Raw genomic sequence first — 60,000 nt, forward strand, 5'->3', positions numbered from 1 at the left:
GCATCCAACATGTGGCCCTTAATGGAGTTCTCCCATCCCCTCTTCCTGTCCAGGCAGGAGTTCCTCAAGGTAGCGTTCTGGGCCCTGTTCTTTTTCTGGTTTTCATCAATGATCTCACCGACTCTCTAGAAAATCCTTTTTATCTCTCTCCTAATGAGCACTCTCTGCCGTATCATCTGTCACCCCTCAGATTTACAAGTAGCAGCTTCTTCACTCTCTGCAGATCTGGATAAAATCACAAACTGGTTCAACACGTGGAACATGCCTTTCAATCGAGACAAATCTCACACTCTCACTATTTCTCTCCGAAAGCACCATCTCTTTGGATTCAGGACTAAAATAAAGAAAGGACTATGTCTCTCCGAAAGGACTTTCACAACAATCCTCTTGAAGAAATCCTTTCATTCAAACTTCTGGGTCTCACTATCTGCCATGAACTTTCCTGGGCAAGCCACATTTCCAACCTGGCATCCAAAGCCAGTCACCATCTGGTCATCTTCCGTTGTGCAAAGTCCTTCTTTGGCAAACCTGAGCCCCTGACAACAAACAAAGCTTTTGTCCACAGCCTGATGGAGTCCTGCTCTCCTCTCTGGGCTGGAGCTCACACCTCTCACCGTTCTCGGTTTCACGCTGTGGAAACCAAGGAATTTAGGATCATTGGTATCTCCCTCGATGAGGCTGAGTCTTTGGGTCTCTCACTCTCTCAACGCAGGCAGGTCGGTGGTCTTTCTGTCTACTATATATGGCTCTGTGGCCTTGCCCCCCCACTCTGTCTGTGATATGTTTCCGCAGGGTGCTCCCATATTTCCGCAGGGTGCTCCATATTTCCGCAGGGTGCTCCATATTTCCGCAGGGTGCTCAAGGTCTGCCATCAACCTTCTTCTGGTAAAACTACCAAAATCAAGAATCACTGCTCACCTTCAGTCTTTCATTCCTCTTTTTCCCCACCTTTGGAACAAAGTCCCACACTCTCCCACTCGTCTCTCCAGGTCTTCAAAATAGCTGTTCACCACCACCTCTTTAGTTTGCCCATCCAAAACCATGAAATTTTCTACCCCGTAAATCCACCCCAAACCCACCTCCTTCAAATTGCCTGCTTTCCTTCATGAAAGTCCCTGTCGTGTCCATCTTGTTTACCCCGTGTACCCCACCCCATCCCTCTCGCTTCCACAGATCTACTCACTTCTCTGTTCCCAACTGTTTGGTGTTTCCCTCTCTTTTCCCTCTTGTCTCCTGCTACCCTTGTTGAGCGTTTCTGTGTGTTAGCTGTCATACGAGCCTTGACAATGTACACAAAAAAAACCCCAAAACTAAAGATGGCAATAAAAATCCCATAACTTTAATATGCATGGAATTGTCAAGTGTCATCACGAAGTGTGAGCATTATTTGACCACTTCGCTTTTCTTTTTGCTTCCAAGAGTAAAATTCTGTTGCAAATTTAATGTGCCCTGTTGTCAGGAGATTTAATTTTCCTTTGGACTGCGTTGCAGCTTCGTAAACTACACGACACGACTATCTATTGGTTTTTGCCCTCTGGCATTCACGCGGACAAATGTCAAACGAGACCAGGCATATCGAGTAATTTTTTTTCTTTTGCTGTTAATGGAATATCGTCTCTTGCTGCTGAAATCGACGAAGATTTTCGGGCCTGTTTGTGAGGCGATAATTCATAATCAGCCAATGCGCTCATATTCTTGGATGAAATAAAACTTCCCCCTTGACGTGATGAAAATGATGACATGGTTCAATCGAAGTGCATTTTCAAGGTGTGTACGCCACTTAGAGTTTCATAAAGGAGATACTTAAACAGACAAAAATGTGACAAAAAGGTGTAATGAGGTGCCTCGATGAATAATAAAGCATACTTGTATATTTGTGCATATATATATATATATATATATATATATATATATATATATATATATATATATATATATATATATATATATATATATATATATATATACATTGTGGCGGGCCAGTGGGGTTGGGTGAGAAGTCCACAAGGTGGGGAAAGCCACTTCGATTCCCACCAGACTCCCCGGAATTGTAGGCTGTCGTTCACGGATAATTCCGTGACGCGGCGGGTCGCTTAACCGACCGTGGACGCCAATTACTCAATCGCGTGACCTAGGGTCCTCCCGCCTATGGAATCGGGTTACCAAATTAACCACGCGGTTTAACCACCGGGGAACCACGCCCTCGGTACGCCTTGTCCGAACTGGATCACTCTACCGGATCGGATCACCTTTCCGGATCGGATGCAGCCGAGCGACACTGCCAAGGAGGTTGGAAGGAACGGACCATTGGAAATAAAGACCCGGCTCAACTTAGATTCGAACCATGCTGGACCAATGAGAGAAAAGACAAAAACGAGCTGGGAACATTTCTACAACAATTATTTATTTACAGCAAGTGAAGAAAAGCATGTGGCACAACAAAGGTTTTTTGGGTATGAAATGCAGGAAAGAGGAGAGGGGTGTGGTGGGTGTGACAATTATACAAGCAACTTACTAAAGCAGACACAGTGCAGACTTGATGGGAGATTATTCACAGTAACAACAATAAAAGATCTTCTGCAGGCTTACTTAACAGACAGGTGCCAGCACTCTCAGACACTCAGACATAAAAAGAAACCCCAATGAAAGAAAGGAACTTTTGCAGCCATGAAGGGAGGGGGTTGAGGTTATAGTTTTCGGTACCTGGGTATTTCGGGTGAGGGATGCTCCGTGGTGCGGCACCTGACAATAGCTGCGTTGTTCTGGCCACAGCCGCAGGTGTGGAGATCGTGTTCCGAACAGGAGGAGCTTGAGTGGAGAAGGGAGGAGTCCAGAGGGTGAGGGTGGAGCAGTAGGCGGGACCAGGTAGGTGGAGTCGAGAGGCAGGAGGTGGTTCGACATTGTGTGGGGGGAGACGAGGAACAGAAGGCGGGCCGTCGAGGCGAGACGTGGGCAGAGTCGAGGACAGGAGACACAGTGTGAAACATACACACTCTCATCTACACGGAGGATTTCTCCATGTTTTATAGAGCCCGGAAGCCAGGGGAGGGACCACGCCGAATCCGACGTCATCGCCTGAGTCAGTGTTCCGACTGGCCCTGACCCCACACGTGGTCCGCCATGCTGTGCCGGGTTTCAGCCAGATGCTGGTATAGCCTGCCCACCTGGGTGCAAAAGCGTACGTGACACGCCACACATGACTGGCCTCGGGTGTGGAAGCTCAAAGCCCAGTCTACTCCAGAGTGCACGTTGCGATTTTGCCTCAGAAGTGATCGTTGGAGAGGGTACCATGGGTTGTCATGCTGTGGGAAGTGAGACGAGGGGCAAGCGAGGCAGATTTACCTCAGGAGTGAAAAAAGGAAGAGTGGGAAGTCGAATGGAGGGGAAAATGATTTAATAAACCTTATAGCCCATTGCAACGCACTCCCTTGTCCTCCCACTACACAAAAGGAAGGAGTCTATCTGCATGTATATTCATGGCATAACTGACACGGGATAACTATCTGTTGTATGCATGCGGTTCCGCGAACTACAACACTATATATATATATATATATATATATATATATATATATATATATATATATATATATATATATATATATATATATATATATATATATATATATATATATATATATATATATATATATATATATATATATATATACACACACACACATATACACGAGTATATATACAGGGGATCCTCGACTTACGACGGAGTTCCGTTCGTACGACGCGTCGTAACGTGATTTTCCGCGTAAGTCGGAATATATATGTATATATATGTGTGTGTATTTGAGTATATATGTATTTGAGTATATATGTATGTTTATGTGGTGTGCGGTAAACTTACAATAACAATGAGAGAGAAAGAGAGAGAGAGAGAGAGAGAGAGAGAGAGAGAGAGAGAGAGAGAGAGAGAGAGAGAGAGAGAGAGAGAGAGAGAGAGAGAGAGAGAGAGAGAGAGAGAGAGAGAGAGAGAGAGAGAGAGAGAGAGAGAGAGAGAGAGACACAGACACAGACACAGACACAGACACAGACACAGACACAGACACAGACACAGACACAGACACAGACACAGACACAGACACAGACACAGACACAGACACAGACACAGACACAGACACAGACACAGACACAGACACAGACACCAATTCCAATTGTTGTGTTCACTTTGTGAAATGCAACTGGGGGGACAATCTTCAACTATAAGGAAACAGTACCATCTTTGGACGTAGAGGAATTGTTGATTAACACACATCATTGTAATTTTGAACATTCCATGGTTAAAAATCCACATCATAAACACATTATCAAAGGTGATCTCAAAATAGTGAAATATAGAAAATTCCATACATTACTTAAAAAAGCACCAAATTATGGAGAAAATAAAAGGATTAACTGTAATAAGGCAATGGAACCCACAAGCATAGGACTGGCAGAATGTGTTTAAGAAAATTGATAAACACAAAGTACCAAATACACAAATGGTTTCATGGATGGAGGAGGGAAAGAAACATTTTGAAAGGAGAATTGTTGATTTGAAAAGGAAAGTTTAAATCAATCATCCAAAAGTAATTTTAAACAATCCCGAAGCACGTCATCATTTAAAACAGCTTCAAACATAAGATGTTATTGTTTCAATTGACAAAGCAAATAATAATATTGTATTTCTTTGCAAAACATTTTCCATTCGAACACGTTTGGAAGAATTAGGTTGCAGACTGGACTTTCGAAGACGTACAAAATGAGGAACAATAATAAAATAGACTTGATACAACACCAAATAAAACTCAGAAGCAAGAAAACTGTTCATTCCAGATAAACACCATAAATTACCATTCATTTACTGGATCCCAAAAATGTACAAAAATATTGTAAGATGAGGTTCATCATCGCAAGTGCAGAATGCAGTTTGAAACCATTGTCAGATAATCACGTAGTTTGAAGCCATTGTTACAGGGCCATGTAGCTAATTTATAAATGCTTCAAAAACTAGCATGAAAAAGCAAAGTTTTGTTCTGGAATTATAAAATTCTGGATCATTGATCATTCCAAACCTATAATCGACAGTATCCACATCATTAATAACATGGGTGAGGCTAAATGTCTGTCAACTTCGATTTTTAGCTCACCTGGAACGTAGTTCCATGGAGCTTGTGGGATGGCGCATGATCCGTCCGTCTGTCCGTCCATCCACAAATACTTGCAACTTCTCTGAAACCACATATCAAATTTCGATGAAACTTTACCACAATGTTCATCACTGTGTATGTACCAAAGTTTGTTCATGGCATTAAAAAAAGAAAAAAATTGTGCCTGAAGGGAGTCCATTGGGGTTGCTCCCCAAAATAGGTATTTGCTTTCTTCTCAGAAACTACTTTACGCAATTCTGATGAAACTTGAGCACCACCTTCATCAACAGTGATCTTGTAAAGTTTAATCATGACACAAAAAAAAAAATCCATCGGTACATAACCACATTGGACAGAGTGGTGGATAAAACATTTGCATGAGGTTATAAAGTATACATCACCATCTATGAAAAAAGATCACTCTGGTCTGTAAAGGAAAATCAATATTCACATAGTTTTTTCAAAAAATATACTTCAAGAAATTATTAGATTTCTCTTAATCAACAGTTCCTGTATATTTGGAAACAAGATACTCCAGCAGACAATGGGCAATCCCATGTGTTCACACCTGGCCCCTTTGCAGAGTTGTTCCTGCACATGTACAAGTCTGATTGGGTCCAGAACATGTGCAGGAATTAACTAACAACTGCATGAAAGTGTGGCAACATCTTTAAATTCATTGATATTAAACTAACAATGGATTATGGTTTTGTATTTCATCAGCTTCATGATGACATATATCCAAAAGTAATCGAATTTAAAATGGAAAACAAAACTCTCACTTCAGTTTCTTTTTTAGAATTACAAAGTGTTATCAATAATAATGAATTTCACACCAAATTATTTGAAAAAGAGATGATTTTAGATTCCACAATGTACGAATGCCTTTCTTACACAAATATTCTGAAGAAGCTATTCTTTGGTATAGTTGAAGGTGAAATAATTCGGACTGTGACAGCAATTACACACATTACAGAACTTATCATTAGATGAAAACAAGTAGTCAGATGTAAGCTAACACAGGGAGATATAGTTAGCAGATTAAAACAAGAAAGAGCAATTAGAGATCGCAGACCCTCGCCAAGAGGAGTTTTGTGTAGTTTTGTGTCGAGTTTGTGTTAGGTCAAGTCAGGTACGGGAGCATGCGCCGGGAGCAACGCGTTTCTGCGTCCACTTTCTGCCGGTACTCCAGAGGTCTCTGCTGGCCATCCCCAGTGAGATGCTGGGCCCATCCCCATCTCCTTGAGATGATGATCAACCTGTTGCAACCACGAGGCATGTGGTCAGCCCATTGGCCTCCTCCACTCACGAGGCTCCCTCGCTGAGAGAATCTGGTGTGCAGGATCAGCGTCAGGAAAATGAGCCACTTGTCTATACAGCCGCAGCTGACTCTCATGGACTATGCAAGTAACAAATCTCACACGAGTCTCTCTCAGCAACCGCTCGTTGGACTCAAAGTCTGACCAGCGAAAGCCAAGGATTCTCTAAACAGTCCTGGCACAAAAGGAGTTAAGTCTCAATCTCAGTTCCCTGGTCAGAGTCCAAGTCTCACAATCGTAGAGCAAGACTGGAAGCACCAAGGACCTGAAGACTCAGACATTCGTCGTCCTGCACAGGTATCGACAGCACCACACCCCATGATCCATTGAATCCATGACTCCCCAGGCCCGACACAGACGTCCATTGACCTCTGGCTCACAGCCAGTGGAGATATGAATATTACTGCCAAGGTAAGTGAATATCTCCATGACCTCAACATCCTCAATGCAAACAGGTACAGATAGGATTGTAGCATCCCAGATGTCATTTAAAGCCTGGATCTTAGTTTTGACTCATGGAACCCATAAACCAAGAAGCTACGACTTCTTATTCAGCACCGTGAGGGACCCCAAAAGGATATCCAGTCTCTGCAAATATGACTGCATAGTCTGTGAAATCAAGGTCAGAGATCTTGACATTCCCAAATGATGCAAAGCAACTTGATCTCTCCGACATCCTCCCCAGAATCCAGTCCATACAAGTGCTGGAAAGTGTTGTGGCTAGTACACACCCCCAATGAACTCCAGTAACAACTGAAAATACGTCAGAAATGGTATCACCACATCTCACAGCACTCTCAGTACCAGAGTATAGTTAAGATATCAGATTGATCAGTTTTGGTGGCACCCCACGAAGATCAATAATTCTCCAGTCGGCACCCCAGATCAATGAATCGAATGCTTTACAGAGATCAACATAGGCTGCAAGCAGCCCCTGCTGAAACTCTCATCTGCAGTGAGAACCCAAAGTGCAACGATACAGTCCATTGACGTCTTTGGTGTAAAATCTGACTGTTCTTTGATATCAAGTGACATCATGTGATTTAGTTTCATATCGTGTAATATCACATACTTTAGTTTGTTTTCAAGTGATATTGCATTATTTAGTTTGATATCATGTGATTTAGTTTGTTCGTGTGTGATATCATATTATGATGTGGCATGTTAGCCTGTTATATAGCGTGATTTAGTTTGATATCATGTGATATAATGTGTGGTAGTTTGATATCTTTTGATATCACGTGTTTTAGTTTGTTATTGTGTAACATCAGATGATTTACCTTGTTGCGTGATTTGGCGTGATTTTGTTATCATATATCATGTGATTTCGTTTGTTTTTGTGTGATATTGTATAATTTAGTTTGTTTTCAAGTGATATTGCATGATTTAGGTTGATATCATGTGATATCATGCGATTTAGTTTGTTAGTGTGTGATATCATATGATGTAGTATGTTAGCATGTGATATTGTGTGATTTAGTTTGATATCATGTGTGGTAGTTTGATATCTTTTGATATCACGTGTTTTAGTTTGTTATTGTGTAACATCAGATGATTTACCTTGTTGCGTGATATGGCGTGATTTTGTTATCATGTGATATCGCATGATTTCGTTTGTTTTCGTGTGATATTGCATAATTTAGTTTGATATCGTGTGACTTCGTTTGTTATTACATGATATTGTATGATTTAGTTTCATATCATGTTATTTAATTTGATATCATGTGATATTGCCTGATTTAGTTTGCTGTCAAGTGACTTAGTTTGTTTTCATGTGATATTGTGTGATTTAGTTTGATAGATTGGGATGTCTTGTGATTTAGTTTGCTCTCATGTGATACCATGGGTTTTAGTTTGATATCGTGTGATGTCATGTGTTTTAGTTTGTTATTGTGTGACATCAGATGATTTCATTTGTTATTGTGTGATGTAGCATGATTTGGTTATTCTGTGATATCGCATGATTTAGTTTGTTTTCGTGTCATATTGCAGTATTTTGTTTGATATCGTGTGACCTAGTTTGTTATTTTATGATATTGCATGATTTAGTTTCATATCATGTTATTTAATTTGATTTCATGTGATATTGCCTGATTTAGTTTGCTGTTCAGTGACTTAGTTTGTTTTCATGTGATATTGTGTGATTTAGTTTGATAGAATGGGATGTTTTGTGATTTAGTTTGCTATCATGTGATACCATGGGTTTTAGTTGGATATCGTGTGATGTCATGTGTTTTAGTTTATTGTGTGACATCAGATGATTCATTTGTTATTGTGCGATATCGCATGATTACCTTCGCAAACTTTGTTGCGAAGGTTATGTTTTGATCGCTGTGTATTTATTTATTTATTTGTGAATATGTGTGTTTGTTTGTTTGTTTGTTTGTTATTCACATAACTCCAAAAGTATTTAACTGAATCGCAGCAAATTTGGTGGGATGATTGTTTATTATCGGAGGACCATTTGATTAGATTTTGGGAGCGATCGGGTCAAAGGTCAAGGTCAAGGTCATGAAAAGGTCAAAATCGTCTCTTTACCATAGTGCGGTCAATTTGTATCCAATTTGCATGCAACTAATGCCAAAATGTTCAGAATTAAATGCCCCATCTTGTGATATGTGACATGGCACAATGACGTAATATCCCTTATTAGCGGTTGGGAGTCAAAGGTCAGGGGGGGGGGGGTCACGACATTGCAAAATGTGCGGTTTTAGTCATAACACGGTCAATTCTTATCCAATTTGCATGAAACTAACACCAAAATGTTGACTGTTCTGTTCCCCACACTGTAATACCAATTACAAAATTAAGAATACAAAGGTCAAGGTCGAGGTCATGAAAAGGTCAAAATCGTCATTTTACCATAGTGCAGTCGATTTTTATCCAATTTGCATGCAACCAATGCCAAAATGTTGTGAATGCAATGCCCAATCTTGTGATATATGATATGACACAATAATGTCATTACCTTTGTTAGCGGTTTGGGTCAAAGGTCAGGGGGGTCAACAACCTATATTATCATAACACGGTCAATTCTTATACAATTTGCATGTAAGTAGATTCAAAATGTTTAGAATTCAATTCCCTATCCTGTGATGTGTAATATTTGATTTCTTATAATGTGACAAGTTGTCATCAGATTGACTTGACACCGACACCCAAAAAGGTCAGGGAGTTCATACAGAAATTGTACAATGTACGTGAATCAGTGTCAAACAGCAGGAAATTTAATGTTTTTAAGCCATCATAACACATATGAGATGGCAGATGTGGTACGGGATTAAATACCCTCAAAAGTAATGGTTTCAGGGGGTGGGGGGGGGGGGAAATGAAGCGTTGGCGAAGGTATGCGCTCGACTGAGTGCCCGTTCTAGTTTCGTTTGTTTTTTGTGTCATATTGCATGATTTAGTTTCATATCATCATCTATCTATAATTCCAGCAATGTGTGTGTGTGTGTGTGTGTGTGTGTGTGTGTGTGTGTGTGTGTGTGTGTGTGTGTGTGTGTGCGTGTGTGTGTGCGTGTGCATGTCTGTGTGTGTGTCTGTGTGTGTGTGTGTGTGTGTCTGTGTCTGTGTGTCTGTGTGTCTGTGTCTGTGACCGCTGTTTCTCGACAACCGCTGGTCCAATCTAATTGAAACTTGCCAGCTATATTGCTGGGGACCTGAGGATGTGCCTTTTCAATGTTTGATATTAATCGGACAAGTGCTTCCCAAGTTATGGCCATTTATTTACCAACCAATGACAGGAACCGTTGCTGCAGCCATTTTTTATCAACCAATGACAGGAAGCGTTGCTGCGTCGCCATGGTCGATGGGGAAGAGAAACTCAGCCACGTTCGCCATTACTGTTTTTTTCTCTTCTCTTCTCTTCTCTTCTCTTCTCTTCTCTTCTCTTCTCTTCTCTTCTCTTCTCTTCGTGTTTTTCCTTGCGAAAAGGCAAAATACGTTGGCGCTAATTGAATAATTGGCCATTAAGAGCCTCTGTTATTTTGCCCTGGATGAGGAAACAAAGAAGAAGCGCCGTTTCCTCAGCGATGTTGTTGATGAAGAGGTGCTAACGAGATAAAGGTGTGCACAATGCACATGGAGACGATTTTTATTATTATTTATTTATTGAAGAAAAATTGTTCCAAAAATAATTTATCAAAAAAAGTGCACAACTTATTTTTGTTTCCAATTGTCAAAACGCTGTGGCCTTTGGAAGTGTTAAGGAATTCAGCTCTACTCAACATGCTTGCCAACGAAATACATCTCAATTTGGTGGTAAAAACGATTCACAACGACGGGTTTCATTACTCATTGCTCTGCAGTCTGCATTCAACCCCTTCATTTGTCATCTCATTGACCTCATTTCATCTATCTATAATTCCAGCAATGTGTGTGTGTGTGTGTGTGTGTGTGTGTGTGTGTGTGTGTGTGTGTGTGTGTGTGTGTCTGTGTGTGTGTCTGTGTGTGTGTCTGTGTGTGTGTGTGTCTGTGTCTGTGTCTGTGTGTGTCTGTGTCTGTGTGTCTGTGTCTGTGTCTGTGTGTCTGTGTCTGTGTCTGTGTCTGTGTCTGTGGCCTGTGTTTCTGTGTGTCTGTGACCACTGTTTCCCAACAACCACTGGTCTGATCTAATTGAAACTTGCCAGGTATATTGCTGGGGACCTGATTATGTGCCTTTTCAAGATTTGATATTAATCGGACAAGTGATTCCCAAGTTATGGCCATTTATTTACCAACCAATGACAGGAACCGTTGCTGAGGCCATTTTATATCAACCAATGACAGGAAGCGTTGCTGCGTAACCGTGGTCTATGGTGAAGAGAAACTCAGCCGCGTTCGCCATTATGGGTTTTTTCTCTCCTCTCCTCTCCTCTCCTTGATTTTCCTTGCGAAACGACAAAATACGTTGGCGCTAATTGAATAATTGGCCATTAAAAGCCCCCGTATTCTTGCCCTGGACGAGGAAACAAAGAAGCGCCTTTTCCTCAGCGATGTTGTTGATGAAGAGGTGCTAACGAGATAAAGGTGTATACAATGCACATGGAGACGATTTTTATTATTATTTATTTATTGAAGAAAAATTGTTCCAAAAATAATTTATCAAAAAAAGTGCACAACTTATTTTTGTTTCCAATTGTCAAAACGCTGTGGCCTTTGGAAGTGTTAAGGAATTCAGCTCTACTCAACATGCTTGCCAACGAAATACATCTCAATTTGGTGGTAAAAACGATTCACAACGAAGGGTTTCCTTACTCATTGCTCTGCAATCTGCATTCAACCCCTTCATTTGTCATCTCATTGACCTCATTTCATCTTTCTATAATTCCAGCAATGTGTGTGTGTCTGTGTGTGTGTCTGTGTGTGTGTCTGTGTGTGTGTGTGTGTGTGTGTGTGTGTGTGTGTGTGTGTGTGTGTGTGTGTGTGTGTGTGTGTGTGTGTGTGTGTGTGTGTGTGTGTCTGTGGCCTGTGGCCTGTGGCCTGTGTTTCTGTGTGTCTGTGACCACTGTTTCCCGACAACCACTGGTCCGATCTAATTGAAACTTGCCAGGTATATTGCTGGGGACCTGAGTATGTGCCTTTTCAAGATTTGATATTAATCGGACAAGTGATTCCCAAGTTATGGCCATTTATTTACCAACCAATGACAGGACACGTGCTGCGTAGGCGTGGCCGATGCGCCAATTAGTTACCAATCACAGGACACGTTGCTGCGTGGGCGTGGCTGCGTAGGAGGTGCATGGCCGGCCGACGATGACGTCACGTGCCGTGCTGGTTACGATGGGGATCGATCGGTGCCTTAGTTACCGTGGGGTAGGAGTGCCAATGGTAAATGGCAGCGAATGTCGTGGCAAGCAAAGACAGGGAGTTAAACTTGATTTTAATTAACTCTGTGCATAAGTATCACAGCAGTTGTTACTTCAATGCAAGCGATAATTCGTGGAATGATGTGAACATTCTGTACGTGCACGCACTACTTTTGGATAGTGTTGACTTACTGTATTCTAATAATTTCTCGATTTCTTATCCGTATTTATAGATAAACACAATGCCCCCAATCCAGTCGTTGTTTATGACAGTGAAGGAATGGCCTGTGTGTTTGTTTGAATTTTTTTTTGTTTTGCATGTACGGCCACGCACATATGGGCACGCGAGAGCAGCGAAGGAACAGCCTGTGTGGTTGTTGTTTCTGGCACGCGGTTTGAAAGTTTTTTTATTTTTATTTTTGCACGTATGGGCACGCACGTACGGTCATGCACGTACAGACACGCACATACGGCCACGCACGTACGGCCACGCGAGAGTGAAGGAACGGCCTGTGTGGTTGTTTCTGGCAAGCAGTTTTAAAGTATATATATATATATATATATATATATATATATATATATATATATATATATATATATATATATATATATATATATATATATATATATATATATATATATAATTTTTTTTTTTTGCACGTACAGCCACGCACGTACGGGCACGTGAAAGCGAAGGAACAGCTTGTGTGCTTGTTGTTTCTGGCACGCGGTTTGAATTATTTGCGGGGCGGAGGGGAGGAGGGTTTGCACATACGGCCACGCATATACGGGCATGCACTCGTCTATCTATAATTCCAGCAAGTGTGTCTGTCTGTCTGTTTGTTTGTCTGCGACCGCCGTTTCTCGATGACCGCCGGTCCGATCTGATTGAAACTTGCCAGGAATATTGCCGGGGACCCGCAGATGTGCCTTTTCGAGCTTTGGTGTCAATCGGACGAGCGGTTCCCGCCATTTTACTGTTTTTTCAGTGTTAAAAAGGTGTATATATGGCAGCTGAACGTGTCGTTCCACCTTCTCACCTTATCCTGCCAATTTTTTCCCAAATCATTAATAACCGGACGACCATCGGTCCGATCGGATTTAAACTTGCCAGGAATATTGCCGGGGACCAGCGAATGTGCCCTTTCGAGGTTTGATATCGATCGGACGAGCGGTTCCCAAGTTACGGCCATGTATCTGTGAACCAATGACAGGACACGGTGCTATGACGTCACGAATGAGGTCACAATTCATGTTTATTTAATTATTTTCCCCTTTTTTGAAGGATTGACGTCACAATTCTTCTTCTTTGTTTGGTATGACGTCACAATCGACACTGGGGACCTGGGTATGTGCCTTTCTCTGGGTATGTGCCATACCTGGGTATGTGCCAAACTCCCAAGGTTTGATTATTATTCAAACTATTAATTAATCCCAAGGTTTGAATTTTCCTGAGGGAAACAGCTGTTTCCCAAGGGTTTGAAAGCTGTTTTTCCCAAGGTTGGAATTAATCATTGTGCTTGGTAGACATTTGTGAATACATTTACAGAGAGAGGGACGAGAGAGGAGGGGGCGAGAGGAGGGGGGAGAGAGAAGGGCGGGAGAGAGAAGGGTGAGAGGGGGGCAAGAGAAGGGGGAGAGAGGGGTAAGAGGGGGGCAAGAGAGGGGAGGGAGAGAGGAAAGAGGGGAGGGAGAGAGGGGGCGAGAGAGGTGAAGCAAGAGAAGAAGGGGGGAGAGGGGACGGAGAGAGGGGGCGAGAGAGGTGAGGCGAGAGAGGAGGGGGACAGAGGGGGAGAGAGGGGGAGAGAGGGGCGAGAGAGAGGGGGCCTCACAATTCTTCTTCTTCGTTTGATATGATGTCACAATTGATGCTGGGGACCTGATACTGCAGGCACGAAGCTGCAGATACTGGCACACACCTATGGGCCTGCCCCGACAGGCCCGCACTTGTGTTATTTAATTTGATATCATGTGATATTGCCTGATTTAGTTTGCTGTCAAGTGATTTAGTTTGTTTTCATGTGATATTGTGTGATTTAGTTTGATAGAATGGGATGTCTTGTGATTTAGTTTGCTCTCATGTGATACCATGGGTTTTAGTTTGATATCGTGTGATGTCATGTGTTTTAGTTTGTTATTGTGACATCAGATGATTTCATTTGTTGTGTGATATGGCATGATTTTGTTATTCTGTGATATCACATGATTTAGTTTGTTTTCGTGTGATATTGCATTATTTAGTTTGCTATTGCATGATTTAATTTGTAATTTTTGTGACATGGCATGATTTTGTGATTCTGTGATATCGCATGATTTAGTTTGTTTTCGTGTGATATTGCATTATTTAGTTTGTTTTCGTGTGATATTGCATTATTTAGTTTGCTATTGTGTGATTTAGTTTATCATGTGATATTGCATCATTTAATTTGTTATTGTGTGATATTGCATGATTTAGCTTGATACCATGTGATATTGTGTGATTTAGTTTGATATAATGTGATTTTGCATGATATAGTTTGTTATCGTGTGATATTGCGTGATTTATCTTGATACCATGTGATTTTGCATGATTTAGTTTGATATTGCATGATTTTGATGGTTATCATGTGATATTGCATGATTTAGTTTGATATTGTGTGATATTGCATGAGTTAGTTTGATATCATATTATTTAGTTTGATATTGCGTGATTTAGTTTGATATCACATTATTATCCGGGAGGGCGCGGGATATTGTAATCGTCCGGTTTGTTTGTCTGTCTGTCTGAAGGCAACTTTACGGAAAAATTGCTTTAACAAACACTATCAAATTTAATCCACAGGTGGGCAATGAACCTTGGAAGACCCCATTAACTTTTGGGTCCAATTGGATCAAAGGTCAAGGCCAAGGTCACGAAAATATCAAAATCGTTTTTCGCTCATAACTTCGTCAAAAATGATCTGATTTACTTCAAACTAAGCTTATTGTGAACCTTATTCTATTTGTCACTTATAATCCTACCCATTCCTACAGTGAAAAATGCATATTTGTGAACATCGGTAGGGCCCGAAATTTTGGGGGTCATGGTCATCGGTCAAAATTACAAATTTTCCATTAAAACGAAAACATGGTTACGAAAATACAACTTTACGGGAAAACGGCTGGCTCAAACACTGTCAAATTGTATCCACAGGTGAGTAATGAACCTCGGACGACCCCATTAACTTTTGGGTCCAATTAGGTCAAAGGTCAAGGGCAGGTCACGAAAAGGTCAAAATCGTTTTTCGCCCATAACTTCGTCAAAATGATCCGATTTACTTCAAACTAAGCTTATAGTGAACCTTATTATATTTGTGACTTATAATCCGAACAATCCTAGAGTGAAAAATGCATATTTGTGAAGATCGGGGTTAAGGATGTATCAAATTTAATTTTGATCCCCAAAATAACTTTATGCCTTAAATGGGTGGGATTTGTTGTGCCTGGCACCACTTGTTTAGTTAGTTATCACATGACATTGCATGGTTTAATTTGATATTGCATGATTTAGTTTATTATCATGTGATATTGCATGATACAGTTTGGTATTTTTGATATTGCATGATTTCACTTGATATCATGTGATTTCGTTTGTTATCGTGTGATATTGCGTGATTTAATTTAATATTGTGGGAAATCACATGAGTTGGTTTGATATCGTGTTATTTACTTTGATATCATGTAATATTGCGTGATTTAGTTTGATATTGTGTGACATTGCATGATTTAATTTGATATTGCATGATTTCGTTTGTTATCATGTGATATTGTGATTTTTTTTTTGTATACCTTGTCGAGGCTCGTGTGAGAGCTAACGCACATTAAGGGGGGGGGGGGCATGAGACAAGAGGGGAGGGAGTGGGAAGGCCAAAACAGTGGGGAACAGAGACATTAGGAGATCTGTGGAAGGGAGAGGGATGGGACGGGGAACATGGGGAATAGAAGATGGACATTACAGGGACTTTCAGGAAGGAAGCAGGGAATTTGAAGGAGGTGGGCTTGGGTGGATTATCGGGGGTAGAAAAGATCGAGGATTTGGATGGGAGATGATAAGAGGTGGTGGTGAACAGCTGTTTTGAAGGCCTGGAGGGAAGAATGGGAATGAATAGAGTGAGGGAGTTTATTCCAAAGGTGGGGAAAAAGAGGAATGAAAGAGTGAAGGTGAGCAGTGATTCGTGGTTTTGGTAGTTTTACCAGAAGGAAGTTGATGGTGGACTTTGAGCGCCCTGTGGAAATGTAGTGGGAACAAATCACAGAGAGAGAGCAAGGGGAGCAAGGCTGGAGAGGAGACGGTAGAAGACAGAAAGACCACCGACCAACCTGCGGTGATTGAGTGAGAGGCCCGAAGACTCAGCCTCATTGCGGGACATGCCAATAATCCGAAATGCCTTGGTTTCTACAGCGTGAAGCCAAGAAAGGTAAGAGGCAGGAACATCAGCCCAGAGGGGAGAGCAGTACTCCATCAGGCTGCGGACAAAAGCTTTGTAAGTGGTCAGGAGCTCAGGTGGGCCAAGGAAGGACTTTGCATGACAGAGGATTTCCAGTCGATGACTGGCTTTGGAGGCGGGGTTTGAAATGTGGCTTTCCCAGGAAAGGTCATGACAGATCGTGAGACCCAGAAGCTTGAAAGAAAGGACTTCTTCCAGAGGATTGTTGAGAAAGTGGATGGGGGGGGGGGTTCAAAACGGTCCTTTTGAAGAGACATAGTGAGAGTGTGAGATTTGTCCGGATTGAAAGACATGTTCCACGTGTTGGACCAGTTTGTGATTTTATCCAGATCTGCAGTGAGCGAAGAAGCTGCTGCTTGCTGGTCTGAGGGGTGACTGATGGTACGGCAGAGAGTGGAGTCATCAGCAAAGAGATATAGAGGATTTTCCAGAGAGTCGGAGAGATCATTGATGAAAACCAGAAAAAGAACAGGGCCCAGAACGCTACCTTGAGGAACTCCAGCCTGGACAGGAAGAGGAGATGAAAGAACTCCATTTAGGGCCACACGGTGACTGCGACAGGAGAGGAAGTCTGCGAACCATGAGTGGACTTTCGAGACTTTAGAGACCATGGGAAGAGAGTTTGGTGAGTAGGGCAGGGTGCCAGACTGTGTCAAAAGCAGGCGATATGTCCAGGGATATGGCTCGGATTTCCTGTCTGGCATTGAGGACCTCCATCCATTGTTCGGAGAGCAGAAGTAGCAGATACAGGGTAGAGTGACCTGGTCTGAAACCAAATTGATGATCAGAAATCAAGCCATTGGAGAAGAGGAAGGATTTAATGTCTGAAGTGATGATGGATTCCATAACCTTGCTGATGAATGGGAGAAGGCTGATTGGTCTGTAGTTGCAGGGATCTGTTTTTGCACTGTTTTTGTGCAGGGCAGTGATGTTTGCTGATTTCCAAGCAGATCTCAGATGACCTTGAGCAAATGAGAGGGTGAATAGAACAGAGAGAGGGTGGGCAAGAGCAGAAGAGCAGCCTTTGAGGACACGTGGGCTGATGCCGTCTGGACTGGTTGCAGAATCTGAGTCGAGGTTTGATAGCAAGCTCTCCACCTTGTCAGGAGAAAAGGACACAGTCCAGGGACAGTTGGGTGCGACTGGGTAAGGTGGGTCGAGAAAGTGATGGGTTTTGGACACAAGATTTAGCAGCAAACACCGAGTTTAGGCATTCAGCTTTTTCATGTGCGGTATCAGCAGTGCGGCTATTTGAGGTAAGGGAGGGGATTGAGGGGGAACATACACAAACACCAGATTTGATTAGACACCACCAAGATTTTGAGGAGAGAGAGAGAGAGGTTTGAGGGATCAGACTTGAGATGAGAAAGATGTTGTGTTCTGACTCTCCTGAGGGTAGATACACACTTGTTCTGAGCTTTATGGAAGGAACTGAGATTGCCCTCAGTTGGGTTTGCTTTCCATGATTCTAAGGCAAGTTGTTTCAGGACAACTGCCTCACCACAAGCTTCAGTTAACGAAGAGTGGGAGGAAGGGTAGGACAACTGAAGACGAGGTGGGATAAATCTGTGCATGAGGGAGAGCAAGTTTCTTTGAAAGAATTCCCAGGATGAGTTTATGTTGGAGAAAGTAGCGATAGGAGACCAGTCTATAAGTTTTAGGGCTGATTGGAGACCCTGCCAGTCGGCTTGAGTGAAATGCCAGACTCGACGGTGGTGAGGTGGTTCTCTGACAGTAGCCAGAGAGATGTCCACTTTGACAAGGACGTGGTCAGAAGAAGCGATTGGAGCGGAGGAAGAGCGGCAGATATTGTCAGGTAAATTTGTCAAAATCAGATGCAGAAGAGATGGAGTACCATTGGATGAGATCCGGGTCGAGAAGTTGACCGATTTTGTCAGTCCCAATGAGTCGCAGAAAGCTTTTGCTGAGGTGCCATGACAGGTGAGAGAGGTACCCACACCTAGCCAATTGGCATGATGACAATTGAAGTCGCCACATATTAGGAAGAGAGAGTTTGGATGAGAAGATAGAAGTTGGTCCATGTTTTCGGATAGTGAGTTGAAGATGGAGTCATCACTGTTTGGTGGACAGTACAGTACACATATAAACATGAGGTGGCAGTGGAGGGGAAGCCGTAGCCAGAGGTATTCCTCGAGATGTGGGGAAGTGAGGGCAGTGCATGGAGAGTGATGAATAGAGTCTTTCATGAAGAGGGCAACTCCTCCACAAGGACGAGGCTCAGTTCTGTCAGACCGGAGGAGGGAGTAACCAGGGAGAGATACTTGGGAGTCAGACATGTCTTGGTGGAGGAAAGATTCTGTAAGGCAGATTATGTCTGGTTTGTCAGTGGAAACCTGTATGGAAAGATCTGCAAGGTTTGAACGAAGACACCGGATATTTGAAGTTCACACTTTTTAAAGAAGAGGGAGGTAAGGAGGCTTTGGATGTAGGGGTGGTGGGGGGGGAGGGGGAGGGTAGGACAAGGGACGGGGGGGGCAGGTAAGAAGGGTTGTTGAAAGAGTGTGGGGGATTGCAGAATAGCTAGGGGGACTGGGGCGGATGAGGAGGAGAAAAGGCTCTGTGGTGCTGGGGGAGAAGGGGGACAAGAGTGGGGGAAGAAGGCAGTTGAGGATTTGAGGAGGTGGATTGAAGAGATGGAGGTGAGAGGGCAGTGGAAGGAGGAAGCTTTGTGGATGAGAGGGGGGCAACTTTGAGAAGGATGAGTGAGGGGGATGAATGGTTGGAGAAAGGTGAGGGGGGAGTTTTTGAGAGAGGTGAGAGGGAGGCTTGGAGGGAAAAGAGTGGAATGGCTGTTTTTAGAGTGAGGCGTGAGAGGGGTGAGTTGGCACTGAAGTTGGAAAAAAAGAATGGTTGATGGAATGCGAACATTCAAAGCAAACTGGGGTTTTTATAAGTTTTAGGTCAGAGATGCGATTTAACACAATTCTTGATGGATGCAATAAAGGCGAATTCAGAGAATGGAGAGAAGAAACACTGTAACAGTTGGATTTTTTAAGCAAGGTATGAAGGAAAGGTCGAATTGAGAGCAGTCTGTTTAAACAGGAGAAGAGTAGTGCATTATGATCCAGTAAAGAGACCACATGTGTGAAAGAGGAAGATGAAGCATTATAAGAGATCGTTTTTATTATTATTATTATTATTATTATTATTGTTGTTTGAGAGAGTTTTCAACAGATTCGGTCATGGAAGTGTTGTAGAAAAAAATTGAGGAAGAAGAAGAGATGAAGAAGAAGAAGAAGAAGAAGAAGAAGAAGAAGAAGAAGAAGAAGAAGAAGAAGAAGAATCGAGAGTCATGAGTGAGGAAGGAGAAAGGTAGCGTTTTTTTTTTGTTTTTTTTTAATTTAAGATAAGAAATTGAGTGATTAGTTCGGAGGGATGGGGGACATTAGAAAAATGGGGACGATAAAAATTGAAGGTAATGGGGAGAAAAAACAAAACACGATCGTACACCGAGAGGAACCAGTAAGCCTCAAGCACCCGGTAAGACACGGTCGACAAAATTTCACAAAATAGCATGATTTTTGAAACAAACCGAACTAGGAACACACAGTAACATGTAACTAAGAAAATAAACAGTTAAAACAGGACAGATAACGACTGGAAACTTAACTTTGATATCATCAGCAGAGAGCCCTGAAGGAGACCTGTCGACGCTCCAAACCCGGAACCGGAAGTCGATATTGAGTAATATTGCATGGTTTAGCTTGATATCATGTGATTTAGTTTGATATTATGTGATATTGCATGATTTAGTTTGACATCACATTATTTAGTTTGATATTGTGTGATCGTGCATGATTTAATTTGAAATTGCGTGATTTCATTTGTTGTCATGTGATATTGCGTGATTAATTTGATATTGCATGATTTAGTTTGTTATTGTGTGATCGTGTATGATTTATTTTGATATTGTGTGATGTAGTTTGTTATCGTGCGATATTGCGTGATTTAGTTTGATATTTTGTGATATTGCATGATTTAGTTTGTTATCGTGTGAGATTGTGTGATTTAGTTTGATATTGTGTGATATTGCAAGATTTAGTTTGTTATCGTGCGACATTGTGTGATTTAGTTTGATATTGTGTGATATTGTGTGATTTAGTTTTACATTGTGTGATATTGCATGATTTAGCTTGATATCACGTGATTTAGTTTGTTATCGTGTGATATTGTGTGATTTAGTTTGTTGTCGTGTGAGATTGCGTGATTTAGTTTGACATTGTGTGCCCTTGCATGATTTAGTTTGATATCATGTGATATTGTGTGATTTAGTTTGACATTGTGTGATATTGCATGATTTAGCTTGATATCACGTGATTGAGTTTGTTATCATGTGATATTGCGTGATTTAATTTGTTATCATGTAATCGTGTATGATTTATTTTGATATTGTGTGATGTCGTTTGTTATCATGTGATATTGTGTGATATTATGTGATATTGCGTGAGATTGCATGATTTAGTTTGATATTGTGTGACCTTGCATGATTTAGTTTGATATTGCGTGATTTAGTTTGGTATCGTGTAACATTACATGATTTAGTTTGTTATCATGTGATATTGTGTGATTTAGTTTGACATTGTGTGATATTGCATGATTTAGCTTGATATCATGTGATTTCGTTTGTTATTGTGTGATATTGTGTGATTTAGTTTGTTATCGTGTGATATTGTGTGATTTAGTTTGTTGTCGTGTGAGATTGTGTGATTTAGTTTGACATTGTGTGCCCTTGCATGATTTAGTTTGATATTGCGTGATTTAGTTTGGTATCATGTGATATTGCATGATTTAGTTTGATATCATGTGATATTGTGTGATTTAGTTTGACATTGTGTGATATTGCATGATTTAGCTTGATATCACGTGAGTAGGGTAAGAATACTGGTTCTGGCTCACTTTTCCCCATGTAAATGAATGGGGGATTTTCAGCGATTCCCTTTTTTTTTCCCTAAAAATAAACACCCTTTTTATCCCAAGGTATATTTATTTGTCTCCCCTTTTAACCTGGAGGTTGAACCTCATTGAATTGAACACCTGGGGGTTGAACAGCTCACTCATTGAACCTATAAAGATTTGTTCATTCTCAAATTCCTTCAATAGTTTAATTTTCTTTGCACAATAATCCCCATCTAAGATATTGACAAACAAAACATATGAATCTTTATATTTTTTAAGATACCCCTTTTGTGCCATCACGAAATGATAAACTTCTCTTAATGCTCTCATCTGGCCACCTCCTGAGCCACATATCATTTTGAGATTATAGTAAATTGTTTTTTCATTGTTCAATTGATAACCATCAAAGTTTTCAGTCCATTCAAGGATATTCATTTTTTTTTTTACATCCTCGAACTTACTAGTTTTTAAATTGATTCGCTTATTTGTTTTATTTACCTTTGTTTTAGTTATTTTTTCAATAAGACTTATTTGATATTTTTCACATTCATTATGTTTTCCATTTATATACCAAGACTGAGATTTTCTCCACTCTTTAGTTTGATTAATACTTGGTTTAACCATTTATATATTGTGAAAAAACGCGGCGGTAGCCCTTAAAAAACCCTAACCCATCTTCCCATCGTTAAAACACAATCTATTCTATTTACTCTATCATACAATATCCATATGGAACACAATCTATTCCATTATCTAAAATAAATCTCTTATCATCAAAGGCTCCTAATGCCTTTTTATTTACTTCTTCACTATATATGTTATGTTTATAACTTCTTATTGTATTCATTTTCCTATATTCTTCTTTCTTATTCATCAAACAATTAAAATAATTTCTAAAAGTTATTGATTTCTTTATTACATATTTCTTTATTCCCTTTAACCTCTTATCAATCTGTTCACCATACTTATAAGCATATGCCTTTGCTCTCAATCCAATAAACTCACTCATTACTTTTCCACCCAACTCAACCTTAAACTTACCAATAACCTTTTCATTCTTTTTGGAAAATAACTCACTCTTCTTGCTGAAATTACTTGTATCATATACTCCAATATTTTTCTTCATATCTTCATAAACATCATCAGTTTTTATATCTAGGATAAAACTATCAGTGTCCATATACAACAATGAAACATTTTCACCATACTCTTTCTTTAAGTCATTATACAAATAATCATACATCAATATCTTTGATAAATCAAGAACTGCTGTTCCAATATAAATTGGTTTATCCATTACAATACTTTCCTTTTTCATATGAATTGCAGAAAAGTTCTCTGAAAAAACCTCTTCTCTCTCAAAACTTGGTTTATTTATCAATCTCGAAGCTTCTTTCCAAGATGTTGCGAATCTAATGTTTTGCCTGTTTCTAACATTTTCCATAGTCTTTCCAAATACAGCATTATTCATTAATTTATAAAAGTCCCCTTCAAATTTTACTTTTGTATTTGCTCTCATATCTGTATTGAATTGAATATACTTTTTCACCCAAGGACTTTGTTTAAATTTTAAAACTCGATGAATTTTAGCTACTCTCAATCCTTCTCTCAAAAACTGTTTTAAGCTTCTCTGATGTAAAACATATCCCTCTTTATCATAGAATGTTGTTAATAACTTTTCTGTTGATTTGCCTTTAATATTAAAACTTTTATGATAATCACTGAACCATTCTTTCTTTGGGGTTTCTTTCTCACATGCAAAAGGAAGGTCTTTATGCTTATTATGAAGAACACTCGGGTACCTCAAATCAACTTCAAAATAATAACCTTCTTCTTCGTCATTCAATTCCTCTTGAGAAGAAATAACAATATTCATCAAAGCCTTTTCATAATCCTTTTCTTCCACCCACTCTAATTTACCATAAGGCAGAGATTGAGACATTGCCCATCCATACAAATTATTAGCATCAAAATACATCAAATAATTACTATCTTTTTCACTATCATAATTTGAGAGATATTTATTATTTGCTTTCGCATATCTTTTTGAACATACTTGTGATATTCCACCTCTCTTGGACTTCTCAATCATCAAAAGCATATCAACATCACTGATTAAATCTATATCTTGTTTTGTCATTTTCAACATTGCACTCCAAGCTAAACCAGGAGCTGTGAAATAGTGGGAAGGATCTAATCCATAACAATTTTTATTATGACAGAGTGTTCTAAAAGCCTCAAACACATCAGCTAACAATAAAACATCTGTTTTTAGATATAAATCATGATATTCTCCAAGGTTCTTTATCTTAAATATTTTCCATATTTCTTGTGCGTGTTTATATTCCTTATCACTTATCTCCTCTTCATAAAGGTTATTATAGAAACTTTCTTTTGAAGGAAGTTGTGTTTCTTTAAATCTCATAAATGAATCCATATAATCATAAGGATAAATTCCCTTACTTGTAAGAATTTTCTCTTTACTTTGAATTTCATTCCTTGTTTGAATTTCCTCTCTCGTAAGAATTCCTTCTTTAATCAGAATTTCATCTTTAATCTGAATTTCCTCTTTAGTTAGAATTTCATTCATTGTTCGAATTTTCTTTATAATTAGAATTTCATCTTCAGTTAGAATTTCTTCATTAATTAGAGTTTCCTCTTTACTTTGAATTCTCTCTTTAATCTGAATTTCCTCTTTAGTGAGAATTTCCTCTTTTGGAAAGAATGAATTAAGATTTGGAAAAGAGTCCGTGGAGCTTAGATTTGATGCGAGGTAGGCTAGTGGTGTTCCCATAAACTTGTAAGAATCTAGAAACCTAATACGAGTTAAAGGTTTTGTGAATATCATTTTTGAAAATGAAATATACTTTTGACTTGTGTTTGTTATAGCAGAAATATTCCCTGGTGTTTTTGAAAGTTCATTTATAAATAGATGTGTATCATAGTTGGCGCTGTTGTGAAGAAAGACTGGAATAAAAGAAGGTAATTTATAATTAAGATTACAACAGGAATGAGCGGGACCTCTATATTTACCAGTAAGATGACAATGGTCTCTAACTTTAGACTCCTTAATTTCCCCCTCACAAATATGACAGATATTGTTCAATCTAAATTCTAATTTTTCTTCTTTGGTTAATTTCATCGGTTCATTTGTTTCTTTCATTAATTTAGTGAGTCTTATACAATCCTTTTCTAATCGTTTTACAAACTCTTGTGAAGCATTTTTTCCACGATAATGTTCAAGTTTGTTATACTTTTCTCCAACAGATGATTTGATATAATAACAGAAACCACAAGGAATATGTTTTTGATATTTATTTGTATATGGTTCTTTTGGATTAGGAGAAGCAGTATTTATCTTTTTAAGGATACATTCAAAATCAGCGTATATCACAAATGGGTGCATGATAGATTTATTATAATCTTCAAAATAAATCTTTTCACCAGGTTTAGGCATTGTAATTACAGCTGATGTATGATTACTACAATATTTTGAATGTTGTTCTAATCGTTCTTTTGTATGAAATGAATTAAGACATCGCTTACAAGGATATATTTTGTTTGCTGTTCTGAATACCTGAGAAGAGATTAATCTTGATAAATTATTGATGTATGTGTAATGTGAATTCTTTCCAACACTAAAATATAAAAGGTCAATGTGTGTTTCTTCATTTTTATAGTTGTTTGAAATTTTTAATATTTGAACTTTGTTTGTATCCGTTAATCCATATACATTAATAGAAAGATTATTCTTTTTCTCAAATTTAGGAATATCTGTTAGTGGCATTGGGAATTTAAAATCTTTAATGTCCAAGGTATTCTCATATTTCATATATTGTTTTGCTCTTTCTGAATTACATTTTGGTGGATGAAAGTGAGCAAGAACAGACCAGAGAAAACATTTATTATCATTGTTCTTAATATTAACAACTGCCTTCTTTAGTTTTATTTCTTTTGCTAATTCAATATAAGAAGAAGCTTTAAGAGGGTTTGATTTTAGAATGTGTATATCTAAAAAGATGATTTTTTTAATATTGAATCCACTTCCTATCACTGTATTATCAACATCCTCCTCTTGTCTTGATAGTTCTTCATAAACCCCACTATTCAAAAAATCTTGAAATGATGTTATAAAATGAAGACCTGTTCTCATATAAGGAGTATGTTCTTCATCTTGTCTTTTCATATTCATTTTCACTCCCATATAAAACTTTAAAGTTTTCATTTCTTTTAATGACTTTTTAATAAATTTTTCAACATCGGGTTTCACTATTTCAATTGATTCAGCTATTGATGATGGACCGGGTTCTCCAAATTGAAAAATCCTTATTTTTATATGCCCTTTAAATGCCCCATCAGTGTTTTCAATATAATAGTCTCCCTTTACTTTAAACTCATTTTTCTTGTGTTTTTGTGATTGAAGATGTTTATTATAACTACTCTTCAAAACATCCTTTGAACAGATATCACAATGTTTTCTTTCCAACTCAAGAGGAGATATTTGATGAAATAGATTAAATGTGTGTTTGTTGGTTCGGAGGTGTTTTCTATAATGTTTATATTCGTGATTACAAACATCGCAGTACGTTGTATTCACCATATTTATAGAATAAAACTTTGCTTAAACTAAAATTTTCTTGATGAAAATTTCGTTTAATTTATAGGTGAATCTGTGCTTAAAAACATTTTATCCTCCAACTTTTTCACTTAATAAATACAATGTTTCAAGACACAAAAGACAAGTTTCAATCAATCTCTTCATCTGTTAAAGATACTGAGAAATATGTCAAGGATGTAAAATTGAACAAAGATAAATATAACAACTATTGGATAAAAACTATTATGGTAAATAATATGAGTTCTTCAATTTCCTTCAGTGGAAGGGCTTTTAGTATACCTGGTAGAACATCAATTAAAGTATCTCTAACAAAAGTTTCTCCTCTCCTTCTAGTAATATATTCAAAACTAGAAAAAGCAATGAAACAAGAAAAAGTATCAAAGAACAAAAACCTTATGGATGAAGCTTTAGAAAGAAAAGATAAGACCATCTGTAATATGCAAGGAGAAATTTGTATTTTTTTCAACAACCCTAAAGATGTAAATCCTGATGAAATAAAGGATGTTAATATATCAGGTGAAATGACATTTCGTTCAATAGTAGTTTTTTATGAAACGATATAATGAAATGATTTTATGAAACGATATAACGATATTTTATGAAATGAAACGATAATTTTAAAATTACCTTTAATATAAAAAATGTTGTCGTTGAATCTGATAATGAAAAAAAGTATATCGATATCGATGGTAATATACAACTGAAAGTATAGATGAATTTCAGTTTAAGTAAAGTTTTACTTTATAAATATGCTAGACTTTCCTGATTCTTCATATGACAAATTTGAGAATTGTCCTGCGTGTGAAAGAGGGGGATTAAACACAGAGTCAAAAGCTTATAAACAATGTATATTCTGTGATTATCTTCTAATTAATGATAATAAAAAATATAAAAAGGAAAATAATTCTTTTAGATTTACACCAAAAATGAATTACTTTACAAGATTGATTAGAGAAATGAATGTAAAGTATGAGGGTGATAACACACCTTTCCTTACAAGGGAAGAAACTGAACGTATAAGAGAAATGTTCAAAGGATTGTTGTTATATATTATTCATGGATGTAATTTTCAGGGAAATATCAACACAAGATATTGTATAAATAAAATAATGGATTATCTTGAAATTAAACCTGAACTTAGGATAAAATATAGAGTTTCTAAAAAAGCCAATAATAAATTAAATAACTTGTTTTCTAAATATATAAATGAATGATTTTTTACCTATTTGGGAAAATAAGATAAAATTTAACAACCATAAAAATCTCCCAAATTCATTAAGATGTCTCATAGTTGGTTCAAGTGGATGTGGAAAAACCTGCTTACTTTTAAAAATGCTCCTCACTCCCAACTTTTTAGATTATGATAATTTAATAATTTTCACAAAGTCGAGTTTTCAACCAGAGTATCAACTACTCTCACAAGGTTTTAATGCTGGTCTTCAAAAAGAAGATATAATCGGTTTATTTAAACATCAAAAAAACCTAAATGATTATAACATTGAAGATATAATTCAACTATTTTGTGATACACAGAGATGTAAAATGAAATCAAATCCTATAACTTGTATTCTTAGTGATAATACGGATGATATACCGTCTCCCCAAGATTTGGATAAATCAAAAAAGAACCTCGTTATCTTTGATGATTGTGTTAATGAGAGAAACCAAACGGTAAGGGACAGCTACTACACAAGAGGGAGACATTCTTCTTGTAATTGTATTTATCTTAGTCAATCGTACTTTCAACTTCCTCGTCGTTCCATCAGGAACAATGCAAATACTTTTATTTTATTCAAGTTAAATTCAATAGATATCTATAATTTTTGGAGAGATAATTGTTCTACATTATGTAGTAAAAAGAAATTTGAGGATTACATGAAGCACACGACTGAAAAATATAAATATATTGTTGTGAAACAAGATGAGATATTAAGGGATATATTTTTTGTTTTATAAACAATTACATATATAAATGACAACTATTATTATAAATCTTGTGGGTAAATCTGCTTCTGGAAAAAAACTTTCATAAATCAAGGTTCTTGTGTGGTACAAATGAGAATATTGTAAATTTACTTAAAAAACACCCCGTGATACGCATTGTATCAACAACAACTAGAGCAATAAGACCTGGAGAAGTAAAAGGTGAAGATTATCACTATATTTTAGTGGAGGAACATATGCGATTGAGGAATGAAGGACAAATATTTGAGGAGGTTTCTCTTGGTACAACAAAATATTCACATTGTAAGAGTGAGTTAAGGAAACTAAAATCTGGTGGTGTTGGGATATTAGAAACTAATCCAGAAGGAACGAGACAAATTATTAAATATCTGAGCGGGGTGAAGATTTTATCATTCGGTTTTGATGTTGATGAAGAAACTCAACGCAAACGTATGAAAAGCAGAGATGCAAGGATTAGTGAAGAAGAAATTACAACTCGCATTAATGTTAATAAAGAATTTGATGAAATATTTAAAGAAAAGGATTTATTTGAACACATCTACTTGAATGATGAAGAAAAGGAAAATTTCCCTGTTAATCTTTACAATTCATTAAATGATATTTTACAAGAAATAAATGGATACAAAAGAAAGAGCAAGAAGATTTAAGGAACATCAAGAGTTGGTTTCAAAAGTTGTAAAACAGCAGGAAGACATAAAGAAGAAACGCAGACAGAAACTAACGGGCGAAGAAGTATTTGAAAGAAAACAAGAGAAATTTTTTAAACCACTTTTAAAAACTTCCCAAGAAAAAATGAAAGATGTTTCCACAGTTCCCACATTAGAATATACTCCCAGAAAGCTCCAAATGTTAAAAGATTTCAGTCAAATGACGGAGGAAGAATTAGAGCATATTGGAGAATTAGAATATGATGAAGGTTTATTTCAACAACTGGAAGAGATTAATCAACCCCCTGATTATATTGTGAATGCTGTTCAAAAGAATGAATATTCAGCGGATTCAAAAACCAAAGCAGGACTCATTCCAACAGAACAACCAGCAATATTTCATCTTGTTCAAGAAAAGGTATTGATATTTAATGATGAATTAAGGTTCTTAAGTTCTGCTCAACCCCCTGTTAAACTAACTCCGAGATTAATGTTTCTTCTCACAAAAGATGGAAGACAAGGTTCAACTGTGAGGGATGAATCAAAGTATATTGATAAACCATAGGATATGGAAAATAATGATGATAGAGTATATATTGATTTGCTGAACACTCTAAATTATAAGGTTATTCTTTCTGGTAAAAGTAGGAAGAATGAGAAGGAGAAACACATTATTCAGGCTTTAAGTATCCTTGGTTCAGGTATTAGTTTTCTTCCAAATGACCCATCGCAATTAGTTAATAGACTGTTATTGTTGTTAGGCAGTAAGAAGGCTGGAAATAACAATTGTTTTAATGAAGCATCAGCCATTTTAGACCAGTTGATGAACATGAAAATAATTAATAAATCTCAATATAAAGACATTTTATCTCATATTAAATAAGATGAGAAGCACAATCCTGAGTTTTAATTTCACAACAAGCGACCACACATCTTCATTCCCATACCCACTACAACTTGACACAACAAAAGAATATGAGGCATCTTTATTGTCCATGGAAACTTATAATACCTTATTTAATATAACCGAGAAAAATGACAAGTTTAGTTATAATCCGGGAAGTGGATACAAAACGATAACAGTCTCACCCGGAGCATACGAGATTTCTCAAATATCTTCCGAAATTGCTCGTCTTATGAAAGAACAGGGTGATGAACCAAAAAATATTGTTATAAACATTCAAAAACATACTTCAAAATCAACGATTAAAGTTAAAAATAACTACAAGGTTGATTTCACAATTGATAATTCATTTAGAGAGTTATTGGGTTTCTCCTCAAAAAAGATTGAAACTAATGGGACGTTTTACAGTGATAATGTCATTCAAATATCCTCAGGAATAAATTCGGTGTTAATTCACTGTGATTTGATTGATGGTGCTTATAATGATGGAAAAAAAACAAATACAATATTTTCATTCAGCGCATACTCAACCCCAATTGGTTATAAATTCAATATGGAACCTAAAAATTTGGTTTATCTACCTGTGTCAGGAAAAACCATACACAGAGTAAATTTTAGGATAACCGACCAAGATAATCGTGTGATTTCTTTTAATGGAGAAGTTATATCCATCAGAATTCACCTACGTGAAGTTTTCCAAAAAATAAATACGATGGTTATTGTGAGGAAACACGAGTGGGGAAAATATAAAATAATTACAGGGGATGGGATGTTCCTTTCCCCATACTACAAGGGTGAAGGTATGTATCTTGGTAGAGGATACTATAAACCTAAGAGACAAAGGGGTGTCGGACATCAATTTAGAGGAGATGGGATAATTGATACTCTCATGGGTATTGGTTCAACTATTCTTAAACATAAAGACCTAATTGGTTCAACTGCTTCTGCTGTGGGAAATGTAGCAGGTGCTGTAAAGAGTATAAAAGATGCTCAGAAGGAATCTCATAAATTACAAGCAATAAAAGAAATTAAGAAAGGTAAAACTCAGTTGTCCCCCCAAGAACGACAGAAAATAATTCAAATACTTGGATCAGGGTTTCAAAAGTTTTAACATCTTTTTTCCTAAATAAATACAAGTATGGAAGCAATTGATAGTATCTATGATTTGGATGATACTATTATTATCTCAAACTCCACTAAAAAAGAAGATTACTTCAAGGTAAATGCAATAACTGGAACAGACTGGAATACAAATGGTACAAAAAGTTTTGAAATAAATAATCAACAAACCTATTTGAATCTCTCCGAAAGTTTCTTGTTGTGTAAATTTAAATTCACTAAGGCTGGGAATAACACAAACGCTACACTTGTAAATGATTTCTTCTGGAAAATGTTTGATAGTGTGCGATTGTATATTGGAACACAAGAAGTTGAAGCGGTTGATTATGTCTCTGCTGTATCTGAAATGATGAAATTTACACTCTATACATTCAGTGATAGAATGGGAAAGGGGTCTGTCGAAGGTTTTATTCCTGATATGTCAACGGGAACAAACACAGACCCTGGATATATTCAAAGGAAAGGAATGTATAATGATGATACAAAAGCAGAAAATAGTTTTACTGTGGCAGTTCCTCTTAAAGGTATATTTGGATTTTGTGATTATGATAAAGTTCTGTATGGTCTTAAAATTAGATTTCAACTACAAAGGAATGATAATGAAAATAGATTGCTTTTTGGTGTTGGTAGTGCTTTTGGTGAACAGAATAAATTTGTAATTGAGGAGATGAGTTGGTATATCAGTGAATATACTCCTAATCTTAAAACAGAAGAGATGTTGAATCGAAGACTTAACTCAAAGAAGCCACTCAGTGTATCATACCTCAAAAGAAGATGTCAACACGTTAAACTCAACCAAACTACTTACACGTGGAATTTGGGTGTTCTGGAAGGAAAGCCACGATATCTGTGGATGATTTTTAAAAAGCCAGATGGTGATACTGCGACTGATAAGAATAATGCATTGAGTGATAATGCTAAGGTGAAACAACTTCGCGTTTCTCTAGATGGAACATTTTATCCACGAGATAGATTGGAAATTAATTGGGAAAAAAATGATTTTGCTGAAGCATACAAGTCTTACCAAAAGGTGTGTGAAAGTAATGGAAATAAAGAACCTATTTTGGACATGACAGCATTTAAAAGTTTGTATACAATCTATGCGTTTGACCTGAGCGCTCAAAAGGAAACTATAAAGTCTAATCGAGTGGATACTTCCCTATACATTGAAAGAGGAGAGAGTGAAGAAGTTGATACATATTGTTTGCTTTTGAAAGAAACAGAATTGCAGATTAATACAGATAATGGTGTGATGATTAGTCTCACATAATTTTTTGTTAAATAAATGAGTGGCAAAGTACCAACTGGGGTATATGTTAATCAAATCAATCTTCATAAACTATCATCTTGTGTTCAAAATCAAAAGCCTTGTACGATTAACGTTAATACAATTCAGAGAAAAGGAGCAGTAAGAATTGATGTTTTGCTCACAAGAGAACAGGTTAAAATCTTGAATGACACCGGCTCACTTAAAATTAAAATGACAAAACCAATGTTGAAAAAATATTTAATAAGAGAGACGAGTGGAGGATTTCTCCCATTTCTAATTCCTTTATTTGCTGGTTTAAGTGCGGTTGGAGCATTGACGGGTGGTATTTCAACAGCGGTGAAAACTGCCAACGAAAGGAAGGCTCAACTCCAGGCTCAAAAAGAATTGGAAAGACATAACAAAGAGTTGGAAAAACAAATTAGTGGAAGTGGTGTAATTGTAGATTTTGCTGAAAAACTTGAAGGTCTGCCTGATAAAGCGAGATTGTTAGTTGGAGATATGCTTTCTTCTATAGCACAAGCAGGTGTAAAATTAACGAAAAGAGGTAATGGATTATATCTTTCTAATAAATAAATGAGCATTGATGAGTGGTTGAAAGAATTTGGAAAGAATACAACATCAAATTTACAACTTGCCAAATATTGTAAGAAATTAAAAATTCATAATGTGGTTATTTGTATGAGAGATGAATTAACAAATGTGCCGAAACATACAAAGAATATTATTATGAACTTAGAAGATAATGATGGGAACGGTTCTCATTGGGTTTGTATTTTTAATAGTCAAGACAAATATTATTTTGATAGTTTTGGTCTTCCACCACCTGTTGAAGTCATAAAATTCTTACAGAATGGTGTTTATCAAACATTTCAAGTCCAAGAATTAAATTCCAAGTGTTGTGGTCAATTATGTCTATATGTGTTATTTCAACTCAACAAAAATAAAAAATTTTATGATATTATTTTTAATCTAATATAAATGACTTATGTTGGTGAAGATGGTTCTATCTTTGGTGTATCTCAAGAACTGGATATTGATTTATCAAATTATTATACAAAGGCACAGGCTGAACGACATAAATATAATATAAACAAAAATATTAACATGAAAAATGCTTATAAATTAAAAAATTATCCAAGCCCGACTGACGCGAATGACTTGGTGAGATTAAGCGATTTATCACAATATATATACTTAAATAAAACGGCTGTGTATTCCAAAGATACAGAAGTGTTGATATTATCTCCAGGTCATACAGAATTCACAGTTCGAATTAAAATAAATTTTTATAAAGAAGGGCGTATCGTTTGTATGAGAATAGAACAATGGGGGTATGATATGAATGATTTAGGGTATAATTGGTCATTTAAAATTAACCTTGAAGACCTGAAACAATTAAATCAGTCTCGTAAGGAAGAATATTATCCACTTGGTATCGAGAATGAGTTTTGTGGAGCCACGATTAGTAAACAACAAATAAAAGAATTTAATAAGGGTAAATATAATAATGGTTTTGCCCTTGTTTATCTCATGAAAACAGAAAAAACAGGATTATATATAATAAGTAAGGAAATACAAAATGATTTAACTATGGGAAGATGGGGAGGTGTTTCGTGCCATAATATTATTCTAACATATATTTCTAATACATAAATGACAGCAAGAAGGCTTCAAGAAAATTATCATTTCTGTGTCCAAGCATACCTTCAAGAAAAGGGTATTCGGTATTTTAATAAATATGTTCTACAACACAAGAATGAGGTATTTTCAATAAAAGATTGGCATTATGCTGATGTTGATAAACCGACAACTTTAGATTTAATTGGAATGTTAAATAATGAAAAAATTATAAAGTTAAGAAAAGGTAAGGCTCTTTTAGAAATTCAAAAGAAATTTTATTGGTTTCCTGTTGTAAAAGTTATTGTGGATACAGGAATAACAAGAAATCCTGATGAATATATGTATAATATTCTATGGGGTGTAAACGATTCAAGGATAGTAAGGGATGAGGAAGGAGTTGAAGAAGAGAGGGAAGTGGAGGAAAAGGAGAAGGAGGAGAGGGAGAAGAAAGAGAAGGAGGAAAAGGAGAAGAGAGAGAAGGAGGAAAGAGAGAATAGAGAGAGGGAGGAAAGAGAGAAGAGAGAGAGGGAGAAGAAAGAGAAGGAGGAAAAGGAGAAGAGAGAGAGGGAGGAAAGAGAGAGAATGAATAAATATCAAAATATAGAAACCAGTGAGATTCAAAAAAGATTGGTGGTATTACAGAAAATAACTCAACCCACCGAGGAGGAAAACAAAGAATTGACAAGTCTATTTGCAATACTTTCGACAAGACTATTAGCATCGACAAGATATGGATTTTAATTCAAGTTTTTCATTTTTTTTTTCTTAAATAAATGGAGGAGAGAGTGAAGGCATTTCTAAGGATTCTTTATGTTTTAAAAATTAAGATTCAAATGTGCATGTTGAAAACTAAAAAGGTTTTTGCACTCTGCAGGAATTTTTCTCATAAATAAATGAGTTATTGTCTCAAATGTAAAAAGAAAACTAATACTAAAAATATTTCATATATTAAAAGTAAAAATAACAGGGTTATACAAAAAGGTATATGTTCGGTGTGTGGTTCAAAAAAAAAAATCAATTTATCTCCAAACACAAACTCGGAGGAGATATACAAAAGTTTTTATCAGGAAGTAAATTTACAACTACTGGAATACCAGGGGAATTACATCTTCCAGGGTATTCTTTCTGTGGTCCAGGCACAAACTTGGATAAAAGATTAGATGAGGCAGACAATCCTAAATCCTGGAGTAAACCAATCAATAGAGTTGATGAAGTGTGCATGAGACACGATATTGATTATGGGAATACCACAACGTTGGAAGAAAAGCATGAAGCCGATAGAGAAATGTTGTATAATTTGTCTCTGATACAAAATCCAACCTTGAGAGAAAAAGTTGATAGGTTCATCGTGAAGAAGATGATTAGTGCTAAATTGAAACTTGGACTTGGAAATTCAAAAAACTTATAGGCTCTAATGATGCCATTAAGACTGAAGAGCAATTAGCTGATGAATTACATAAACCAATATTCACAAAGTTTCAGAGAAGGAAAGTTTATTCCAAGGAAGTTGATTATATCTGGTCTGCTGATTTGATTGAACTCAATAATGATAAGGGGTACAAGTATGCTTTAACCGTTATTGATTTGAGGAGGAGATATGCGTGGGTTGTCCCTTTAAAAAACAAAACTTGTAATACTCTTATGTTAGCTTTTCAACAGATATTTAATAAAAGTAAGAGAAAACCTAAAAAATTGTGGACTGATGAGGGTAGAGAGTTTTATAACAAGACATTTATGAATTTTCTAAAAAATAACAGGATTACATTATACAGTACCTTTAATGAAGGGAAGGCAGTTGTTGTTGAACGTTTTAATCGTACCTTAAAAGAGAGACTATATAAAAAATTCACACAACTCGGTTCACAACAATGGTCATCTTTTATTCAGGATATTGTGGATAAGTATAATGACACGATTCACACGTCAACAAATATGAAACCATCAGAAACATTTATAAAATTAAAATATGAAAAAGAGATTAATGTCAGAAAACCTAAGTTCAAAGTTGGTGATATCATAAGAATATATAGGTGGAAATCTCATTTTGAAAAGGGTTTTACTGAACGATGGACGAAAGAACTTTTTAAAATTGTTGATGTAATAGATACGGTTCCTTGGACTTATAAAATATATGATTTGGAAGGGGAAGAGATTTTAGGTTCATTTTATTCACAGGAATTACAAAAGACAAAACTAAGCAGATAATACACCTTTGTGGACACTAGAGGGACAAGTCCGAGGTGTATTACAGTATATAATGTGTGTCAAGGGGGACATTCTTAGATCTGTGAACCCCAAACACAGAATCCTCAACTGAATAGTCAAGGTTTAACTTTTGTTTGTGTGTGTGTGTGTGCAATGGGAGCAATAGGTTGGCGCTTCACTCCCTCCTACTATACACCGTTGTGGACACTCGAGGGCCAAGTCCGAGGTGTATAACAGTATATAATGTGTGTGTCAAGGGGTGGACGTTCTTAGATCTGTGAACCCCAAACACAGAATCCTCAACTGAATAGTCAAGGCTTAACTTTTGTTTGTTGATGTGTATGTGTGTGTGTGTGTGTGTGTCCCAACCCTCACATTCATAATCTCAACCCCAACCCTCACATTCAAAATCTCAACCCCAACTCAATCCTCACCCAACACAATGTCTTTTTCAAAATGAGATTTCCACCTATATATATATATATATTTTTTACGTTTTTTTTTTTCTCTTCTTCCAATTCTGTCTTTTAAGGCTTTCAGGTTTGATGACATAGAAAGAGGGAGTAAGAACTTTCTTGATAGGTTTAAATCCCAAAGAGTGGTAGCATTTCAAGTCTTCAAAATAAACCCAACTTTCCAAGTCTCCAAGGTAGTTATTTAAACCATCAAGGCAGAACTCATTTACTGATTTTTTCAAAATTTGTGAGTCTCCAAGGTAGTTCCCATATTTAGAACTATCTTGGCAGAACCCTTTTCCTGAGTCTCCAAGATAGTTATTTAAACCATCAAGGCAGAACTCATTTACTGATTTTTTCAAAATTTGTGAGTCTCCAAGGTAAAACTTGTATTCTGGCTCATCAACGTATAACTTGTTCAGTGGGTATTGTCTTGATAACTCACAATGAGTACTATTGCTGTAAAACTCTTTTTCAGGATTTTGCTGGTCTCCAAGGTATAACTCTTTGGTTGGGTCATCAAGGACGAACTCGTTCTGTGGGTCTTGGTCGCTCATAAGGTCTTCAACCAAGCCAACAATTTCGCCCCAAGTTGTAGCAAAAGCAGTATTTTCATTTCGTATTTCAGACACAATTTCCTGTGAGAGAAAATAATAATGTATTAATTAAGTTATTTAATTATTAAACGAGTATGCTTCAATCAAAGTTTGAAAATAGGAAAATAAAAATCTTACCTCAACAGATAAGAGGTTTGAATCCAGTTCATCAACTTGAAGGTTTAGTTCCATACAAGACAGAGAGTTCCAAGGAACCCCAAAGTCATCCCACTCAAGGTCTTGCTCGTTCTGTAGGTCTTGGTCGCTCACAAGGTCTTCAACCAAGTCAACAATTTCGCTCCAAGTTGTAGCAAAAGCAGTATTTTCATTTCGTATTTCAGACACAATTTCCTGTGAGAGAAAATAATAATGTATTAATTAAGTTATTTAATTATTAAATGAGTATGCTTCAATCAAAGTTTGAAAATAGGAAAATAAAAATCTTACCTCAACAGATAAGAGGTTTGAATCCAGTTCATCAACTTGAAGGTTTAGTTCCATACAAGACAGAGAGTTCCAGGCAAGCACACAGCACACCATTGCCAGCAAAAACAAATGTTTAAAATGGAGCCTGGGCTTGAAGCTTTTATAGGGAAAGACTGGTGGGTGTGGTTTCCTTGGGAAATTCCCTGGGCAAGCCTAGGCAAGCCTTCATTGGGAAAATTTTCAAAACCATAACATCCTGTAATTTTCTAGTGATTTCTTTGTGAGTCAGAGATGAACTGGAAATGATGTAAGAGTGGGCGGGGCTTAGCAAAAGTAGGCGGGGCTTAGGAAAAGTGGGCGTGGCTTAGAAAAAATACCTCACGAAAAGTGGGTGGAGCTTCGTAAAAGTGGTCGGGGCTTAAAGAAAAGTGGGCGGGGCTTATTGAATACCTTGTGGAAAGTGGGCGGGGCTTAGCAAAAGTGGGCGGGGCTTAAAGAAAAGTGGGAGGGGCTTAACAAAAAATAACCTGTGGCTCAGGAGGTGGTCAAACAAGAGCATTAAGAGAAGTTTATCATTTCGTAATGGCACAAAAGGGGTATCTTAAAAAATATAAAGATTCAAATGTTTTGTTTGTCAATATCTTAGATGGGGATTATTGTGCAAAGAAAATTAAACTATTGAAGGAATTTGAGAATGAACAAATCTTTATAGGTTCAATGAGTGAGCTGTTCAACCCCCAGGTGTTCAATTCAATGAGGTTCAACCTCCAGGTTAAAAGGGGAGACAAATAAATATACCTTGGGATAAAAAGGGGGTTTATTTTTAGGGAAAAAAAAAGGGAATCGCTGAAAATCCCCCATTCATTTACATGGGGAAAAGTGAGCCAGAACCAGTATTCTTACCCTACTCACGTGATTGAGTTTGTTATCGTGTGATATTGCGTGATTTAGTTTGTTATCATGTAATATTGCGTGATTAATTTGATATTGCATGATTTAGTTTGTTATCGGGTCATCATGTATGATTTATTTTGATATTGTGTGATGTAGTTTGTTATTGTGTGATATTGTGTGATTTAGTTTGATATTGTGTGATATTGCATGAGAAAGTTTGTTATCTTGTGAGATTGCATGATTTAGTTTGATGTTGTGTGACCTTGCATGATTTAGTTTGATATTGCGTGATTTAGTTTGGTATCGTGTGATATTGCGTGATTTAGTTTGACATTGTGTGATATTGTGTGATTTAGTTTGATATTGTGTGATATTGCATGAGAAAGTTTGTTATCATGTGAGATTGCATGATTTAGTTTGATATTGTGTGACCTTGCATGATTTAGTTTGATATTGTGTGATTTAGTTTGGTATCGTGTGATATTGCGTGATTTAGTTTGGTATCATGTGATATTGTGTGATTTAGTTTGACATTGTGTGATATTGCATGATTTGGCTTGATATCACGTGATTTAGTTTGTTATCGTGTGATATTGTGTGATTTCGTTTTTTATCGGGTGATATTGTGTGACTTAGTTTGTTATCGTGTGATATTGCGTGATTTTGTTTGATATCATGTATTCTTGCATGATTTATTTTGATATTGCATGATGTGGTTTGTTATCGTGTGAGATTGCGTGATTTAGTTTGATATTGTGTGATATTGCATGATTTAGCTTGATATCATGTGATTTAGTTTGTTATCGTGTAACATTGCATGATTTTGTTTGTTATCGTGTGATATTGCATGATTTAGTTTGTTATCATGTGACATTGCAAGATTTAGTTTGTTATAATGTGATATTGCGTGATTAATTTGATATTGCATGATTTAGTTTGTTATCGTGTGATTGTGTATGATTTATTTTGATATTGTGTGATGCAGTTTGTTATCGTGTGATATTGTGTGATTTAGTTTGATATCGTGAGACTGTGTGATTTAGTTTGATATTGTGTGATCTTGCATGATTTAGTTTGATATTGCGTGATTTAGTTTGGTATCGTGTAACATTACATGATTTAGTTTGTTATCATGTGATATTGTGTGATTAAGTTTGACATTGTGTGATATTGCATGATTTAGCTTGATATCACATGATTTAATTTGTTATCGTGTGATATTGCGTGATTTAGTTTTTTATCGGGTGATATTGCGTGATTCCATTTTTTATCGGGTGACATTGCGTGATTTCGTTTGTTATCGTGTGATATTGCGTGATTTAGTTTGTTATCGTGTGATATTGCGTGATTTAGTTTGTTATCATGTGATATTGCGTGATTTTGTTTGATTTCATGTGTTCTTGCATGATTTATTTTGATAGTGCATGATGTGGTTTGTTATCGTGTGAGATTTCGTGATTTAGTTTGATATTGTGTGATATTGCATGATTTAGCTTGATATCACATGATTTAGTTTGATATTGAATGATTTAGTTTGTTATCATGTGATATTGCGTGATTAATTTGATATTGCATGATTTAGTTTGTTATCGGGTGATCTTGTATGATTTATTTTGATATTGTGTGATGCAGGTTGTTATCGTGTGATATTGTGTGATTTAGTTCGACATTGTGTGATATTGCATGATTTAGCTTGATATTACGTGATTAAGTTTGTTATCATGTGATGTTGCGTGATTTAGTTTTTTTTCGGGTGATATTGCATGATTTAGTTTGTTATTCTGTGCTATCGCGTGATTTAGTTTGTTTTCGTTTGATATTGCATGATTTAGTTTGTAATCGTGTGATATTGTGTGATTTAGTTTTTTATCTGGTGATATTGTGTGACTTAGTTTGTTATCGTGTGATATTGTGTGATTTTGTTTCATATCATGTATTCTTGCATGATTTATTTTGATATTGCATGATGTGGTTTGTTATCGTGTGAGATTGCGTGATTTAGTTTGATATTGTGTGATATTGCATGATTTAGCTTGATATCATGTGATTTAGTTTGTTATCGTGTGATATTGCATGATTTAGTTTGTTATCGTGTGATATTGCATGATTTAGTTTGATATTGCATGATTTAGTTTGATATTGCATGATTTAGTTTGTTATCATGTGTTATTGCATGATTTACTTTGTTATCGTGTGATCGTGTATGATTTATTTTGATATTGTGTGATGTAGTTTGTTATCGTGTGATATCTGTGATTTAGTTTGATATTGTGTGATTTTGCATGACTTAGTTTGTTATCATGTGAGATTGCGTGATTAAGTTTGATATTGTGTGACCTTGCATTATTTAGTTTGATATTGCGTGATTTAGTTTGATATCATGTGATATTGTGTGATTTAGTTTGACATTGTGTGATATTGCATGATTTTGCTTGATATCACGTGATTTCGTTTGTTATCGTGTGATATTGCGCGATTTAGTTTTTTATCGGGTGATATTGTGTGACTTCGTTTATCGTGTGATATTGCGTGATTTTGTTTGATATCATGTATTCTTGCATGATTTATTTTGATATTGCCTGATGTGGTTTGTTATCGTGTGATATTGCGTGATTTAGTTTGATATTGTGTGATATTGCATGATGTAGCTTGATATGTGATTTAGTTTGTTATCGTGTAACATTGCATTATTTTGTTTGTTATCATGTGATATTGCGTGATTTAGTTTTTTATCGGGTGATATTGTGTGACTTAGTTTGTTATCATGTGATATCATGTGATTTAGTTTGATATTGTGTGATATTGCATGATGTAGCTTGATATCATGTGATTTAGTTTGTTATTGTACGTAACATTGCATGACTTTGTTATCATGTGATATTGCACGATTTAGTTTGATACAATGTGATATTGAATGATTAATTTGATATTGCATGATTTAGTTTGTTATCGTGTGATCGTGTATGATTTATTTTGATATTGTGTGATTTAGTTTGATATCATGAGATTGTGTGATTTAGTTTGATATCGTGTGACCTTGCATGATTTAGTTTGATATTGCGTGATTTAGTTTGGTATCATGTAACATTACATGATTTAGTTTGTTATCATGTGATATTGTGTGATTTAGTTTGACATTGTGTTTTATTGCATGATTTAGCTTGATATCACCTGATTTAGTTTGTTATCGTGTGATATTGCGTGATTTAGTTTTTTATCGGGTGATATTGCATGATTCCCTTTATTATCGGGTGATATTGCGTGATTTCATTTGTTATCATGTGATATTGCGTGATTTAGTTTGTTATCATGTGATATTGCGTGATTTAGTTTGTTTTCGTGTGATATTGCGTGATTTAGTTTGTTATCGTGTGATATTGCGTAATTTTGTTTGATATCATGTATTCTTGCATGATTTATTTTCATATTGCATGATGTGGTTTGTTATGTGAGATTGCGTGATTTCGTTTGATATTGTGTGATATTGCATGATTTAGCTTGATATCACGTGATTTAGTTTGATATTGCATGATTTAGTTTGTTATATTGTGATATTGCGTGATTAATTTGATATTGCATGATTTAGTTTGTTATCGGGTGATCGTGTATGATTTATTTTGATATTGTGTGATGCAGTTTGTTATCGTGTGATATTGTGTGATTTAGTTTGACATTGTGTGATATTGCATGATTTAGCTTGATATCACGTGATTAAGTTTGTTATCGTGTGATATTGCGTGATTTAGTTTTTTTATCGGGTGATATTGCGTGATTTTGTTTGTTATCCTGTGATATTGCGTGATTTAGTTTGTTTTCATGTGATATTGCATGATTTAGTTTGTAATCGTGTGATATTGTGTGATTTAGTTTTTTATCTGGTGATATTGTGTGACTTAGTTTGTTATCGTGTGATATTGTGTGATTTTGTTTGATATCATGTATTCTTGCATGATTTATTTTGATATTGCATGATGTGGTTTGTTATCATGTGAGATTGCGTGATTTAGTTTGATATTGTGTGATATTGCATGAGTTAGCTTGATATCATGTGATTTAGTTTGTTATCGTGTGATATTGCATGATGTGGTTTGTTATCGTGTGAGATTGCGTGATTTAGTTTGATATTGTGTGATATTGCATGATTTAGCTTGATATCATGTGATTTAGTTTGTTATCGTGTAACATTGCATGATTTTGTTTGTTATCGTGTGATATTGCATGATTTAGTTTGTTATCATGTGACATTGCATGATTTAGTTTGTTATAATGTGATATTGCGTGATTAATTTGATATTGCATGATTTAGTTTGTTATCGTGTGATTGTGTATGATTTATTTTGATATTGTGTGATGCAGTTTGTTATCGTGTGATATTGTGTGATTTAGTTTGATATCGTGAGACTGTGTGATTTAGTTTGATATTGTGTGATCTTGCATGATTTAGTTTGATATTGCGTGATATAGTTTGGTATCGTGTAACATTACATGATTTAGTTTGTTATCATGTGATATTGTGTGATTTAGTTTGACATTGTGTGATATTGCATGATTTAGCTTGATATCACATGATTTAGTTTGTTATCGTGTGATATTGCGTGATTTAGTTTTAAATCGGGTGATATTGCGTGATTCCATTTTTTATCGGGTGACATTGCGTGATTTCGTTTGTTATCGTGTGATATTGCGTGATTTAGTTTGTTATCATGTGATATTGCGTGATTTAGTTTGTTATCATGTGATATTGCGTGATTTTGTTTGATTTCATGTGTTCTTGCATGATTTATTTTGATAGTGCATGATGTGGTTTGTTATCGTGTGAGATTTCGTGATTTAGTTTGATATTGTGTGATATTGCATGATTTAGCTTGATATCACATGATTTAGTTTGATATTGAATGATTTAGTTTGTTATCATGTGATATTGCGTGATTAATTTGATATTGCATGATTTAGTTTGTTATCGGGTGATCTTGTATGATTTATTTTGATATTGTGTGATGCAGGTTGTTATCGTGTGATATTGTGTGATTTAGTTTGACATTGTGTGATATTGCATGATTTAGCTTGATATTACGTGATTAAGTTTGTTATCATGTGATGTTGCGTGATTTAGTTTTTTTTCGGGTGATATTGCGTGATTTAGTTTGTTATTCTGTGCTATCGCGTGATTTAGTTTGTTTTCGTTTGATATTGCATGATTTAGTTTGTAATCGTGTGATATTGTGTGATTTAGTTTTTTATCTGGTGATATTGTGTGACTTAGTTTGTTATCGTGTGATATTGTGTGATTTTGTTTCATATCATGTATTCTTGCATGATTTATTTTGATATTGCATGATGTGGTTTGTTATCGTGTGAGATTGCGTGATTTAGTTTGATATTGTGTGATATTGCATGATTTAGCTTGATATCATGTGATTTAGTTTGTTATCGTGTGATATTGCATGATTTAGTTTGTTATCGTGTGATATTGCATGATTTAGTTTGATATTGCATGATTTAGTTTGATATTGCATGATTTAGTTTGTTATCATGTGTTATTGCATGATTTACTTTGTTATCGTGTGATCGTGTATGATTTATTTTGATATTGTGTGATGTAGTTTGTTATCGTGTGATATCTGTGATTTAGTTTGATATTGTGTGATTTTGCATGACTTAGTTTGTTATCATGTGAGATTGCGTGATTAAGTTTGATATTGTGTGACCTTGCATTATTTAGTTTGATATTGCGTGATTTAGTTTGATATCATGTGATATTGTGTGATTTAGTTTGACATTGTGTGATATTGCATGATTTTGCTTGATATCACGTGATTTTGTTTGTTATCGTGTGATATTGCGCGATTTAGTTTTTTATCGGGTGATATTGTGTGACTTCGTTTATCGTGTGATATTGCGTGATTTTGTTTGATATCATGTATTCTTGCATGATTTATTTTGATATTGCCTGATGTGGTTTGTTATCGTGTGATATTGCGTGATTTAGTTTGATATTGTGTGATATTGCATGATGTAGCTTGATATGTGATTTAGTTTGTTATCGTGTAACATTGCATGATTTTGTTTGTTATCATGTGATATTGCGTGATTTAGTTTTTTATCGGGTGATATTGTGTGACTTAGTTTGTTATCATGTGATATCATGTGATTTAGTTTGATATTGTGTGATATTGCATGATGTAGCTTGATATCATGTGATTTAGTTTGTTATTGTACGTAACATTGCATGACTTTGTTATCATGTGATATTGCACGATTTAGTTTGATACAATGTGATATTGCGTGATTAATTTGATATTGCATGATTTAGTTTGTTATCGTGTGATCGTGTATGATTTATTTTGATATTGTGTGATTTAGTTTGATATCATGAGATTGTGTGATTTAGTTTGATATTGTGTGACCTTGCATGATTTAGTTTGATATTGCGTGATTTAGTTTGGTATCATGTAACATTACATGATTTAGTTTGTTATCATGTGATATTGTGTGATTTAGTTTGACATTGTGTTTTATTGCATGATTTAGCTTGATATCACCTGATTTAGTTTGTTATCGTGTGATATTGCGTGATTTAGTTTTTTATCGGGTGATATTGCATGATTCCCTTTATTATCGGGTGATATTGCGTGATTTCATTTGTTATCATGTGATATTGCGTGATTTAGTTTGTTATCATGTGATATTGCGTGATTTAGTTTGTTTTCGTGTGATATTGCGTGATTTAGTTTGTTATCGTGTGATATTGCGTAATTTTGTTTGATATCATGTATTCTTGCATGATTTATTTTTGTATTGCATGATGTGGTTTGTTATGTGAGATTGCGTGATTTCGTTTGATATTGTGTGATATTGCATGATTTAGCTTGATTTCACGTGATTTAGTTTGATATTGCATGATTTAGTTTGTTATATTGTGATATTGCGTGATTAATTTGATATTGCATGATTTAGTTTGTTATCGGGTGATCGTGTATGATTTATTTTGATATTGTGTGATGCAGTTTGTTATCGTGTGATATTGTGTGATTTAGTTTGACATTGTGTGATATTGCATGATTTAGCTTGATATCACGTGATTAAGTTTGTTATCGTGTGATATTGCGTGATTTAGTTTTTTATCGGGTGATATTGCGTGATTTAGTTTGTTATCTTGTGATATTGCGTGATTTAGTTTGTTTTCATGTGATATTGCATGATTTAGTTTGTAATCGTGTGATATTGTGTGATTTAGTTTTTTATATGGTGATATTGTGTGACTTAGTTTGTTATCGTGTGATATTGTGTGATTTTGTTTGATATCATGTATTCTTGCATGATTTATTTTGATATTGCATGATGTGGTTTGTTATCATGTGAGATTGCGTGATTTAGTTTGATATTGTGTGATATTGCATGAGTTAGCTTGATATCATGTGATTTAGTTTGTTATCGTGTGATATTGCATGATTTAGTTTGTTATCGTGTGATATTGCGTGATTTAGTTTGTTTTCATGTGATATTGCATGATTTAGTTTGTAATCGTGTGATATTGTGTGATTTAGTTTTTTATCTGGTGATATTGTGTGACTTAGTTTGTTATCGTGTGATATTGTGTGATTTTGTTTGATATCATGTATTCTTGCATGATTTATTTTGATATTGCATGATGTGGTTTGTTATCATGTGAGATTGCGTGATTTAGTTTGATATTGTGTGATATTGCATGAGTTAGCTTGATATCATGTGATTTAGTTTGTTATCGTGTGATATTGCATGATTTAGTTTGTTATCGTGTGATATTGCGTGATTTAGTTTGATATTGCATGATTTAGTTTGTTATAATGTGATATTGCGTGATTAATTTGATATTGCATGATTTAGTGTGTGATTGTGTATGATTTATTTTGATATTGTGTGATGTAGTGTGTTATCGTGTGATATTCTGTGATTTAGTTTGATATTGTGTGATATTGCATGACTTAGTTTGTTATCATGTGAGATTGCGTGATTTAGTTTGATATCATGTGATATTGTGTGATTTAGTTTGACATTGTGTGATATTGCATGATTTTGCTTGATATCACATGATTTCGTTTGTTATCGTGTGATATTGCGTGATTTAGTTTTTTATCGGGTGATATTGTGACTTAGTTTATCGTGTGATATTGCGTTATTTTGTTTGATATCATGTATTCTTGCATGATTTATTTTGATATTGCGTGATGTGGTTTGTTATCGTGTGATATTGCGTGATTTAGTTTGATATTGTGTGATATTGCATGATGTAGCTTGATATCTGATTTAGTTTGTTATCGTGTAACATTGCATGATTTAGTTTGTTATCATGTGATATTGCGTGATTTAGTTTTTTATCGGGTGATATTGTGTGACTTAGTTTGTTATCATGTGATATCACGTGATTTAGTTTGATATTGTGTGATATTGCATGATGTAGCTTGATATCATGTGATTTCGTTTGTTATCATACGTAACATTGCATGACTTTGTTATCATGTGATATTGCATGATTTTGTTTGATATCATGTATTCTTGCATGATTTATTTTGGTATTTCGTGATGTAGTTTTTTATCATGTGAGATTGCGTGTTTTAGTTTGATATTGTGCGATATTGCATGATGTAGCTTGATAGCATGTGATTTAGTTTGTTATCGTGGAACATTGCATGACTTAGTTTGTTATCATGTGATATTGCATGATGTAGCTTGATATCATGTGATTTAGTTTGTTATCATGTAACATTGCATGTTTTAGTTTGTTATCATGTGATATTGCATGATTTTGTTTGATATCGTGTAATGTTGCGTGATTTATTTTGATATTGCATGATGTGGTTTGTTGTCATGTGAGATTGCGTAATTTTGATTTCTCCAGTCTTTTAATCACATCGTACGGTGTTCGTAATAGTAAATAGTTTAAAAGAAGAACATGTGGGGAATTATGAAGAAGAGCATGTAGGTAATTATATAGAAGAATAACCAGTGGGGTGTGATGAAAAATAACATGAGGGGGTTTTTAGTGAAATAAGGCAAATTAAACATTACAAAATGTTATTAAAAGCTTTTTCAGTAAGAAGCAAATCAATTAAAGTATCGGGAATGTTGATTCGATTGGGAGGTCATGAGGAAGGAAGAAATAAAGAATGAACCAAGAAAGTAAATCAAAGGCAGAATGAATTATGATTTTTTTCTTTGAGCGAAAATATTTGTTTGTTTGTTTTAAAGCGAGGAGGGGAAATAAGAGAAAATTGAGTGGCATGAAAGAGAACACTTGGGATAAAGCAGAATGAGTCGTTTATCTTCAGAGGTTTTTGCTTGCCTTCATGGAGAGGTGCTTGATATTCAAGTGTGAGATGGACGTTGTCATGACACCTAATATGGAGGTCTATATAAGGGCATACAGACCAAGGCAAAGCAGACAAAGATCACCTCCTCCTTCAGAAAGTTAGAAGACCCTGATGACCCAAAGCCAGGGATGTCGATGTCATCTCAATAAGCTCCAAAGCCCTCCATCACCACCATCAAAAGTAAGTCCAATTTTAAGTGTTTTTCATTTTCACTCATTGAAACAAAAAAGTCGATAAACTTTATAGTTGGTTTTCCGAACGCTATTTTTACCATAGGTTCTTAACTTTGTGAATCATGGATTTTCCTAACGTGGGTTTTTTCAAGAACGTAACCCCCATGATCGGGGAGGGTCTGCTGTACTGCATTGGAGTCATCAGAAGGAACCCGGACAAGCAAAAGGCAAAGATGAAGTCATCAGGAGGAACCTGGATAGGATTCCCATTTCAGCTGCTACTTTTCTACCTTCAAACCCAACCAGGTACAACCAAGTGAGCCTTATTAAAAAAAAAAATCAAAAAGAACCCAGATTAAAAAGAAATTACTTAACAATTCTGGCTGCCAGACCATACGTCCAATTAGGTTCAAATTTAATACAGATTTTTCCCCATCACTACGAGATCATAATTGTGAAGTTTCACTTCCATTGATGAAATGGTTCAAGAGAAAGAATTTTAAGAATAGACCTAACTAGAACTGCCAATTTATAACTGCTGGTGGTGATGACCAGGTACCATGACGTCACCCTTTGATGCAACTCTCATGAATTCCCAGAACCTTGTTAGATATTAGAGAAATATATCTTGTTTTTGGAGTTTGAACCTCGGTTCCACAAATATCCATCATGATCCTGCAGGGTTCAGATTGGTACATTATATAACAGGCTAACTCCAATTGCAATTTGAGCATTTTCATCATGACAATGACACATGAATGTCACTTGATAAAGCACACTTGAATCTTCAGACAAAACAAGGCCCTCGGTTCTGCTTTCATCGGACACACACACCAGTTCAGCATCTCGGAAAATCCAGCAGCACCGGGACACAAGCCAACCACTAATAATTCGTTTTACTCAATCATATTCTTGGTTGCCAAGCATTTATTGAAGCCAAGTTTGATCCTGAGAGGACAATAATGGCAAGCAGTAGTTTTAATGAGTAGTTCTGTGTTTAGCAGGAAAAACAATAAATAACAAGAAAAGAGCAATCAGAGATTGCAGACCCTCACCAGGACTTGTTTTGTGTGGTGTTTGTGTAGTTTTGCATCATGTATTTTGTATGGCGTTTTGTGCACTGGTGTGCTACGTAATTAATAAGAAACATAACTAGAACTGCCACTTTATAACTGCTGGCAGTGATGAACAGGAACCAAGACATCGCGCTTTAATCGGACACTTGACCCTGACCTATGATGTTTATTGTTATTCATTTGAATTCAGAATGGGATTAAAATACATTCAAATCAAATGGAAGACCAAATAGGTACAGGCCTTCATTGGAGTCATCAGAAGGAACCGGAACAAGCAAAGAGCAAAGATGAAGTCATCAGGAGGAACCTGGATAGGATCTGGATTTCAGCTGCAACTCCTCTACAGCCAAGAGAGCCTTATTGAAAGAACAATGTTAAAAAAAAGAACCTAGATTTAAAAAATAAAATTCTGGCTGCCAGACCATGCATCCAATCAGGTTGAAATTTAAAACATGTATTCCATATCACGACAAGATCATAATTTTGAAGTTTCACGTCGATCGATTAAGTGGTTCAAGATAAATAATTTTTTTAAGATTTTGTTCAATCCAATATAGCTGCCAGTCCATGTGACATCAATTATTTGTGAATACCCTGGTATCCCCAAGGCTTGGAAAATGTGTGTGTGAGGTTTCCCTTCTGTCTGTCCAGCCATTCTGGAGAAGAAGATTTTTGAAGGTTTTATGGTAAATCCAATATGGCTGCCAAACCGTGTGATCTATGATGTCGTGGGTGGGAATGTTTTGTTCCTCATGGATAGACAGTCATACCAGTAAAGTTTCACATCGATCTGTTCAGCTGTTTCAGAGAAGAAGATTTTTTGAGGTTGTAAGGTTAATCACTCTCAGGCGATGGCCTCTGGTCCCATCACTGTCTACTCTGTTGAATAATTAATCTGCATATATTTTTCTCTCCACCTTTCATTGTCTTAAACATCTCTAGCATATCTCTTCGAAACCACCTCCTTTCGAGTGAATAAAGTCCTGTTTCCTTCAGCCACTCATCATAGCTAAGTCTAGCAGGGCCTGGAATCTAGTCGCCCTGCATTGACCCTCTTCATGGCATTTATGGCCTTCCTAAGTTGTGGTGACCAAAACTGCACACAATATTCTAGATGGGCCCCTCACTAAATTCCTGTACAATGTTAACACCACCTTTTGATTTCTAACTGATCCCGCTTTGAATACAACCGAAAACCCCATTTGCTTTAGCTTCAGCTACCTGGCATTGTGCTGCCTGCACACCTCCTGTATCTATTCCCATACTCAGATCCTTCTCCTGTGTGACACACTTCAAAATTTCCCTTTACATCATGTAATCTCTATTTTCATTGTTCTTTCCTATCCCCAACACCTTACACTTGTTCAGGTTAAATTATATCTGCCAATCTTTTGCCCAATCTATGCAAGTATCAATACTTTCCTGAATCTGTTCACCACCCCCTCTGCTATCCACCTTACCTGCAAGCTTTGTGTCATCTGCATATTTGGAAAGCCCACTCTTCACCGCACTATCCAAATCATTGATGTAAATAATGAAAAATAATGGTCAGAGTACTGATCCTTGAGGTACCCCACTACTTACATTCTCCCAGCAAGACATCCTCCCACTCACAGCCACTCTTTGCTTCCTATCACTGAGCCAGTTTGCAATCCAATTATCTACCTGACCAGCCACTCCACAAGCTCTCACTTTGGCGAACAACCTCACTTTGGCTAACTTATCAAATGCCTTCTTGAAGTCTTGAAATACTATGTCCATGACCATTGCGCCATCCACCCAATCAGACACTGCTTCATGGAACTCTAAAAGATTTGTTAAACAGGAATTACCATTGGTGAACCCATGCTGACTACCTTTATTAACCTCCGCCATCGAAGATCGGAGGTTACTGTTTTCACCCCTTTCTGTTTGTTTGATTGTTTGTTTGTGAACAGTATTACGGAAAAACTCCTCGACGGATTTCGCGAAACTTGGTGGGGGGGTTAGGTATTGTCCAAGGATCATGCCATTAGATTTTTGACTTGGTCCCCCCCCCAAAAAAAAAAATTGTTAGAGAATTTTTTTTTTTGCATTTATACATGTTTTAAGCTATTTCCAACCCCCCCCACCCCCAAAAAAAAAAAAATTGTTGGAGAAAATTTTTTTTTTGCATTTCTACATGTTTTAAGTGATTTCCAACCCCCCCCCCCCCCCAAAAAAAAAATGTTGGAGAAAAGAACTATAACTGTCAGCACTGTTGACATCATATTTAATGAATAAAATATAAGGTTCACTTTAGTGACCCATCAGTATAGGTGGTGGAGGTTTTGCACTCTCCTGAGTGCTCCCCCTCTAGTTAACCTCCACCATCGAAGATGGATGGAGGTTACTGTTTTCACCCCTTTCTGTTTGTTTGTTTGTTTGTGAACAGTATTACAGAAAAACTCCTCGACGGATTTCGACGAAACTTGGTGGGGGGGGGGTTAGGTCTGGTACAAGGATCATGCCATGAGATTTTGGACTTGGTCCAAAATCCAATATGGCCGCTATGGCGGCCAATTTGAAAAAATCTTTGAATTTTTTTTTTTTGCATTTCTACATTTCTACATTTTTTGCATTTCACCAGACATTATCTGCCTAACAGAAACTTTCCTCTCCCAAGACGTATCTGACTCCCAAGTATCTCTTCCTGGTTACTCCCTCTTATGGCATGACAGACCTGAGCCTCGTCCTGGTGGAGGTGTTGCTCTCTTCATCAAAGACACTATTCCTCACTCTCCATGCACTGCTCTCACTCCCCCACACCCCCAGGAATACCTCTGGCTTCGGCTTCCCCTCCACTCCCACCTCATGTTTATATGTGTACTGTACCATCCACCGAACAGTGATGACTCCATCTACACCTCACTATCCGAAAACATGGACCATCTTCTATCTTCTCATCCAAACTCTCTCTTCCTCTTATGTGGTTACTTCAATTGTCATCACGCCAGTTGGCTAGGTGTGGGTACCTCTCTCACCTGCCATGGCACCTCAGCAAAAGCTTTCAGCAACTCATTGAGACTGACTCAATCGGTCAACTTCCCGACCCGGATCTCAACCAATGGTACTCCATCTCTTCTGGATCTGATTTTGACAAATTTCACTGACAATATCTGCTGCTCTTCCTTCGCACCAATTGGTTCTTCTGACCACGTCCTTGTCAAAGTGGACATCTCTCTGGCTGTTATCAGAGAACCACCTCACCGCCGTCGAGTCTGGCATTTCACTCAAGCCGACTGGCAGGGTCTCCGAGCAGCCATCAAACTTACAGACTGGTCTCCTATCACTACTTTCTCAAACATCAACTCATCCTGGGAATTCTTTCAAAGAAACTTGCTCTCCCTCATGCACAGATTTATCCCCTCTCATGTTCAGTTGTCTTACCCTTCCTCCCGCCCTTGGTTTACTGAAGCTTGTGGCAAGGCAGTTGTCCTGAAACAACTTGCCTTTGCCTCATGGAAAGCAAACCCAACTGAGGGCAATCTCAGTTCTTTCCACAAAGCTCGGAACAAGTGTGTATCTACCCTCAGGAGAGCCAGAAAACAACATCTTTCTCATCTCAAGTCTGAACTCTCAAACCTCTCTCCCTCCTCAAAATCCTGGTGGCGTTTAATCAAATCTGTTTCTGGTGTATGTTCCCCCTCCATCCCCACCTTACCTCAAATGGCCGCACTGCTGATTCCACACGTGATAAAGCTGAATGTCTGAACTCGGTGTTTGCAGCTAAATCTTGTGTCCTAAACCCATCACTATCTCTACCCACTTTACCCAGTCGCACCCAACTGTCCCTGGACTCTGTATCCTTTTCTCCTGACAAGGTGGAGAGCTTGCTTTCAAACCTCGAGTCAGATTCTGCAACCGGTCCAGACGGCATCAGCCCACGTGTCCTCAAAACCTGCTCTTCTGCTCTTGCTCACCCTCTCTCTGTTCTATTCACCCTCTCATTTGCCCGAGGTCATCTGCCATCTGCTTGGAAATCTGCAAACATCACTGCCCTGCATAAAAAAGGTGCAAAAACAGATCCCTGTAACTACAGACCAATCAGCCTTCTCCCAATCATCACCAAGGTGATGGAATCCATCATCGCTTCAGACATGAAATCCTTCCTCTTCTCCAATGGCTTGATTTCCAATCATCAATTTGGTTTCAGACCAGGTCACTCTACCCTGGATATGCTGCTTCTGCTCTCCCATCAATGGATGGAGGTCCTCAATGCCAGACAGGAAATCCGAGCCGTATCCCTGGACATATCACGTGCTTTTGACACAGTCTGGCACCCTGCCCTACTCACCAAATTCTCTTCCCATGGTATTCAAGGCCATCTCCACTCATGGCTCGCAGACTTCCTCTCCTGTCGCAGTCAATGTGTGGCCCTAAATGGAGTTCTTTCATCCCCTCTTCCTGTGCAGGCTGGAGTTCCTCAAGGTATCGTTCTGGGCCCTGTTCTTTTTCTGGTTTTCATCAATGATCTCTCGGACTCTCTGGAAAATCCTTTATTTCTCTTTGCCAACGACTCCACCCTCTGCCGTACCATCTGTCATCCCTCAGACCGGCAAGCAGCAGCTTCTTCGCTCACTGCAGATCTGGATAAAATCACAAACTGGTCCAACACGTGGAACATGTCTTTCAATCCAGACAAATCTCACACTCTCACTATGTCTCTTCGAAAGGACCGTTTACAAAACCCCCCCATCCACTTTCTCAACAATCCTCTGGAAGAAGTCTTTTCTTTCAAGCTTCTAGGTCTCACTATCTGCCATGACCTTTCCTGGGAAAGTCACATTTCCAACCTCGCCTCAAAAGCCAGTCGCCGACTGGGAATCCTAAGTCGTGCTAAGTCCTTCCTCGGCCCTCTTAAGCTCCTGACCACTTACAAAGCTTTTGTCCGTAGCCTGATGGAGTACTGCTCTCCCCTCTGGGCTGGTGCTCCTGCCTCCCACCTTTCTCGGCTTCACGCTGTCGAAACCAGGGCATTTAAGATCATCGGCATCTCCCGCAATGAAGCTGAGTCTTTGGGCCTCTCACTCAATCACCGCAGGTTGGTCGGTGGTCTTTCTGTCTTCTACCGACTCCTCTCCAGCCTTGCCCCCCCTGCTCTCTCTGCGATTTGTCCCCACCACATTTCCACAGGGCGCTCAAGGTCCGCCAACAACCCCCTTCTTGTAAAACTACCAAAATCACGAATCACTGCTCATCTTCACTCTTTCATTCCTCTTTTTTCCCGCCTTTGGAATAAACTTCCTCACTCTATTCTTTCCCATTCTTCCCTCCAGGCTTTCAAAACAGCTGTTCACCACCACCTCTTATCTTCCCCCATCCAAATCCTCGATCTTTTCAACCCCCGATAATCCACCCAAGCCCACTTCCTTCATTTCTCCTGCTTTCCTTCCTGAAAGTCCCTGAAATGTCCATCTTCTCTTCGCCATGTTCCCCGTCCCATCCCCATCCCTCTCCCTTCCACAGTTCACCTAATGTGTCTGTTCCCCACTGTTTTGTCCCTTCCACTCCCGCCCCTCTTGTCTCGTGCCTCCTTCAGGATATCAGGTTCACTTGAGTGACCTTGCAGTATTGGCAGTGGAGGTTTTGCACTCTACCGAGTGCTCCCCCTCTAGTTTAGTTTGTATTTATTTAAATGGTTCCTCATCTGGTCCTTGATTAATGTCTCCAACACCTTCCCCACAACTGACGTCAAACTAACAGGTCTATAGTTTCCCAATTCTCCTCTGGATCCTTTCTTAAATAGTGGTATTACATTTGCTACTCTCCAATCCTCCAGTATCTGTCCTGGCTCCAGGGAATTCTTGAAAATATTCTTTAACATCTTGCTTACCTGCTTAGCCACCTCCCTCAACACACTCAGGCGCATATTATCTATATATTAATACTGAAGGACCAATTTTGTGCTCCTCCTAGTGGTCGTGTCACGTTTTTCTCGGTACAGTGACCTGGACTGAAAGAAACTTCGTACCTGTAAGAGTGCATCGCACATAGTGGCAATAGTCAACTTTCAACTCTGAAGCAGAAGAAACACTTTTTGTTGAGATGGGGGCGAGGAGTGAAGAGGCAGGGGCGGGGGATGAAGAGACGGGGGCAGGGGGTGAGGTAAGCAAATTTTTGGGCGGGGTTAAGCAAATTGAAAGCGGGAGACAGGGGAAAAAGGGGTGGGGGTGAGTGGGCTGTGGCTGGGGTGAATTAGGCAAGGTTGAGTGTGAGGGGTGGACAGGGGGCGGAGGCCCGGGGCAAGTGGGGTGGGGAATCAAAAGACGGGGGGCAGGGAGTGAAGAGGCCAGGGCGGGGCCAGGGTAATCACATTTTTGGGTGGGGGTAAGCAAATTGAAGGCGGGGGGGGTTGGGACAGGGGTGGGGGATGAGTCGGGGGGGGGCAAGCACGCCCTGTCCAGTCCATGTCCCTCAAGTGTGGGTTAGCTGCTGGGGGTGGTTTAATGAACGGAATCCGTCTGTGACGGGGTTTCGGCTCGTCTGGATTACTTCTCTTAGCCTTATCTTCTATTAGATTACCCAGCTGTTCCTTTACTTCCTCCATTCCATGCTGGATCTTCTGTAAAAGCCCTTCCTCACCACCTTGATAAATATGTTCAGCTCTTGGCAATTCTCCTGTCTGTTCTTGTGAAAAAGTTGAAGAAAAATACCTGCTTAAGAAGCCTGTCATCTCACTTTCATCACTAACCAATATCCCGACGCTACTCCTCAATGGGCCTACACTGGCCCTAACCTGTTATCTTCCCCGATACACTTAAAGAAAGCCTTGTATTATGTTTAATATTCTTAGCCATGTCCTTCTCATACTCTCTTTTGGCTTGCTGAGTTATTTTCTTAACTTGCCTCTGTTTACTCCGATAATGATATAAATCTAACTCCAGTTCTGTAATTTTAAACCTAATAAATGCCTACTGCTTCTCCTTCATAGCATTCCTTATCTGACGACTCATCCACCCTGGTCTCTTTCTGCTTCAAGTTTTATACCTCATTGGAACGTACTTACTCTGCACTCCACACATTTTCTCCTTGAAGGTTTCCCATTTCTCTGATGCTGATTGTCCTGTTGTTAGAGTCTCCCAATCTCCATCACCCAACTCTCTCCTCGTACCCTCAAGGTTTACCTTCCTGAAATCTAATAGCCTTACTCAACTATCCGAAACTGTAACCCTTAACAGAATCTTTGCACACACAATGTTATGGTCACTTACTCCTAAATGTTCCTCCACCTCCACCTCCTCCACCATGTTGGGATCGTTGCTGAAAAAGGAGGTCAAGCACTGCACTCCCCCTCATGGGCTTATCTACTATCTGGGTTAAAAAGCAATCTTGGACTAAAACAGGAAATCCTCATCAACTCTGCCCTTTCCCTGTTCCTGGACTCAATCTATCCTTGACAAGTTAAAATCCCCCATAATCAATACTCTTCCCTTACCACATGCCCTTTGAATTCTTCATGTACTCCTCTTTCCTCCTCTTCCTTCACACCCAGAGTGCTATCAAAGCATCCTACCAGTATCTTACTGTTTATACAATCTCTAATCTCTACCCACACAGAAACCTCTCCATGAATTCCTTCCTTAATATCACCCCTTTCACTTGATGCAATGCTGTCCTCCACGCAGATTGCTACTCTTCCTCCTATTCTCTCCTTCCGATCACACCGACACACCTTGTAGTCTTCTAATCCTGTCCTCCAGTTACTCTCCCCCTTTAACCATGTCTCACTCACTGCAACGATATCGTACTCCTCAATATCCACTTTGGCTTCAAGCTCTTACATCTTATTATTTGAGCTTCTGGCATTGGCATAGAACATATTTAACTTTTCCCTTCCTGAAATTATTTTTCCTGCCTACCCTTACTAATCACATTTACATCATCAGTTCCTTCCTTCATAGTTTCCCCACCCTCCACTGACCTCAAAGCCTGAATTCCTTCCTCAATTCCCACTGCAATCCTTGCTGCCCACTTTTTTATTTAATACCAGACGACCCGTGAATCCGTTGGGTTCCCGTTGTGACAACAGTTGATGAAAAAAATAATCTCAAGAAAAAAAAGATAGCTCCAGCGAACTATACTGCTGAGGTTGTTTCCATTGATCAAATTCTCCCGAAGAGTACATGACTGAATTGGGGATTGATTTTTAAAATAATTTTTTGTCGTTGCCTGATTTTAACGAAACTTGATACTGCACACCACAGGAGAATGGTGAGTAAGGTGGCACTAAAATTTTTGCACCATAGTGTCCCGTGTTGGCTGCATTTCAGGAACATACATACATACATACTGTACATATATACATACATACATATATCCAAGATGAGAGTTTTTGGAATATATTGATAGATACAGCCATCATTCTGAAAACACACCCGTTGTCCCCAAAAATGATTCCCACTGCTTTTTAATGGTAAAACCTTCCTCCCCACACCATTCTTCCAGGCACTGGTTGACGTATATTGCACTACTCATAATTTCTATATCATTACCTCTGAGTAAACCTTCCCTACATCATTTGCACCATTCGTACCACAACCAACTTCTTCCTGCCGTGACCCCATACAATATCGTTTAACCTTCCTTCAATGTCCCCAACTCCTGCTCCTTCAAAACTGCACAGAATTCTATGTCTCCGATGCTTCCTGCATAATGAAGAATCGACATATTTAAAAGTCTCATTACCCACAAAAACTGTCTCCCACACCTCTTTCCGACCAATCTCTATTGCTGCACAGTCACCATCACCAACACCCACTGCACAACCACTGCCTGCACCTGCTGCACATCCACCACTGCCTGCACATACTGCACCTCCACAACTAACTTCACTCGGTGCACATCCACCACTGCCTGCACCCACTGCACCGTCACCACCGCCTGCCCCCGCTGCACAGTCACCACCACCTGCCCTTGCTGCATTATCACTACCGCCTGCCCCCGCTGCACCGTCACCACCGCCTGCCCCCGCTGCACATTCGCCACCGCCTGCCCCTGCTGCACCTTCACCACCACCTGCCCCCACTGCACGATCACCACTGCCTATCCTGCTGCACGTTCACCACCACCTGTCCTGCTGCACTGTCACCACCACCTGCCCCTGCTGCACATTCACCACCGCCTACCCCCGCTGCACAATCACCACCACCTGCCCCGCTGTACCTTCAACACCGCCTGCCTCCTCTGCATGTTCACCACCACTTGCCCTGCTGCACTTTCACCACCACCTGCCCCGCTGCAACTTCACCACCGCCTACCCCCACTGCACGTTCACCACCGCCTACCCCCGCTGCAGGTTCACCACCACCTGCCCCACTTCCAATATCCTCAGCAACCTCACTCCGCAACCATAACCAACTATTATCTCCAAATTTCTCACAATCTGCAACTTGCTGCAAATTATCCATGTGTTCCTTCAACCTTGTAATAACTATCCTCAAGTGGACGATCTCACACTTCCACCAACAAAAAGAACCCTCTGCTTCCCCTATTGTTGGAGTTGTCCACATTAATCAATCACATTTTATGAACTCCTCTTCCTTTCTCCTTCGGTCTCCATTTATTCCCCTTTTTTATCCCGATACTCACAATGCCCCAACTGTCTTAATGCTGAACTTAACATGAGGCCTCCCCCTGCTTCTTTCAATAAATGAACACAAATACCCTCTAAAACTGTTATAAACACAAATACAGCTTTATAAGTACAGTTCCACAGCCCTGGAAACAAATCACGACAACAAAATACACAAAGCAACACAAAAAAAACACTTGTTTTATTCTGGTCGAGCTTATCCTCTTGCGAGCTACAAGAAGTGACATCCTCAGAGTTGTATTTGTTCATAAGGACAGATACCACAGATCCCAGGAGTTTTACCCCATTTCAACTTATGGTCCACTGAAGCTTATGTTTCCACAAACGTCGGTGGATCATAGTCGATTGGAGGGTCAGCAATAGGGATTGTAACACCCCTGACGTCCAACTCAACAGTTGGTGGGCCAGCCTGGTGCAGCCGCTCAAAGTAACCAGCCCAGAGGGACTTCACTTCAGACATCTGTCAAGAGCCCACCATCCTTTGCTCTAACTACTGTACACCAAAGGATGGGCGTGGACGAACGCAATTCACAAATTCCCCTGTAAGCAGGATGATAATCACTTGAACAGAGGTGATGCTCTACCTCCTCACAGGTTCCTCACACACAGTCTCCTTGTCTACTCTTCATGCACGTGCAGTTTTACGCATCAACTCCCTGAACAGCTCAGCTCTGCCATTATGACTGGCCCTGTGACTATGGTCAATGTTATCCAGTGTCCCTTGAGAGACAAAATTCTTCTTCTCCCTCTGGTGAGTTCCAAGACATCCACTGGTTATATCAAGGATTGCAGTCTTGAAGCACTCCACAACTCTTTGGGATTCCAACAAAGCAACAAAACCCCCCAAATCTCCACTCAGCTTGTTTGCAAACTCCTCAGCTATGCTCTCATCCCTGAGCTCACCGACATGCAGCCAAGGCTGTGATGGTACCATTCTCCTGGAGTTTGGCTGCAACTTCAGAGTTGCTCCAACAACCCTGTGGTTGGTATTTAGGAGCTGAGCACTCGAGTGGTTCCTGCAGTTCTGGATCATCCTCCAGTGACCATCAATGAGCACATGGTCAATCTCCTTTGGCACACCACCAGCATTGGAATACCTAGTGCAGTGATGAGCCTGTGAGTGCTGACATCATGAAACAGCCACCCTAAGTCCATGACTTCGTGCGAAGCCAAGGAACTTAGTGCTAGTCTGGTTGACAGTTCCAGACCCATGGGGCCCAACACATACACAACATGGTCAAAAGTATGGGGACGCCCTTTCTAATGAGTGGATCTGCCTATTTCAGCCAAACCTATTGCTGACAGGTGCATAAAATCAAGCACATAGCCATGCAATCTCCAGAGACAAACATTGGCAGTTGAGTTGGCCATACTGAAGAGCCCAGTGACTTTCAACGTGGAAACATCATTGGATGTCACCTTTCCACCAAGTCAGTT

At 37.9% G+C, this 60,000-nt stretch overlaps 1 protein-coding gene across 1 annotated transcript; it reads right to left on the bottom strand.

Moving 5' to 3' along the window:
- Positions 1-35,595: 35,595 nt before the first annotated feature.
- Positions 35,596-37,648, bottom strand: LOC147033803 (uncharacterized). The gene is made up of 3 exons (XM_085883660.1): positions 37,479-37,648; positions 37,170-37,382; positions 35,596-37,073 (listed from the first exon to the last, which is right to left on the bottom strand). Exons 1-3 carry the CDS (start codon positions 37,569-37,571, stop codon positions 36,471-36,473), a joined length of 909 nt encoding a protein of 302 aa, XP_085739786.1. The 5' UTR covers positions 37,572-37,648; the 3' UTR covers positions 35,596-36,470.
- Positions 37,649-60,000: the final 22,352 nt, after the last annotated feature.

The sequence above is a fragment of the Eptatretus burgeri genome, chromosome 1, assembly GCF_056783735.1.
Source record: "Eptatretus burgeri isolate ZD-2024b chromosome 1, Ebu_testis_v1, whole genome shotgun sequence".
Classification (NCBI taxonomy): Eukaryota; Metazoa; Chordata; class Myxini; order Myxiniformes; family Myxinidae; genus Eptatretus; species Eptatretus burgeri.

Coding starts and splice junctions, on each gene's coding strand:
- LOC147033803 (XM_085883660.1), bottom strand. CDS start 37,571: ATGGTGTGCTGTGTGCTTGCCTGGAACTCTCTGTCTTGTATGGAACTA. Junction 37,383..37,478: donor CAAACCTCTTATCTGTTGAG/GTAAGATTTTTA, acceptor TTTCTCTCACAG/GAAATTGTGTCTGAAATACG. Junction 37,074..37,169: donor CAAACCTCTTATCTGTTGAG/GTAAGATTTTTA, acceptor TTTCTCTCACAG/GAAATTGTGTCTGAAATACG.